Below are 72,089 nucleotides of genomic sequence, written 5' to 3'. Positions count from 1 at the left end.
CTCATTTAAAAGGGTGGTAAGGTTGTAGTCAATTTTGTCCATAACAGTATTGCTACGAAATTGAAGAAAACTCTCAAGTAAGGTTTCCAGAATAAAGCTCGCCTGGCTAGACTCATCTATGACAGTCTCGTTCAACTCTACCACATTGAAGTGGACTATCATATTAAGGACATGCTCCCTAATAAATTCCCTCATTCATCCTGACATTGAAGATGAACTTGAAAGTGTCATGCTTGATATGTGAAGACGGTTTCCCAAACATCTAATACAATGACTCCATGATCTCGTGTGTAATGATCATAGCCTCATGTTTTTTGGTCAGGAATTTAGTTAAGTCTACCAAAATGTAGACTTTGGCCTTGTCATTAGTCTTGATCCACATGTCATAGGCATCACAAACATTTCATGGTGGGTTTGGTCCAATGGTTAAAGGACACTCCTCCATCAGAACAAATTTTGAGATCGTCTATGACCAAAATAGTATTTATCATATTTTTTCATGTTGTATATTTTTTGTTGATAAGTTTTTCGGCACAAAGCAACGAGATAATAGCACTAGTCATATCTCTAAGTATGCTGAAACAAAAACAAATTATTTATATTAGATATGTTTTGCATAACTCATTTAGCCCAATCAAGTTTTAGCAAAAAATATTGAACCCTAATGTCATTTTATTTTACAATAATAATTCAGTGATTTAGAATAAACGACACCTCATGAGTACAATTACTCCTTCACTGAATTGAGACAATTTCACCCAAAAATTACACTAGAATAACTCTTAATTCCTATAATGCTTAGTTGCCATTGATTTGATCAAGAAATAATTAACTTCCCTAATGTTTTATTGTAAGTGTAACCCTTCGTTTTCAACCCTATAGTCCCACCCTAATAAGTCTGCCTCAGGGAACGACAATATTGGTGCAATTGACTATAGCGATCTTATACATTTATGGAGTTCGCTCTATCCCTTTCCATACAAATACCTTCCTAAGGGGGGACGCTCCCAGGGTGCCACGAGGCCGAGCAATAAAAAGCTTTACGAACTAATGAAGAAGATCGTAGGATGTGTTAACACACGTCCTTCTCCTACTTACTATAAACACTTTCTCTGTTCACCTTGATATTGACCCATGAAAACACCTTCCTAAAGGAGGATGCACCCAAGGCATCATGAGATCGAGAATGGATCTCGCATTATGAACTTTTAGAAAGAGCGTGAATGAAAAATTGACATATCATATTCATCATTTTTCTTCCACAAAGTGTGTTGAAAAATAAGGTTAATTATACTTAGGTAAAATTTGACTAATAACTTATCTAAGTCATTGTTAAGTTGGCCCAATATATCACTTATATTGAATTAACAATATATGGTTATTATTTATTAAACAATTTAATAAATTTTAATCATTTATTACATACATATAAAATATTTAACTAATTCACCTCCCAAGTCAGTTTCCAGGTACAATCCTAGACAGAACGATCCTTAGAAAGAAGCCCCTTATAGGCAAACATGTTATAAATTAATCTTTTATTTGATCAAATTAATCCTATTAAATGAAAATAAAAGATTGTCCAATTTATAATCATATCATAAATATTTTTAACACAAGTGGAAGTGAATTAATTTTAAACTATTTAAAATTAATTAGGACCTATGCTTGCATGCAACTCTGAATTATAGATTTTAATTTATAGTTCATTAACCATATAACTGTTGGAATACAAAAACAAGCAGCGGAAGAAAACAGGATCATTAAGCATTCTAATTCCATAATTTTGACATCAAAATAAACATGTTCATAAGTAATTAAGAAGGTTTCAACACATACATTTGAAGATCCTCCAATGCAAGCTGCTCCTCACCAATCCTTAGCTCTAAATCTTTAGTGAACCACCAAGAGATCTTCTCTACTATTCTCAGCCTTGAATTTGAGTGGTGAAACTAAAAAATGGAGTGAATTTGTAAAGGAAATAGAATGGATTTTAGGTGAGGAAGAAAAACTCAGCAGGAACAAAATTTTCCAGCAACTTCAGCCCGAAATCTACCAAATTGGAGTGTTTTTATTCTTCAACTACATGCAGACATGATTGAATTCAGTCAAAGAAACCTCCAGCTTGAAGATAGATGTGTGAATTGTAGAGTTCCACCTACATAGTAGGTGAAACATTGGATTTTTCCACTAAGTGGAAAATTCCAATTTTCAAATACAACTTAAAAGTTAATTTCAATTCATTCAAAAAATTAATTAAAATTTTAGAATTCAATTTCTCAAATTGAATTATATTTGAAAACTGATTTAATTTTAATTAATTAAATAATAATTTAATATCAAATATTAAATTAATTACACACCTAATTTTAAACATGAATCTTATTCATGTAATTAATATTTACATAAAAAATTAAATATTATAAACTCTCCAATTTCGTTTAATTTCGATAAATTAAATGTTAATTAATTATATCAAATATAATTATATAAACGCTAATTTGAATTTGAACTATTCAAATTCAAACCCTAAATTCAATTTGAACACTTCAAACTGATATTATTCCAAATTCATTCAATTTACCAATTCAAGATGTTCATGTTTTAGGAGCTAGTAGAGAGACCTTATGGACCTACAGATCATAAGCTCTAACGATTTGAGATTAATTTGCTAAAACTCTTTAGATGGAATTAATCAATATTATGTAACTATCGAGTCACACCATTATAATTCGATAGTTGCACTCTCCTCACTATAGATATATTTGTGTCTATTTGATTTAACCATAATTAGTAAGTCAACTCTTCACAGGTTGTTCGTAATAGTGGTTGGGTCAAATATTGTTTTACCCCCGGAATAACGTCTTGCTCCTTAAGTTCCACTGATCCTCTAATGAACAATTGGTTTGTGATCCAATCACTAAACTAGATCCCTCTCAAGTCAATGAGAGGGTGGGGTCCCTTGTTCAAGACGTGGATTCAGCACTTAAGAGAACAACCTTCCTTCTATCCCTAAATCGGGTAGGTATGAATTCCATTTTGCAGAACTATGTCCCCAACTATCTATTCGATCTTATCCCCAAAATGGGAGGCTTATTGAGCAGCAATGTTGGACTATTCTCACCTATGCAGATCAAAGGATAATTCTAAATAAACAGGAGTTCATAGTTAGCTCAGGATTAAGATCGAGTTACCTAGGTCATCTAAGTGAAATAGTTAGTCTTAAAAAGTAAACAACGTTATAAAGTAAGAGTGACTTATTTCTTAGTCCAATCTTATGCAAATTCATTGCATAGGACACCCCCACTCCTCATGTTAATACATGAACGAATCAAGATCACTTCATTTGTTGCATTTTACAACAAATTGTAGCAACTATAGAATGGGTCACATCCAATAGTGTTACCAGAATAAGGCACCCAACCTTGCTCGTATACTATAAATCATTTTGACTATTTACTCAGACCCGATCTACTTTTATGTCTCCACATAAAGTTCAAGTATTCATATAATAGCCATGATTTTAGTTTATTGGATTTAGTCTATACAAGTGTAATTTACAAATTCAATAACAACTTTATTGAAGAAATGTTAAATAACATCTTTATTTATAATAGAAAATGTTTAACTCTACAAACTGCGAGTTTTAGGACATACAACCCAACAATAACTCTTATAAAAAATGATTAATTAAAAGTTATAACATGCATACTAATGACATTAATTGAATATAACAATTATATTAACTAAATAATGTCATGTTGCATGCATTTCCAATTTCATTAACAAACATAATATAACAATTATATCAAGCTATTAATGAACCATGTATAATAAACATGCTTTTAATCATACACTAAAAATAATATAGCACTTATATTATAAACATCGAAACTATATTTGAAGGAATCAAATTCTTGATGCGAAAGCGATTAATCTTCCTTGTGTCAATGAATTCATTTTGGAATGAGTTAAATTAGAGAATCCACATAATACGGAGAGGATAAACATGAATCTAAGCATGCTTTTTAATTAATAGAGAGAAAAGGGAAGATTAACACATACCCTTGAAGAAAACCTTCTGGACGTATTCCTCTCCCGGTGATCACGAACAGAGAACTTCTACTCCTCACGAACAGTTCTCCCGAACACACAATAACACAGAGACTCTTGGACACCACCACAAGTGACTTCCTCACTATTCTCATGTCACACCCTGCCCTAGACCACCCTCACAGCCTAGGAAATTTTTATAAGAGGGAGGTAAATGTGAACCCCGAACCCTAATTTCTCTACTTGAGTATGTTCCCTACTGAGATCAATATGGTGAGTAGGTTGATGTGGAAACTAGTGTGTAATGGTAGAGAAAATGGTGGAAATTAGAAGAAAAAAGGAAATTTGGAAGCTTGACTTTTGGGGGAAAACTTGGAAAATTGGCTAAGTATAAACCTATATGATGGATGTGTTGGATGCGTTGGATGCATTGGATGATGGATGCGTTGAATGCGATAGATGCATTAGAAGGATGGTATGCGTCCATACGGCTGAAGGAATGAAAGTTGAAGTGATGCGTTGGAAGGTTGTTTGGCACAAGGGTAGGCGAGGACCCGGGCAAGGCATGCACTGGAGGGTGGCATGCGTCGATGCACATCGCCCTGTCGAGCGCCCATGCGGAACGACCATGCGGTGATGCATCCATGCCAAGCGCCCAGCCCATGCGTCGAGCGATGCCCAACGTCTATGCCACATGCCCACGCGTCGATGACCAGTGCCTATGCCTAATGCCATGCGTCGATGCCAAGCGAGCCTTGCGGTGATGCCGAGTGAGTTGTGTGTCGAGGAAGAGCGACCATCCTATGCGTTAGTGGTGGCTGGCTCTTGCGATGGTTAAGGCTTGCGGTGACTAAGTTGGGTTGCAATGGTGGTGAGTTGGAAAACAAGTGGAACAAAGGGTTGTTATGCGTTGAACAACCAAGGGTTTGTGGACGCACATGAAAGATGAACTCACATAGAGGACGTCATCAAACATATGTCTTCTTGGGCTTAAGCCTTAAGCATTTGAGGTGGTTGCATAAGAGGACATGTAAATTGAGCCCCCCTTACGTTGGCTATGTAGGAGAATGACACTTAGATTTTGTTGATCAAAAGTTGTGTTGGTAGTGTGAGGAAGAAACACTTGGACATGCAGCCAAGTAGGAGGTATCGACCTTGGAGAATATTTGGACGACTATAAATAGAACCAAGGATTTCTTTTCCAGACCACAATTCAAAAAGACATTAAAAAGAGTGGGTGAGCTGAGTAAACATTGCGTTTAGAGCAAAATCCATGCGTTGATCATAGAACTTCAAAGAGGATGCAATGGACAAAACAACATCAACTTGAAACGAGGAGTTCTCCCAATATACTCATGCGTTTGGAGTGATTCCAAAGCCACCTGAAAGCTCTGAAAGTCTAGTTTTCAAGGTAGGGTTCTGGAGAAAAATCTCTAAAGGATTGAGTTGAAAACTGAGAAGAAGACAGAAAGGCCAGGTTGTCGGATAAGCTTAGGCCAGTCTTGAAGATTTTGAGATTCCGGCCAAACCACGAGGAGTTCTGAGCTCAAATTTTAGGGTAAGCTTCCTGAAGGAAGTATCTCAAAAAAAGGCTTAGAACTATGAGTAATATGAGTGTTAAATTGAATCTGGATTCTAGGGGTGTAAAAGGAAGCCCGAGGTAAATAAGAAACTTCTAGAGTGAAAAGTTCCTAAGCAATCGAGGTGAGTGACTAAAACATTTGACTAAATATTTACAATGTTTTAAAGAAATCATGTTTTAAAAAAGATTATTCTCATGCCAGCTAGTTTTACAAAGTGATTTCTAAGCAAACCATGAGTTATATTTTAAACGCATGCATGTGTGAGAAGTTTGTTGAAAAGCTATTTATATGTGTTAAATATACCCAACATGTGTTAGTATCTTTAAAGCCATGTTTTTTATATGTGATATACTTTACATGCTTTAAAGAGAAAGTCATTTATGACTAGTTTTACTTAAAACGCGATACCGAAGGACATTTGAGAAGGTATCCGCCCAACTAGATCTGAAGGACATTTGAGAAGGTATCTAACCAACTTGGTACTGAAGGATGTTTAAGAAGGTACCAGACCAACTTGATACCGAAGGACATATCCTAGCAGCTCGATACTGAAGGACATTTGAGAAGGTATCTGAGCAGAAGTACCTAAGGTATGACGGTACTTAGTATGGCCACGTGCACGTAGGTAGTTAGAGTCAGAGATTGAGCAAAAGGTTTCTCTCTTGACTAGCAATTGGTGTTGGGATTATTTTTAACCACAACAGGGTTATTCTCTGACTCTAACTACCTACGTGTTGTTGGGATTATTTTTAACCACAACAGGGTTATTCTTAACTGAGAAACGATTATACTGTTTCATGATTTAAACAACTTTATATGTTTTATGCTTGGAAAATGTTTATACTGCAGTACAAGGTACTGTAGAAGTTTATATTTCAGTTTAAACTATTTATTGAGACTTTTGCATGAGAATCAGTTATCTTTCTTAAGTCACTCATTGGGCTAGCAAGCTCACTCCATTTTCAAATGTTTTCCTTTCCCCCAGGTAGCGGTCAAATCCTCAGGAGATAGCTCTACATCTGCTCTACCACTAAAGGATAAAGATATTGTAACCCGTCTATTAGGTGGTTACTATAAATATTGTACACATGTTTCTGTTGTTCATATAGGGACTAGATTTTTTTTTAGGCTTTGGGATTTATGAATCTAGTGTTGTAATGACTCTAAACATGTTATGTTTTTTAATTAATAAATTTGTGGCCTAAGGACATTCCGCTGTATATGAGTTATATCTTGGTATCAGAGTTATTCCGCAAGAGTTATTAGGCAGTAAGTGTCAACAAAAGGGTTGATAACTACTGCAGTCATGCCCTTTCCTAAGCTCAGAGGGTGGTCTGGGGCGGGGTGTGACAGCTTGATATCAGAACTATTCCGTGAGAGTTATTAGGCAGTAAGTGTCACCAAAAGGGTTGATAACTGCTGCAGTCATACCCTTTCCTAGGCTGAGAGGGTTGTCTGGGGCGAGGTGTGACATCTCAAAGTGATAATCAAGATGAAGTTGTGAGCTCTTCTTGTTAATTTTGGTGAGGGAGAATGGAAGTTTTGGGAGAATTTTCATAGAGGGGAAGAAAACCTTACAAACCCTTTGAATTTCACGTATTGAATCAAAATTCATACTCCTCTATGATGTTCCTCTATTTGAATTTAACCTATAGCTTATATTATATTATATATAATATAAACTAACTTTATATTCTCTCATATAACCTATAGTTTAAAAATGAATCATATTCATGTTAATTTTAACCTATAGTTTTATATGATATAACCAATCAACAGTAAGTTGACCCTTCAAAAATTTCTCGTAACTACAGCTGGATCAAAATTATCGCTTTACCCCTATAGTTACATTTAACTCCTTAAGTACCGTTAATTCCTCTAATGAAAAAATAGTCATAGTTCAACTATAAATAGACTCCTCACTGGCCAATGAGAGGATGAGGCGCCTCATTGTTCAAGACATAGAATCAGCCTTTAAAGGAATAATTCATCTACTTACCCTAATAATGGGAAAGAGTAAATTTCATCTTGTGTACTTAACTAATCAACAGTAAGTTGACCCTTCAAAAATTTCTCGTAACTACAGCTGAGTCAAAATTATCACTTTATCCCTATAGTTACATCTAATTCCTTAAGCACCGCTAATTCCTTTAATGAACAATTAGTCATAGTTAAACTATAAATAGACCCTTCTCTGGCCAGTGAGAAGATGAGACACCTCATTATTCAAGACATAGAATCAGCCTTTAAGGGAGTAATTCATCTACTTACCCTAATAATGGGAAATAGTAAATTTCATCTTATGTAGCTGTGTTCCCAGCTCCCCACTCAGACCAATCCCCAAAATGGTAGGCATATTAAGTCAGCGAATCTGGCCATTCCCACTCATATAGATCAAAGAAGTGCCCTCATGCGTAGGAGTTCACAACTCACTCAAGATTAAAGTCAAGTTACCTTTGGTCATCCAAGTGAAATGTAAGTCTCTTCTAGTAACAGTGTCATAAAGAGAGACTAATCATTTTATGGTCCGGTCTTATACAAACTCTTTGTATATGATGCCCCCACTCACAGGTCTCCACATGAATTATTAGATCAGATCATTTGTTACACTTTACAACAATTGTAACAATTACAAAGTGGGTCGTATCTATAGTATCATCAGGATAAGATACCCAACCTTATCCATATACTACAAACCATTCAAGTTATTACTTAAACATGATTCACTTTTAGGTCACCACATACATGTTTAAACTACATTAAATAAGCTTTGATCTTAATTTATTGGTTTTGGGTTAATGCAGAATAAATGTCAAATAAAATAACACTTTAATTTATTAAATAAATAATACATTGTACAAATAATTTATAAACTACAGAAAAATGGGATTTAGGGCATCTCAACAATCTTCTGGTTGTCCTAAAACTAGTCTATAGTACACAAAACAATAAATTAGAGCATACAATACGCGCCAGTAACATCTCCCACGTGTCTTATACTAGATTATGCATGTCTGGTAGACCGAGACTCTCCAGGTGACACTTAAACATTTTAGCTGTGAGAGCCTTTGTAAATGGATTAGTAACAATGTGCTCCAAAGTGATCTGTGATGATCATGTCCCCTCGATGCACAATCTCCCAGATGAGATGATATTTGCGCTCAATGTGCTTCCTTCTCTTGTGGCTTCTAGGCTCCCTGAAATTAGCCATAACATCAGTATTATCACAAGGGTAAGGGATTTGACATTTCAGGAACAACTTCTAGATCTGTAAAAAATTTCCTGAGTCATACAGCCTTCTGGCAGCTTTACAAGCTGCTACATACCCTACCTGTTGGAAATGTCCTAAAACTCGTAGTTTGTAAACTTTAAACATATTCTATTCACAATAAAGGTATTATTGAGACTTCATTCATAAAAGTGTTATTGAGCTGCATTTATTTATAAATCCAATAAACAAACTCATGGTTGTAATATGACTACTTCAACTTTATGTAGAGACATAAAAGATGATCAAATTTTAAGTATATAGCCAAAATGATCTATAAGTATATGGATAAAGGTTGGGTACTTTATCCTAGGGACACCATGGATGCGGCCCACTTTGTATTGATACAAACGATGTGATCCCAAAGTCGCTCATGTAGAGACATGCAAGTGTGGGCATCCTATGCAAAAGACATTTGCATAAGACTAGACCATGAAATAGTCACTTTTCTTTATAACAACCATTTACTGTTAAAACTGTCTATTAATGACCTAAAGTAACTCGATCTTAATCCTGAACTAACTATGAACTTTTGTTTATTTGGATTATCCTTTAATCTATATAAGTGAGAGTGGTTCAATATCACCGCTCAATAAGCCTCCCATTTCAGGGGTAAGACCGGATAGCTAGAGACATAGTCTTACAAGACGAAATTAACTCCTACCCATCCTAGAGTTAGCAGATAGGTTGTTCCCTTAAGTACTGACTCCTGGTCTTCAACAAAAGGGCCCCTCCCTCTCATGACAGAGAGGGGATTAGTTTATTAGTGGGACCATAAACCAATTAAAAAGAGGATCAGGTAAGACTTAAGGAGCAAAAAGTATTATAGGGGTAAAGATAGTTTTGACCTCGCTGTAAATACATACGACTTGTGAAGGATAAACTTACTGATTATGGTTAAATCAAGTGGATAGAAGTATATCCACAGTGAAGAGAGTGCAACTACCGAGCTATAGTGGTATGTCTCGGTAGTTAACGAACATTGATTAATTTGGTTTAAGGAATTTAGCCAATTAATCTTAAATCGTTGGAGCTCATGATCTGTAAGTCCATTAGATCCCTTTACTAGCTCGTAAAATGATTAAATCTTATTTTAGAATATTGAATGAATTTGAAATGTTCAAATTCAAATTAGGATTTGGATAATTATATTCGATATAATTAACGTTTAAATTTACTGAAATTAAATGGACTCGGAGAATTCAAGATATTTAAATATTGATCTAAATATTGAGTACATGAATAAGGATTCATGTTTGAATTAGGTGTTTCACTAATTTAATATTTTATATTAAATTATTATTTAATTTAATTAATTAAATGTATTTAATTTATTTAAAAATAAATCATTTTCGATTTATAATTTAATTTTAGAATTGAATTGAATTTTATTTAGAAAATCAAAATTAAATAAAAATAAATTTGAAAAATCATTTTAAACTACAAAGTGGAATTATCCCACTTTTTCCACTTTGTTAACACCTAATTAGTGGATTTTGAAGTGTGAAGATGTTCATTAATTAATTTTGCATGTTTAATTTGATTAAATAACTCAGAACTCATTTGAATTTGGGGCATGCAAAATGAAATTTTGAAATTTTCTGCAAAAAAGTTAGCTTTCTGTTTAACCCTCCAATCCAATTCAAATCCTCTTTCAATTAGAGTTCCACCAGTCAATCCAAGGTTGGGTTTAGTAGAGAAGACTTTCGTGGTGGTCTATTGCTAGAATCGAAGGTCAATTTTGTGAAGATTACAAGGAACAAATGGAAATCGCTAAAGGTATTTATACTGAAACCCTACTTTTCGAAACTTTGAGTTTGCATGCTTGTTACTCAAATTAATGGAATTAGAGTGTTTAATGATTTTGTTTGCTTCCATGTTATGCATGTTTATCTATCAGTACCTCCATGGTAGAGTCAGCAATGCAACCTTGCTTTATGCTTCTCTAGACCACAATTCCTCTGTTAAGAGTGAACACTGATCCTGATGTGGATTTTCAGGAATCCTTATCAGTTTGAAAATTAGAGTCAGTGTATCCTATAAGGATCAAATCCTTAGCTCCATACACAAGCATATAGTCTCTCATTCTCCGAAGATACTTGAAGGCGATTTCAATTGCTATTCACTGATCTAATCTTGGATTAGACTGATATCTACTCATAATCCTCACTACATAACAAATATCAGGTTTAGTACATAACATTGCATACATAAGGCTGCCAACAGTTGATGCACAACTTCTTGAGGTGCCTTAGTGTTGGGTTTTATGTCTTAAAACTCGTGGTTTGTAAACAATAAAACTTATTCTAAAAATTCAATAAGTTGTTATTGAATATATGTATTGCTTATTAGAAATCCAATAAACCTAAAAGACCCTTGACTGTTACATGAGTACTTGAACTTTATGTGGAGACATAAAAGTAGATCAAGTATGAGTAAATAGTCAAAATGATCTATAGTATATAAAAAATGTTGGGTGCCTTATTCTGGTAACACTATTGGATGTGACCTACTTTGTAGTTGTTACAAAGAATTGTAAAGTGCTACAAATGAAGTGATCCTAATTCATACATGTTATGATATGAGTGGGGGCGTCTTGTGCAAAAGGGTTTGTACAAGATCGGACCATGAAATCAGTCACTCTTACTTTATAACGCTGTTTACTGTTTAAGACTGACTATTTCAAAGCGATGACGTAGGTAACTTGACCTTAATACTGAGCTAACTATGAACTCCTCTTTATTCGGGATTATCCTTAAATTTGCATAAGTGAGAGTTGGCTCAACAGCGTCGGTTCAATAAACCTCAATTTCATGGGTAAGACCGGGTAAATAGCTGGAGACATAGGGTGCAAGAATGAATTCACTCCTACCTGCTTTTAGGGATAGCAGAGAGGTTGTTCCCTTATGTGCTGACTCCGGGTCTTGTACAAGGGGCCCCACCCTCTCATTGGCCCGAGAGAGACTCGGTTGATTGGATCACAAATCAATTGTTCATTAGACGATCAGTGGGGCTTAAGGAACAAGAGGTAATCTCAGGGGTAAAACAGACATTTGACCTAGCCATTATTACGAACAACCTATGAAGGGTTAGCTTACTAATCATGGTTATATCGAGTGGACATAATATATCTACAGAGAGGGGAGTTCAACTATGGACTTTAGTGGAGCGACCCATTAGTTCACGAATGGGGGTTAATTCGATATAATGAGTTTAGTCAATTAATCTCATATCGTTAGAGCCCATGATCTGTAGATCCGCGAGGTCCCCTTACTAGCTCGTAAATTGATTAGCTTTAGAGTAGCGTGATAAGTTAATTTGAAACGTTCAAATTAGAATTAAAGGAATTAGTAATTATATGAGATATAATTACACGTTTAATTTTAAGAATTAAAAGGAATTGGAGAATTAATATTTAAATATGATTTAAATATATTAAGGTATATTTGTGTCAAATTAATTTAATATTTGATATTAAATTAATTAGAATTATTTAAATTGTTTAAATGATTATTTATTAGTTTTATTAAGAAAATTAATTTATGAAATTAATTTTGTAAAATTAATAATATTTTTCAATTTTAGAAATCAAATTGATTTTTTAAATCATTTTTTATAAAAATTGAAAAGTTAGAAAAACACAAATGGAATTTTGCTTTTTTCCGTTACACCTTCAAAGTAGTTCACACAAAACCCACTTCTTTAGGCTTCAATAACTCCAAGCATGAGTTACATCTCATGCAACCATCTTTTTTGCATGATAATCTACAATATATTGAGAAGATTGGAGTTGAATTGAGGCATGCATATATAGAATTTTTGCTGAAAAATTCGTGTAGAAGAAGGTGTTTTCAAGTGGGTTGCTGTTGTGAGTTATTCTCCAAGTTCCTTTCATTCAAGCTTATTTTGAGTCCCATAACTCAATCTAAAGCTCCAAGAGAATAGTGGGAAAGATCTTGAGGTGGTCTACAACAAGATTTGAAGAAGTTTGCAGCTGGGAATCAACACTTAAAGAAGTTCTACAAAGTTATGGCTTTAAACCCTCTTGTTTCTGTATGAGCATGCTTTAGTTACTGGCAAAATTAATGAATTAGAGGGCTTATTGATCCTTGTTACTTCTACTACTTGCTATCAGAGCATGGGCGCTAAACGATGGGAAGAAATGCTAGACAATCGTGTAGCTATGGGCACTGGTCGTTGAAGTGTTGTGCGCTAGACGATCGTGTAGTGGTGCGTGCTAAATGATGTGTAGAGGCGCTATACGATAGCACTACACAATCGTGTAGTTATGCACAGGAGCTAAACGATCATAAGCGTTATACGATAGCACTACATGATCGTGTAGCTGTGTGTGGGCGCTATGCGATGGCATTACACGATCGTGTAGCTTCGTCCGACGCTAGACGATGGTGATACACAATAGTTGGAAGATGCAATGCGATCATGTAGCATTTTTTGGCACTAGACGATGGCGCTACACGATCAGGTAGATGCTAGAGGATCAAGCTAGATGATAGTCATCAGCACTACACGATGAGCTTCAGCGAGATTTCGAGCGTGGAGTGAGAGCATCCAGTTCGATCGGTTTTCTTGAGATCCTGTCCGGTTCAGCCTCAAAAGGTTTTTGGCTGGTCCGGTTCAGACTTTTCTAGTTCGGTTCAAGCTATTTGGGTTTGGTTTGAAGTGGTTTGAGCGGTTCAAAACGGTTTTGAAGCTGTTTTGAAATAATTAGGCTTTTGTTTGCTTGTTTATGCCAAAACTAAAATCATATCAGATTGTGTTTAATTATTTATGAATTTGATGTATGTTATAATTAAATAAATCTTGTATGAGCATACAGTATGCCATGTAGATTTAAAAACCCACCATAGGAAGCATGTTACATGCATTGAAAGTATGGTATAAAATGTTATAATATATAGTATGCATGTTAGGGTTTCTTTTATTTAATATAATTGTTATATTAAATGTTGAATGCCTTTGATGTATGTTGTGGATGTTTAGCATGTCTAAAATTTTGTAAGTTGTTATAAATTTGGGTTAGACCTTTAAAATCCATAACAAAAAAAAAAAAACTGCATGCTCACATAGGTTAACCACTCGCTTTAGTAGTTAAAATAGATCGTTAAACTTGTAAAACTCGGGTTACAAACTCAACCAGTATATAATCATGTCTAAGGCTGGGGGTACTTAAGTTGACGGTCTACGAAACACCTTCTACCTAGGGATTATGGCCGAATTATTGAGTGTTGTTAATCGGTTTTATGAGTATACATGAGCGATATGAGGTAATAAAACGGTTTATCACCTAGACATCGTAGGTTTAAATTCATTTATAAGTGTTATAATTGGATAAACCACTTAGACTTAGGGTTGTTTTATTAGCCGAAAAGAACTTAAGTATAAATTTACACAATTAATAGAACACTTCAGTGGGAGTTCAATAACTTCTATATGATAAAGTTATTAGAAAACTTCAGTGGGAGATTAATAACATATACGATACGTTATTTTTAGATCCCACGTCCCTAAGAGTTCACAATCCAGATTTAACCAATACTTCGTGTCACCCTAAGAGTGACCTCCATATGGAAAGTATTTTTTAGCATAAATCTAGATTTTGGTGAATAAGGGGAAGTTGTTCATACAAAAATCAATTATATGATATATAGATTTCAAACTGCCACGTCTCCATGTAGTTTACATCGTGAGATTCATATGACGCTTCATGTCACCCTGGGAGTAACCTCCATATGGAAAGTGTTCGTATGAGTCAATAATAAGGTAAATGGGGGAAGTTGTTTAGTAAGGGGGTGAAGGATATGTGTCAACATATCCTGCAGTCTCTTCCATTAGTTTGGACCGTGAGATTCCTATATTGCACCTATTGATTTGGTTTAAGTGACCCTTTGCTAGTCGTTTAACGATGGCTATCCCCAGGGAGGGTTGTAACATAGGATTCAGAACAACTCAAACTCCATAAATGGATAGGATTTCTTAGGTTCATTTCTAACCTTGACTCTCCATTTCGGTAGCATAGTTGGGGCCAACCTCTGACATCTGAAAACGGAGGGTTACACTTACAGAATTATTAAAGTGTTAGTAATTTCTGACCAAAAGCGGTAGGTAAATGACTATTGAAATATGAGTTATTCTGGAGATAGTATTTAGTCAAGAATGTTTTGTTGTAGTATCATTGCAAAAATAATCTTGCTAAAACTTGATTGGATTTTAAAGCAATTCACTTATAGAATTTGTTTATAATTTCAGAATGATGAGTTCGCTAGTACAATTGTTGGCGTCTGATAAACTGATAAGGGATAGTTATGCAACCTGAAAATCAAATTTGAATACTATACTGTGATAGACGATGTACGGTTCGTCTTAACAGAAGATTGTCCTCCCATTCTGAGCTCAAACAAAAATCAAACTGTTCGGGATGCGTATGATAGATGGATCAGGGCAAATGATAAAGCCCATGCTTATATCCTCGCCAACATATTTGATGTTTTTGGTGAAGAAACATGAGGATATGGATATTGCCAAAGAGATTTTGGAATCTCTACAAGGGATGTTTGTGCAGTCGTCCTTCTCCCTAAGGTATGATGCTATAAAGTACATTTACACCTGTCGTATGAAAGAGGGGGCATCTGTTCGTAAACATGTCCTGGACATGATGGTCCACTTTAATGTGGCAGAAGTAAACAACATTGTTGTTGACGAGAGAAGTCAAGTCGGTTTTATTCTAGAATCTCTTCCGAAGAGTTTTCTGCAGTTCTGTATGAATGCACTCATGAATAAGATTGAATACAGTTTGACTACTTTGTTGAATGAGCTACAGGCTTACCAAACTATGTTGAAAACTAAAGGTCTGGAATCATAAGTAAACATTACTATTGCTGAGAAGAGAGGTTTGTTCTATAGGCTTACCAGACTATGTCCTAATCTAGAATAGGAAATAAACGTTACCAGACTATGTTGAGAACTATAGGCTTACCAGACTATGTCCTAATCATGTATTGCATGCTTATAAAATATTTGTCTAATTCACCATTCAAGTTGGTTCCCAGATAAGGGTGTTCCATTTCTAGCTTAAATACGCTAACTTTAGATAGAACATTCCTTAGACAAAGGCCTCTTGTAGACAATTATTTTATAAATTTAATCTTTTAGTATTTCCAATTTAATCCTATTAAAGAAGGAAATAAAAGATTAACCTATTTTTAGTTATATTAGAAATAATTCAATATAGGTCTAGGTGAATTTATTTTAAACCATTTAAAATTAATTAAAACCTATGTTTGCATGCAACTCTTGATTACAGATTTTAATTCTAATTATTAAACTTAAAACACTTATAAATTAATGAAATAATTATAACCTATAATCATGTATCTAATAGCATTCATTGAATATAATAATTATATTTGCTAAGTAATGTTATGTTTAATGCAATTTCATTTTCATTATATAATATAACACTTATATTATAAATTAATGAAAATAAAACATGTCCATCATACAAACCATATAATATAACTTTTATACTATAGTATGATGTATAGATATGTTAAGTATGCATGCAATCATATAATATAACATTTATACTCTATATGATGCATGAGCATACTTAGGATGTATCATGCAACTATATAATATAAAAATTATATTAAATATGATGCACGATAAAATGTTTATCCTATGGTAGGATTTTAAACTATTTGGCATACATTATGCTATATATAAAAATTAATCAAACATCACATGTAAAATTAATTAAACAACAAAATTAGACTAAAAATTGGAACTCCTAAGAATTAACTAAATTAATATAACATTTATATTAATTTAATTAATCAAAAAATAAATAAATTACATAAACAACAAAAAGTAGTAAAAAAAAACTATAGCTGCTTTATGTTAGCCTCGAACCCACGACCTCCATTACGTTGGGTGCGCACGCACGAACTTCTCGGAGGTCGCGGTGTTTGGCTGGAGCATAACTACGCTGGTCTGGAATTGCTCCAACGTAATTACACCTGGTTGGAGCGTAACGATAGTGGTCTAAAGAAATCCCAGCATAATTAAGCTCGATTAGAGCATAATAGTGCTGGTGTAGAAAAAATCCTAGCGTAATTACGCTCGACTGAAGCATTGCAACACTTGCCCTTCTATGCTATAACGTAAAGGGGGCAGTGTTGCAACTCTCCCCTTACATTCTATCAATGAATGCAATTTCTTGCTTCAGAACCAATCCATTCTTGATCCAAAATGCACTAATCTTCTCAACAACACTTGCATCATAATTGACACGGACTTACAGACTCGATAGCATGAATTAAAATACACAAAACAACGGGCCCTTACAACTTTAAACAATTTAAAGCAGTAAATCTAAATGTCAATTTTTGAAAACATCCAATTTTGGAAACTACAATAACAGTGAGTACAAAACCCACCGATTCTCTGATTTTGATTTCAATAACACAATTTAGCTCTGATACCAATTGAAGGAATCGAATTCCCGATGCGGAAGCAATTGATTGTCTTTGTATCAATAAATTCGTTTTGGAACTAGTTAAATAAGAGAAACCACATAATATAGAGAGGATAAACATGAATCTAAGCATGCTTTCTAATTAACAAATAGGAAGGGGAAGATTAACCATACCCTTGAAGAAAACCTTCTTCCCGTATTCCGCAACTGATGATCACGAACAGAGAACTTCTGCTCCTCACTAACATTTCTCTCACGAATACAACAAGAATACAGAGACTCTAGAACACCACCACAAGTGACTTCCTCACTATTCTCAAAGTGAGAATCAAGAAGTTGTGGACTCTTCTTGTTAATTTTGGCGAGGGAAAAAGGAAATTTTAAAAGAATTTTCATATAGAGGAAGAAGACCTTACATAGAGAATTCCAAACCCTTTGAATTTCACGTATTGAATCAAAATTCCTACTCCTCTGTGATGTTTCTGTATATGAGAGATGGGGGGAGTTATTTTCATAACTCCCTTTATCACGTAAAATAACTCCTAAGGGAATTTAATTATATTAAATAATATAATTAAATAAAACTTTATATTATATCCTAAATAATATAACCTATACTTTATATTTTATCATATATAATATAAACTAACTTTATATTCTCTCATATAACTCATATTAATATTAATTTTAATATTTATATTAATATAAATCATATTCATATTAATTTTAACATATAGTTTTTATACGAATCTTATTCATATAATTAATATTTGAATAATATTCAAATATTTATACCTCTCATTAAACTTTATATTATAATGTATCTATACACATTTTATTAATTGCATCTCATACAATTAATTTTCTTTAATTAATTTGAACAATTCAAATTAATCCAAAATTAATTTTTTCTCATTTAACTCTTATTGAGTTAGGAAGGGAACCTTATGGATCTACAGATTAGAAGCTCTAATGATAGAGATTAATTAATTAAACCCTTTATTTAAATTAATCAACATTCATTAATTGTCGGTCATTCCACTAAAAACCGACAACTGCACTCTTCATACTATAGATATATTTCTGTATCTATTGGATATAACCAATTAACAGTAAGTTGACCTTTTACAAATTGCTCGTAACTGCAGCTGAGTCAAAATTACCATTTTACCCCTGTAGTTACTGTTGGATCTACACCAGCACGCAGCAGAAGGGAATAGGATCCATAAGCATTCGAATTATTAATTTTGATTGAAAAGAAATATGCTAAAAACAAAGTATAATGGGTTTCATGAACATACCTTGGCCGAACCATCGAAATCTCCATTTTTTAGCTGCTAAATCCTCTGAATCCTTGTGTAGACTACCACAAGATCTTCCTTACTATCCTCTTGGTGCTCTAGATTGAGTCGTGGGACTCAAAATAAGCTGGAATCAAAGGAAATATAGATAAAGCTCACTGAACCAACCCATTGAAGAACACCTTCTTCATCCGAATTTTTCAACAAAAATTCAGTCGGTTCATCATTATTTTTCAGCAAAAATTCAGTCGGTTCATCCTCATTTTCTTCACTCCAATCTCTTTAATATATTGCAAACTATCGTGCAAAGAGATGTGCTGCATGAAATGCAACTCATGCTTAGAATAAACCAAAGGAGGAGGTGGGTTCCTTGTAAGCTACTTTGAAGATGAACATGAAAAACCCATTTTCAATTTTGTGTAATTTTTCAATTTTCAAAATCTATTTTGATTTTAAAATCATATTTTATTCCCAAAATCAACATTTATTAATTTTAAAAATTAATTTCATAAATTAATTTCATAAATTAATTTTCTAATAAAATTAATAAATAATTATTTAAACAATTTAAATAATTCTAATTAATTTAATATCCAATATTAAATTAATTTTTACACAAATTCATCTTCATATATTTAAATCATATTTAAATATATTTTCTCCAATTCCGTTTGATTCTAATTTGAACGTTTCAAATTAACTTATCACACTACTCTAGAGCTAATCCATTTCCAAGCTAGTAAGGGGACCTCGTGGACCTACAGATCATGGGCTCCAACGATCCCACATTAATTGGCTAAACTCATTAGATTGATCTAATCCCCATTCGTTAACTAATGGGTCACTCCACTAAAGCCCATAGTTGAACTCCCTAGATATATTATGTCAACTCGATATAACCATGATTAGTAAGTTAACCATTCACAGATTGTTCGTAATAATAGCTGTGTCAAATCTCTGTTCTACCCCAAAATTACCTCTTGTTCCTTAAGTCCCCACCGATCCCCTAATGAATAATTATTTTATGATCCAATCACAAAACCGAGTCCCTCTTATACCAAGTGAGAGGGCGGGATCACTTGTTCAAGCCCCAGAATCAGCACTTAAGAAAACAACCTCTCTACTATCCCTAAAGTGGGTAGGAGTGAATTCCCTCTTGCACCCTATGTCCCCAGCTATTTATCCAGTCTTACCCCTAAAATGGCAGTCATATTGAGCCTTCGTTGTTGAACCAACCCTCACCTATGCAAATCAAAGGGCAATCCCAGATAAACAGGAGTTCATAGTTAGCTCAGGATTAAGATCAAGTTACCTAAGTCATCGCTTTGAAATAGTCAGTCTTAAACAGTAAATAGTGCTATAAAGTAAGAGTGACTCATTTCGTGGTTCGATCTTGTACAAACTCTTTGCACAAAGACACCCTCACTCCTCATGTCCAACATGAACGAATTAGGATCACTTCGTTTGTAGCATTTACAACTCCTTGTAACAACTACAGAGCAGGCTGTATTCACCAGAATAAGGTACCCAAACTTATCCATATACTATAGATCATTTTGACTATTTACTCGAATCCGATCCACCTTTATGTCTCCACATAAAGTTCAAGTATCCATCCAATAGTCAAGGGACTTTTAGGTTTATTGGATTTCTATTCAATCATTAGATCTATTTAATTAGACCTTTATTGAATTATTAGAATAAGCTCCATTGTTTACATACCACGAGTTTTAGGACATAAAACTCAACAGTTACATCTAACTCCTTAAGTATCACTAATCCCTTTAATGAATATTAGTCATAGTCCAACTATAACTAGACCCATCTCTGTCCAGTGAGAGGGTGAGGCGTCTTATTGTTCAAGACTTGGAATCAATCTTTAAGAGAGTAATTTATCTACTTACCCTAATAACAAGAAGAAATAAATAATATAATTAGACATACATCACATGCACATTAAACTATATTATAAGCATTAATATATCGATATTTGGCACCCTAAACAAATAATTACCAGACTATGTCCTAATCTAGAATCAGAAATAAACGTTACCAGACTATGTTGAGAACTATAGGCTTACCAGACTATGTCCTAATCATGTATTGCATGCTTATAAAATATTTGTCTAATTCACCTTTCAGGTTGGTTCCCAGGTAAGGGTGCTCCATTTCTAGCTTAAATACCCTAACTTTAGATAGAATATTTCTTAGACAAAGGCCTCTTGTAGACAATTATTAGAATAAGCTCCATTGTTTACATACCACGAGTTTTAGGACATAAAACTCAACAGTTACATCTAACTCCTTAAGTATCACTAATCCCTTTAATGAATATTAGTCATAGTCCAACTATAACTAGACCCATCTTTATCTAGTGAGAGAGTGAGGCGTCTTATTGTTCAAGACTTGGAATCAATCTTTAAGAGAGTAATTTATCTACTTACCCTAATAACAAGGAGAAATAAATAATATAATTAGACATACATCACATGCACATTAAACTATATTATAAGCATTAATATATCGATATTTGGCACCCTAAACAAATAATTAAATTAATATAATTGAATTATATTAATTTAATTATAAAACAAAAAGATTAAAAAAATGAGAACAACGGTTGCTGGTCTCAAATCCATGAAAAACACACCCCGTGCGTGCCTTTGATGTTTGGAGTATTGCGACGCTATACTCTAACACCGCAGTGCTATAGAAAAAATTGTCCGTCTTGCCTCGCATTGGAGAGCGACGCTAGGGTACAGTGCCACAACGTTTTTTTTCCAGTAACACCCAAAATTGTTTGATTTCTGCAGTTCTCCTTTGTATTATGTTGTTCTCCATAGCAAATTTCACAAATGACTCGAACAACAAATTATAGACTCGATTGTAGTATTTAAATGCCTAAAACAAACGGTATTTACAAATTGATCAAATCAAATAGCAAATCAAACCAAAGTGCTAATGAAATTGTCTATTATGCAAAACCCAAAAAATATTGACAACATTCATCACATGAAACTAAGTAGAATTTCACCCACTAAAATCAATTTTTAATTTCCCCAAACCAAAAGAAAAGACAATTTACATTGGCTCTGATACCAATTGAAGGGATTGAATCCCAATGCGGAAACATTTAAATGTTTTTATCTTTGAATTAGGAAGGGAAAAACTCAAAATTGATTATTACAAAATACAAAAGGCTAAGCATTCTATTACAGGGAATTTAGAAATAATATCATTAAAGACTAAATCGTCAATGAAAATCCTCTGCATGATCTTTCAAGAACTCAAACTGATGAATACGACTGTTAAGCAACCCTACTATGTCTCTAGGAGGACCATGGATGGTGAGATCTTTCTTTGGTATGGGAATTAGAACTTGTGAGAAGAGATTGACAGAGAATTGCAGAGAGTAGGGACATATTTTGTAGAGTGGATTTTCTCCTCTATGATCTATGTTCTTTAGAAAACTCTTTTCACTTGTTTAAGAACAACATTACATGAGGGAAGTTATCCCTTCACCCACGATCTACTCCTCTACATAACTGTAGGGGAGTTATTTTCCTATTTGTTATTGATTTAATATTAATATCAATTTAAATTAAATATATATCAAATCAAATTTAATATATATCTATAAAATAAATAATTATATAAATAATAATTAATTAGTTAGTTAACAATTAATTAATAAATTAATAAAGATCACATATTTATTAATTGTACATTTAAATCGTACATATCTCTCTTTTGACCTGTAGTTTTAATATAAATCCAATTAATATTAAATTATTCGAATTTAATTCAAATATTATTCTCTCACATTATATAGTTTTAATTATAAATCATATTTATAATTAACTATATACTATAATATATCATAATACATTATATTTTATATTAATCCATATTAATATAAAATTCATTAAATGGTTCAAACAATTCAAATTATTCCAAAATTAATTGATTCTTGTTTTATCTTTAGTGAGCTAGTAGGGGACCTAATGAACCTACAAATTAGAAGCTCCAATGATTCAAAATTAAATTAATTGAACTCTTTAATAATTTAACCAACATTCATTAATTGTGAGTCACTTCACTAAAGACCCATAGGTGCACTCTTTGCCCTGTAGATATATTTATGTGTCTGTGGATATAATTAGTAATCAATGAGTAGATCTTTCATGAATTGTTTGTAATTACAACTCGATCAAAATTATTGTTTTACCCTTGTAATTCCATCTTTCTTTTCAAGTCTCACTGATCCTCTAATGAAGAACCTATTTATGGTCTTACCATAAACAAATCCCTCTCAGATCAATGAGAGAGAGACCCCTTGTTCAAGACTCAGAGTCAACACTTAAGAAAGCAATTCATCTACTTTCCCTAAAAGTGGGAATGAGCGGATCCATCTTATGCAGTTATGATCTCAGTTACATTCTTGGACAAATCCCCAAAATATAGGCTTATAGAGTCAATGATATGAGCCACTCTCACCCATACAAATTAGAAGATTGCCTTCATAGATAGGAGTCCATAATCCACTCAGGATTGAGATCGAGTTACCTATGGTCATCCTATAAAATGTTAGTTTATTCAATTAATGGTGTTATAAAAAGAGATCAAATATTTCATGGTTCGGTCTTATACAAACTCTTTGTACAGGATACTCTTAGTCCCATGTCTTCACATGAACGATTTGGATCAAATCGTTTATAACACTTATAAAGTGGGACGTATCCGCAGTATCACCAGGATAAGGCACCCAACCTTATCCATATACTGTAGATCTTTTAGATTATTACTTGAATAAGATTCACTTCAAGTTACATTAAATAATTTTGGATCTTAGTTTATTAGATTGAGTTAATGCGATTTGAAATCGAGTAAAATACTTCTTGTTTTATTAAATAAATCGTTCGTGTTTACAAATCTACGAGATCCACGAGATTGAATGCACTAATTCTAGTAAAACTAATAGTGAAATTATGTCTATCCCTAAGTTATATTTACATCACATAATTACTATCTAGAGATAGAGTTCTATTTATGTCTATCACTAATATATATTGACTTCTATCAGTTACAAACACAAACTAAGATAGGATCCAAACACAAAATCGTTGAACATTTATCACTATCTATATAGTTTTATCTATCACTGATAGAAAGTGATTGAAGACTTTCACGTCCCAAACAAATTACATATACATCTTCACACTGAAAAATAAAAAAATAGGAAAGAACATACACAAGAAGTAAATTGCAATATGATAGACAATGATCTAATTCTACCTCTGTCTATCACTGTAGTAGACTGTAATAGAGTTCCTATCATAGTCTATCTCATTTGAATTTCAATTATCTAGGTTTCAAATTAGCCATAAGTTAAATTCTAGTTGAATTAAATTAAGTTGAATTTGAGCTAAATTTAAATTCCAACCAATTGAAGAAAAAGAAAAGTAAATTACATTCTGAAAAAAATATAACAATTGAAGAAGAAAAAGAACAAAAACCTAACTATTGAAGAAGACGACGATGATGGAGGAGAAGGAGGAGGAGGAGGAATAGGTACCTTACCGATTGAAGAACTGCTTGTTGAGAATCTCGTCAATCTTTCTCAATTCAATCGAAAAAGAAGAAGAAGAAGTAGCAATCGAAGTCGAAGAAGAGGAAGAAGGAGGTGATTGTTGAGGTTGAAGAAATCACGATCACTAAGACATAAAAAATAGGGGTAGTTTGGGTATTTTAAAAAAATTAAACATCCCCATGTTTATGCATTTTTTGTTATTTCTGTAAATAGTTTGGTATTTTTGACATTTGTAATAATTTTCCTTTTATTTTTTTATTATTTCAATTTTACCTTTACTTGTGTATTGACAAATATATATATAGTGTACTTTATATAAAGTATATCATCTATGTAACTGATATACCATAATTTTAGTTATACGTGTCAATAATGGAAGTTGTTTTTGTTTCTTTGTTTTATGTTGACATGTAGTTTTCATTCTCGATCAATTCTATTTTGATGGTGTGGTTTAAGTTTTGGCATAAGTTTTCTTATGTCTTAAAAAAAAAAAAAAATCTAATTTTGATGGTAAACATTTGACTAAATGCATTAAATGTAGAGTTAAATGTAGCAACTAATATGTCAAAAGTATACCAGTTAGTTTGTTATATTTTCAAATTTTGATATAATTTTGATGACATGTGATGTAAGTTATATTCAATTTGGTATGTTAGTTGTATAATGTATGTACCTCATATTTTGTATATTGGTTGATGATATACCAAATTTAGAAAGTAAGAATAATATATCAACGATATAATATGTTGATAAACCAAATGTGAAATATGTCATTCAAAATGATCGATATACCTAAAATATGATCTTGGTATTTAAATTTTATATCAATACTACTTCAAAATGAAATGTTAAGTATTGTTTTAGTGGATCGATAGTTTATCAACACTCATTCATAATTCATTTAAGTTTGGATAGTTGTGTATCAATTGTATATTAAAAGTCGCTGTAAATTCACTTCAAGTATATTATTGGTGTATTAGTAGTATATTAACACTCGTTGTAAATCCATTTTAAGTCAAATTTGGTGTATCAATAGTATATCAATTACAATTATCTTAAATTACATAACAAGTATCATATTAGTTTATTGGTAGTATGCCAAAGTCAATTCAAAATTCTTTCCAAGTATAACATTAGTGTAGCGTTAGTATATCAATACTTCTTAAAATTACATTATTCTAATATAACAACAATAGATAACCACTTGTTCAAAATTCAATTTCAAGCAAAACATTATTGTATTAATAGTTTATCGATACTTTCAAAATGGTTATGAATAGCACAAATTAAACTATTACAAGATGATGGCGAAGTACTAGAAAAACAATATATAAAACAAATGAATAAGAATTCAAATTATGAACAATAATAAGTGCACAAGCCATTATTATTGATAAATTTAGTGTATCAATTGTATAATTAACCAAACTACCAAATATAAAATATATCAGTTGACTAATATATAAAATATAAAGTATATTAGTTATCTCATACACCAAACATATAATATATCAAATATATTACTAACATATATGCCGATACACCAGATATTATAAAAATCAAATAATAAAAAAAGAAATCACATATAAAATTTGGTTGTTATGTTTGTAAATTTCAATAAATCATTGCTAAATTTTTAAATTTTTAGAATTCTTTTTTGTTGCTATTCTTACAACGGCCCTTTATAATATTTTAACTAATTAGATAAATTATAGGTACAATTTAAGCATAAAGTTTTTTTTAATGGAAACAAAGATAATTTAAATATATTATGAATTATAATTAAAATCTAATAATTGACCTTAGCTTATCAATAATTGAAAACTCATTGTAAAAAATTTGGAAGTCCAATTCCATTGTTTAAAGTGCATTCGGTAGAATTTTGCGTTATTAAAAATGGACTGCAAAAACGCACAGGAAGAACTAAGAGGAAAAATTAAAAGAATATTGTCCTTTTAGAAACTATTTAGGAAAATATTGTTGTTTTCAAACTATTTGTAAAAATATTGTTTTTTTTTAATAAGTCGAGGGTTGAAAATTCGACCTAGATAGGTCGAATTTTCAACCCTCGACCTTCCTTTCTTGTACGTCGAACTTTGAACCCTCGATCTTGCAATTCTTAACATGATTATCGAGTCTGTTTAATTATCATTTTAGAGACCTTCATCTATCAAAAGATCGTATTTCTAAATTTTCATAAGGTCCCCTTGGAATTCCTTCCAAACTTGTTGAATAATTTTTACGGATTCTGTTATCTCAGCAAGTCCGACTAAATAATGAGCTAATGAATCTCCTTCTTTTTGCCACTGAACTTCCCAATCAAATTCGAGAGCGAGATTATGAGAGAGAGCGAGATTTTGAGCGAGAGCGAGAGCAATAACGAGATAGTGAGATTTTGATAGAGAGCGAGAATACCGTACAAATTTTTCTTTTTTTTTTTTCCTTTTTAATTATTACACATTCCACCTTCTTCTTTCTAATTTTTTTTTTTTAATTTTCCATTTTATAAAAATAATTTCTAAAAATATTTTATTATTTTATTTAAACTCTAAAAAGAATAAATTAAAAAAAATAATAACTCATAAAAATTAAAAAAAATGTAAATTAAATATCTCATTTATATAAAAATAATTACAAAAATCAATGTGTCCCACGAGGCGGACGTCATCGATTTCGAGCTGGTTGTCGTCGTTGACTTTGAACTTGAGGTTGCTCGGGTTCTTCTTGATGTTTCTCTAGTACCTCTGCAGGCGCTTCATAATATAAATATTCATTATGCTCTCCACGACCCCGACCATGTCCATGTACGTATGAAGATGAAGGACCAGCCTCTGAGTCATAATGTCCTGAATCAAATTCGCAACCTCACAGAGTCTATTGTTGTCCGATCTCCATCTCTCGACCAAGGCTGTGATCATATGCCAGTCCAACTGAATAAATCTTGCCTCTCGACGTTTGCAAGATATTTCTCCAGTAGTACGATCTCGCCATACAACATATGATCGATGAATGGACTGGTCCTACAAAACATCGGGATCAACAGGTCCTGGGTTTATCTTGACGCTCCAATGCATCCCTTATTTCCGCTCTTCTTTTCTCGAAATAGTTCACGCATTTGAAGAATGTTAACTGAGCAAGAGCATTTATAGGCAACATTCGAGCTCCTCTGAGGACTCCATTTATGCAATAGATTTGTCGTCATCCACCCATATATGAATTCTCCATCATGTACTTGAGTCCATTGCTCTAAACTAATGTTGTCAAAAAAACTTAGACAGCTCCGATTTATTCCTTTGATATATTTAATTGCTTTGTTGAACTTTTGAATTTGAAACTGACACCTGACACGATAAACATAATTTTTCAATGAATTAAATTTATACTTTTTTATTGAAGTTGCTGACGATATGTCGTAAGCATAAACGATGGTGACATTTCGGTCCCATCCAACCATTTGCTGGGTTGTGCACTGCTGCAATTATACCAGCATATTGATCTGAAATTAAACATACCTCTTTGTGTGTTACAATTTCTCTCAGGTGTTTCATACTTAGTGATATCGAATAAGCCATCATACTGAGCGGTACTGTTCATGTAACAAGTGGCAAGCATTCGACATTCCATGCTCGCATTTCATGGTCGTTTGCTCACATTTTAACATGAACTACGAAGATTTTATTGAGGACTACTACAAATTGTCAACGTATGCTGAATGTTACTCTCCTCAATTTCAACCTATACCGCATGAAGATTACTGGATCACGCACCCTAATATGCCTGTCTTACATCCTGATCCATCGTTGTTGAGAAGACCTGGTAGACCGAAAAGTTCACATTATCACAACGAGATGGATTGGACAGAACCAGCCACTCGATAACGATGTGGATTTTGTAACCAGTTAGGACATAATCGAATGAAGTGTCCTTCGTTACTAAGACGGGCTCCAGATAGTTAGGGATTGAATAATAAATAATTTTTTTTATTATATATTCATTTTATTGTATATTCAATTTTTTTTATTATAATTTATTGTATATTCGATTTTTTTATAATAATCTATTGTATATTCAATTTTTTTTTTGTAATCAATAAAGTTTTATATTATAATAATCTAATATATTCAATTTATAGTATAATAATCTAATATATTCAATTTGTTGTCTAATGATTATTTAATTATAGTATAATAATCTAATATATTCAATTATAGTATGATTATTTGCTCTTTTTTCTCTTTTTTTATATATATTTCTATGGAAAGTTCAAATAAAGTGAAGACTCTCGCTCTCTCACTCTCACTTTCACTCTCTCTCAATATCTCTCTCTGTCCATTAATGATTACTAGCTTTCATTTCTTCTAGAACAATTACAAACACTTTTTTGATTATGGATCTACTACCAGAAACTCAATGCGTAATCTTAAAATTCAATGTGTATTCCTAAATAATCTCATTTTTCAATTATTCAACAATTTCATTTTATCAAGTTCAATGTTAGTCAAATTAGTCGATATAAACTAAATCTCGCTCTCTCCTAAAATCTCGCTCTCTCTTAAAATCTCGTTCAACATCTTGCTCTCTCCTACTATCTCGCTTTGAATATCACTCTTTCCTTAATCTGTTTCAGCCCACTTATCTCCTTAATCGCTTTGAAGTTTCAATATGTGTGTAACCTTCGACAACCTAATATACAAAATTTTGTTCGTAGACAAAGCTAATTCGGAATTGTCTTTCATTCCAAGGCATAACTTGTATCCATGCGCTTCATATTCGCCTGGAGTTCGCTCCCAGAAATATAGTCATCCCCACTCCCTCACGTCAATCCTACAAGCCTTCGTCTAATTCGAAATAATAAAAAATGCATAGGTTGTTAGAAGCAGCTCGAGTACACAGATACATATAATATACCATATCATTACTTTATTTCCTCTATGAGGGAAAAAGAAAAGTAATAAACCTGGAATCTCGAGGGTGAATGTGTGTCGAAACTTCAACCTTCAACAACCTAAGCGAGATTTCCCTTGTCGAGGGTTGAAGTATCGGCCTATGTATTGTTTCCAAGTTTTTCTTTGTTCGTCAAGTTCTCAACGTTTGACCTCCACATTAGTCGAGTTCTCAACGTTCGACCTCTAGCCTCGAACTCCCAAAACAACAATATTTCTCTAATAAGTTTCAAAACAACAACATTTCTTTTTCAAAACAACAACATTTCTCTAATAAATTTTGAAAACAACAATATTAATATTAAAGGTTAGACCTAAGAATATAATAAAATATCCAATCATCCACTTTTAATAGGGCGCGTGCCAAACACCGGCAAATCATGAAGCTCCAAAATGACCGACTTCAATTTGTTTTTCAACACGCGACCCATTCAATCGCGTGAGACTGGTTTCCGTCTCTGAACTCCGGCGCAAGGGCGTCCAAGCTTGTTAAAAGAAAATAGAAAAAAAAAAAAGAACTCGGAGGCGCCCCGATCTTTTCCAGTTTCCAGTCCCACCATTCAAAATTGCACTTCAAATTTTCTTCCACTTCATGAGGTACTTCTCTTGTTCCTCTATTAGATTTCCAGTTTTTGTATATATGTATATTTGTCGTGATTATGAAATTATACTAGTTGCTCCACTGAAATTAGTGCTAGTCCGTGGGATCTATCATCTCATACATCCTGAAAATCTGGATTTGATTTTTCCCCGTTTCATTCATTTCTTTTTTCGTGTTGTGAAATTTCTTAGTTGTTTAGTTCTAATTCTAATTCTTATTTTTCTTTGGAATTGCCAGTTAGGGTGCACAAATGAGCTTCATTGTCTTTTCAGGTGAAGCTCAATTCGTTATATTGTTGTTTGTTACGAATTAAATTATGAGGTGCTATGCTAGGTGGATTAAAGTTTCAAGTATTAGCTTAGGTTGCTGATTGAAATTGGTGGGGATTTTGTATGATTATTATTTATGTTTTGTTGTTTGAAATTCTTCCATTTTAAGCTGTGCTCTGGTCATTTCTTATGGAATTGTTGAATTATGGAAAACTTTTTTGTGAATGATTTTTTTCTAGATGGATTGAGATAGATAGCTCACAACTTCTGTGTGAAAATTTTGTCATGTGATACATATAGTACGTGTTTGAATTTAGATAGATGTCACTTGAACAGTCGAAGTATCTTCACTTAGAATTTAGAAATATAACAAATCTGATTGTGATTGTTCTGCATTTCGTTGCTTGACGAATAATCTTCAATGTAGACATTGTCAAACATTTATCAGTTAAGACCATTCACATTGGCTTGCTCAATGGTTCAGTGGTTTTTTTTTTCTTTGGTTCTCCCTCTCTTTTCTTTTTAATTTTCTTATCAAGTTTATGATTTTCAAAATTATTGTCATTTCTTATTTACTGTGGACATCTTGTTCTAAACTAGCTTCTGATTTCTTGATGGGATTTTCACTTTAACACACAAGCTATCATTACACCTAAGTTTGGGATCAAGATATAATTTCTCTTACCGCCGAACATTAGAAAATTGAAGTATATCGGGAACTCATTTTGCATATGAAGTACGTGTATGCATTGAAGGTGAATATATATACATATATCGATCCTGCTGTATGGTTCTTGTTCTTACAATTAAATTAATTACTGGTTTCTTGCATTTTGCTTTTATGTCTCAACCTGGCTCTAAGGCAGTCTAAGGTTGAGGACTCTTTGACTCTCTCTCTCTCTTTCTATATATATATATATATATTTATTTCTAGAATTATCTAAATTACAAATAACAAGTTGTAAAGAAGGTTGAGTTTTTTTTTTTTTTTTTTAAAAAAATTATTTTTTAATTATAAATTAAATAATAAATTAAATTAAATTACATTTTTTAAAGCAATAACTTCCCTTAGGAAGTTTGAATTATGTACTAGATAGTTAAGCCTTTTCTTGGTGTAGTTGCTTTTTGCTAGCATAGATGTTCTTTGGTCTCAGCTTACAATCAAGTAAACTTTCTGAGGGCAATTGTAAAGTAAGCATCAGAGTAGATTGAAGTCAAAGGAATTTGAGAATATCTACACACGAGAAAGAATTTTTGAGCTATAGTTTCTCCTTTGAGCTTATTTTGGCTCTATCACTTATGAAGTGGATCATGGAGTCGAACACATTATTTAAGAAAGTTTATGTTCTTCTATAATGGTAATCTATAATGCTGTTATATGTTCATTTCATTTGCAGTGTAGTCTAGAAAGCTAGGTCCCATTCCACCATTTTTCATATTTATTTTGTTTTCTTGTAAATCATTAAAGATTAAAAGTTTCACAATTTCTCATTCCTAGCCTTTGTGTTTTTCATTGTTCTTTATTTCTATCAGACTATCTGTAAGATGGGAACTCAAGGTCAAACAGGATTAGTAGCACAAAAGAAGATGCATCCTCCTCAACCTGGAAGATTTGAAGATCGTGAAGATCTCATTAAATATGTTCGTGATTTTGGTGCTGATCAGGGATATGTGGTAACAATTAAGAAGTCTAGGAAAGATAGAAGGGTCATCCTTGGTTGTGATAGAGGAGGTGTGTATCGTAATAGGCGTAAGATTGATGAGAGTCCACGTAAAAGGAAAGCTAGCTCGCGCTTGATAAATTGTCCGTTTGAAGCAATTGGCAAGAAGGAAGATGATGCCTGGATGCTTACCATTAAAAATGGGGACCATAACCATGAGCCTTTAAAAAACATGTCAGAGCATCCTTACAGTCGCCGTTTTACTGAGGATGAAGTAAAGCAAATAAAACTGATGACTGAAGCTGGTATAAAACCACGTCAAGTGCTTAAAGCTCTCAAACAACACAATCCAGATCTGCAGTCAACACCAAGGCATTTGTATAACCTTAAAGCCAAAATTCGCCAAGGAAATCTATCAGGTTATTTCTTGTATCTAGCTTTCCTGTGAAAAGATTCATTGCTTGTCCATGTGGGAGACGAGAAAAAAAAATAATAATGAGAAGAAGAGATATGTAGTGCCACGGTCTCTTGATGGAGGTAGCATTGAAACTGAATCCTAATGTTGCTCTTTGCTGGCCTTGTGGTTGGGTCTTAGTTTTTCTTTTCCTTATTTTGATGGGGAATATAATCCTCGGGTGCATCTCTTCCAATTTCATGTCAGAGGAGCAATTTTAGTTTATGAGGTGGCAGTAAGAGTTTAAAGTTCGTATTTTTTATCATGATTAATCCTACTACTCCTGTACATCCATTTATGGTTAAAACAATTGGATTTGATAAATGAGAACGCTAACTTTCTTTACTTTTGTGGAGTTATAGGCATCAAGTTGTAATATAGAGTATGGCTGCTCTTCTCAAATTCAGACTCTTAAAGCAATCCTAACTTTTATTTTCAGAAAATAATTTCAAGTCGTGGAGACCTAATATTTCAGTTCCTACAAATGGTAGTCATACTGTCATTGGAGATTCAGTCCAGCAAAATCATCAGCTGGTAAGATCCAATATGAAAGGACAAAAAATGACGTAGATCAAATGTCCCTATACTCATATATGATTGGTTTCAATGTATATGACAAATATTTGACTGACTCAAAGGTGATAAGTAATTGTTTGAATTGTAGAAGGTTCCCAATTTAGTTGGAGGGAAATTTTTGGATTCGCACAACTGTCCAGTGGTTGATGTTATTAATCCAGTAAGCTCTATATTTCAGACAACTTATTTATTTATGAATGAGGGTTTACATGTCAATCATGGTGTGCCCTCTACTTTTGGGTTAGGCAACACAAGAAGTTGTTTCTCATGTGCCTTTAACAACTTACGAAGAGTTTAAGGCTGCAGTTAATGCAGCCAAACAAGCTTTTCCCTCATGGAGAAATACACCAATTTCTACTCGTCAGTGTGTTATGTTCAAGTTTCAGGAGCTCATCCTTAGGGACATGGTTAGTATTAGTCATGCCTTTTTTAAAATTGCTTGAATTATATAAGCCTTGATTTTCTAATATGGCAAGAATTCTTGTTATTAGGATAAGCTTGTGACGAATATTGTCGCAGAACAGGGAAAAACGTTAAGGGATGCTCAAGATGATATCATCTGTGGTTTAGGTTGGTATATTCACTTATCATATCTTGTTGCAGTACCACATCACGTGATCAAATGTGAAAAGATTGCACTCATTTGCCTTCTGTTTTGCCTGAAGAGGTGGTTAAACATGCTTGTGGATTGGCTGCTATGCAAATGGGGGAGTTTGTCCCTAATGCATCTGATGGAATTGATTCGTACTGCATCCGAGAACCAATAGGTGTGTGTGCTGGGATATGCTCTTTAAACCATCCAGCAACAGTTTCCTTATGGGTATGTCCCTGCCCTGTGCTCTCTTTGATTCTATTGACATTCGTTGCTTTTCCCACCTCCTCTCTTTATTCAACATTTTTATCTGACAAAAATGTATAATAAAGTATCTGTATAAACATACTAGAACAACCCGTTATCATAACTGAACATATATAACCTTCCCTTTATGATTATGGCTTGGTACAGAGTGAACTTATTACTTGATCATGTTAGATTATAGATTATAAGTTCATAACCTTAACCTGCTTCCTTTTATGACAAATTAGAGCTACAAGTTATTTGCGTCCTATTCGTACAAGGAATCTTGAACTAAAAGATAGATTCTAGAAGCTTCTATAAGCCAGTCCAAATAATCGAGTAATTTATTTTTATGTTCATGAAAGTACTTATTGGAATTTCAAATTCTCATTATGATTTGGTCGTATATTGTACTTTCAAGTTCTCCTACTAAACTAACATGAACTTTAGAATCATTACAATTTCATTCCAATTTGGTAGATGGAGACATTTGATTTATTAAGTGAAGCTCTTAATTCTTCGACAAAGGTAAAAGGTTTGATATCTATCGACATTTTGGAACTATTTGAAGTATGGAACAAAATGCTTGGTATATATGTACTTGCATATACCTGTTTTCTTCTTCTACCCACCTCATAAATGTCATGCTTTATAATGGCATATTAAATTACTAATCAACATAACTAAATTACTTCCACGACCTTAGGAGTCCCATAGTGGTAAGGGCTCGGGATGTTCTGATTTACTCTCTTAGATCCTGACTTCAAGCTCTTAATTTGAAAATATGAAAACTTAAGATGTCTTGGGTGGTTGATGTCTACTTAGAAATTGTAGGGTCACGAGCTGAATAGAAGGAGGTTATGGAAAAATGTACATGAAAACTTTTTTAGACTAAAGAAATAAAGGAAATTTAGATGCATACTAATGTTCTCAAGAAAGCCACTCTTAGAGATATGGAAAGAAAAATGAAAGCATTATATACGTGTAACTGATGTTAATAACAATGCTATTCTTAAAGTACTAATATGTCACACCCTCTCCCAGATTACCCTCTCAAAATTAGAAGAGGATATGACCGTGGTAGTTATTAGCCCTACTGCCAGTACCCACCGCCTTAGCCCTCTAATCTGAATGCCAACTTGTTAAACATTAATAATGTATGAATAAGATACGCCTCCTTAAGATTCTACAAAATATTATATAACACATGCATGCAATCATGATATAACATCTAAGAGATGAAACGTTCACAGATGGCCCAAACAACTCTAATAGAGCCTTAGTCCTTCTCAAAATATGTGTACATAGGCAGATCAATAACCTAAATCTTCTTAATATGTTGAGTCTTTTAGTGGCAAGCAGCAGCAGGATCAGCCCTGAGGAATCTGACCGCTACTTGAGAAGGGAAAACACAGAAATTCCGTGAGCTAAAAGCCCAGTGAGTGACTATAGAATCGTAAAGCAACAAGCATAGCATCACTATAAACATGTAAATATACCAATGAGTAAACTCAAGCAATTGTCTCGAAATGTAGCTTTAAACCATTCTCAGACATCATTAAACATTATTATTCCCTAGTTGAGAACGAGCCTAAATGCTCTAGCTCCCAAACGTTTATTACCGGCCAAGAGACCCATACTTCGGTCTCTCATTCATAACTGCCTACGTGCACGTGGCCATACTAAGTACCATCATATCTTAGGTACTTCTGCTTAGATACCTTCCCAAATTTGTCCTTTAGTATCGAGCTACTAAGATACCTTCTCATATATCCTTCGGTATCAAATTGGCCAGATACCTTCTCAAATGTCCTTCGGTATCAAATTGGCCAGATACCTTCTCAAATGTCCTTCGGTATCAAATTGGTCAGGTACCTTCTCAAATGTTCTTCGGTACCAAATTGGTTAGATACCTTCTCAAACGTCCTTTGGTATCAAATGTGTATTTTGTAACATCAAATTAAGTTCCTCCGCGTAGTATTTACACAAGAACTGTTCCATTGCCACTCATTTACATAAGAACTCATTCTCTCATAGCCTTCCTTTAGGAAGCATATATCAAAATCAGAACCATAGCTTTTGTAATGGTTACACGACATACCTTGGCCTGTGTTACACACATACAAGCGGGGAAACATGCGTTAAGTTATTCTCTAACCATTTGTTGCTTGAGGAAGTATAAATTCATCATTAATGTCACTATGCTTTACTTGATCGTATATGCATGAGTATTGGAAACCTTAAGTTTATTTAGTCATTCACAGTTTGTCAGGCTTTTAATGGTTTATACGCTTCCCCCAGCTCTTCTTGGCCTGAAAATATATAATTCCTGGTTAAACTACTTAGAATTCTTAGTAAAATACCTCAATTAATTCATTTATTAAAGGAACTTTCATCAACACAGATAGCTTAGTGGCGAGATCCCCCTGAGCGAGGTCAGCGAGATCCTCTAGAGCGATGCTAGCGAGATCCTCTAGAGCAATGCTAGCGAGATCCTCTAGAGTGAGATCAAGCTTTTCCTAGCGATACTCACCTTACCAGCGATACTCAGCCCAATTCCTAGCGAGATTTTCTTTATAAGCGAGATCCTCATCCCCATATTTCGTTATAACTCCCACGGTGAACTAGTTGGTTGTTCATCCCAAGCAGTTGTCTGTTTATACACCGATTCCCTGTTATAATTTTAAAAATTCATAACTCAAAATCCAGAACTTTTTTCAAGAAACTTCCTTCTACAAACTTGCTTAGAATTGAGTTAACTTTCTTACATTAAAATTTTAGCTAAAAATTCCTTGTAGTTTGGCCTGGAGCTTCCAATCTTCACCTTGGGCCTTGATTAATCCGAGGTTCTGCCTCTTCTGCAAATTCTCCACTTTTGTTCTTCTCCTCTTGCAATCTTTCTCCGGCAGGACAATATTGAAAACTAGATTCTCTCAGCTTTCAAATGGCACCGAATTTGCTAAATTTACTTTTGTCAATTGCCGAAACCATGCTTTTGAAGTTTCACTTCCCTTTTAATCTTTCTGCCGCTTCCTGAGTTCAAAGAGTAGATTGCCACGTCACCCTACACTTAGTGCCTCCCGCCAGACTAATGATTGAGTTTCTTCATTATATATATTTTCCTCCCCTTCCTTCATAATCCCTATAAACAAACATGAATTTCTGCTTAATAAATATGTAATATAACATTCCTTTGGCTAAACATGCTTATCTAGGGAACCTAAGTTCGGGGTTTACATAATAAATATGATAAAGTTATTTATTAATTTATTTTTACTAGTAATACTTGAATATGAAATTATCTTAATGAGACAATTAAGTGAGGTTTATGAATCAAAATATAATTCTTGGACGTGATATAAAATCTTTAATGCTAAAGTTTAACCTTTTTATCCGTCTGAAATTGTTTTTAATTCAAATAAGGGAAATGCGTGTATTTTTATAAAAATGAGAACAAAATGGACATATAGAGATCATATAGAGATTTTGCTCTGATAACATCATTTATATAATATTATAGATTATATTTTTAAAGTTTTAGCCTTAGGTTACGTTACAACTTCGGCTTTTAAAGTTTTAGGGTTGTGTTTAATAGGTCCCTATACTTTTTAAATTTATCTAGTAGGTCTTGGAAGTTTTAATTTTTTGTTTTATGAATCCATAAAATTAAAAAGTGACCAATAAGTTCCTCACTTTTTAGAAACAAAATTGCAATATGGAGACGAAAGACATCCCTCTAAAAGTATTGGGATTTTGTTATATCATGTTCTTTCATGAACTCTCCAATCTTTGCTTTACATATTTATAAAGGAAATTGGAGTGCTGAGTGCTAAGTATGTTATCCTTGCAATGCAGATGTTTCCGATTGCAGTTACATGCGGCAATACATTTGTTCTTAAGCCATGTGAAACACACCCAGGTATGTTTCAGAACCTATCTCTTTCTCTTACTTGTGAACTTGATCTATGAAGTTCCCACATTTGCAGCAGAAATGAATTCATTTCTTTCCTATTAATTTTTGTTTCAATCACATAATTTTCTCCTCGTTTCCTATATATACATATATAAAAGGGTAGAATAAGAGACACATTATCTAATGTGATTTACTATCTGGGATTTGGAAACTCTGATATTTTAATGTTGGTAGCAAAAAAAATCTCCATGACTGGGTTCACTGTGTCAGAGATGAAACTTGGCATACTTCATGTAGAAATCACTCCCTGATGTGATGTTATAAAATATACATAAGACTCATTTTGGTCTAATTTTTTTGGCCTTTTACGGTCAACACTACTCCAAAGGTCGTTTAGCATTGTATTTATTGTCATTTTATAATGACCGAATCTTGCTACGAATGCTTATTATTATTACTATTTTGAGTAAACATGCTTTTTACTTATATCCTGCACATCACAGTCAGCAGTTGGTAATATTATCTGTTTCAGGGGCTTCGATGTTGCTAGCTGCATTAGCGGTTGAGGCTGGCTTGCCTGATGGTGTTCTAAATATTGTTCATGGAACCCATGTAAGACAGTTCAATAGAGAGTTATTGTTTCTTTTGATTGACATCTAATTAGCATACTTCCTGAGTGTTTTTTTTTTCTTGGAAAACTTATTGAGTTAATCTTCTGTTATCTTGAATAATGTTAACTTTCCCACCTTTTGGTGTTTGGAATTTTTTATTTCTTTATTCATTTCATATATCAATGCAATTTGCTCTTTCTTTCTTTCTTTTCTTTTTTTTTTTTTTTTTTTTTTTTTTTTTTTTTTTTAAATTAGACTATTAATTAGTACTGGTTCATTATGTGATAGCTAATTATGTATTTAAATTTATTTACTTTCTGTGAACAGTATGGTTACATTTAAATACCAAGCATCTTTATAAAATAAAATATTTAACTGCCAGACAATAATTCTCTTCCGTATCGAAATGCAATATGCAACGTCGTACATTTAAATTGTAGACATTTAACTTCTTAATATTTAATCTGCATATCACAAAACATAAATGGGAGGAAATTGATGTCCTCTTTAGAACTCTTGGAATTTCAATGAGTTTTATCTTTACTGCAAAATGAAAATAGAAATATGCCTTCCCGATTTTATTTATGGCTTATTATTCAAAACATAATATGTTTCAAACAGTTCAATTTTTAATAAGTAGTAAAATTAAACTTGTGCCATCACATTTTATGAGTGGATCTGGCGACTCTGTCCAAGCCCAAATTGCCATATAAATAGGAGTTGCCCCTTCTTTTATACTGCTCACGCCCTTGAATGAAATGGGTTTCATCTAACAATTTCTAGCATCACCCCACTGGTCAAAGCTTTTTCTTCTTTCTCTATTTTCTTATCTTTATATATTTACTGTTCTAATTCTTTTTTGTGACTAGCCTTTTTTGACATCAGAGATTATAATGCCATCATTAGTCTATTGCTACCATAGTCTGTTATTTCTGATTTATGTTGTCTGCATTTTTTGTTTTAAATTCTCTGGTTAGGATATCATCGACTATATATGTGACGATGAGGACATAAAAGCCATATCCTTTTCCAGTTCAAGTTCAGTAAGTGCTTCTCCTTATTAATAGTAATGAAATGCCCAATGACAAAATGCAATTAGATATATATGATGGGACCATAATAAATATTGATAACAGCACATATAAATTTCTTTTGTTAACTGTTCTTAAGTTTTGTGAATTATTTCTTTTCTTACATAATTTCCGTTATGTTCAAATGCTATGACTACTTTTCTTTATGATTAAAACACGTTCCATGTACATTTCATTCCTATACATGATTGAAAAGAAAACTTTCTTGCGAGTTTAGTATGTTTTGGTTCACTATTCTGAATTTTCATTTTCTTCTCTTACTTTACTGTATAATTTTACTTGAAGGTTGGAAAGAACATATATGCTAGGGCTGCTGTAACAGGAAAGCAAGTTCAGGTGAATCCTATTTGTTCATCCACTGTTTTGTTTCTTTTGGTCAAAGTGTTACAAATTAGACAATAATTTGGCTGATCTTTATGTTGATTGCTTAGTCCCACTTTGGAGGAAAGAGTCATGCAATTATTATGCCTGATGCTAACATGGAGGCTACTTTAAGTGCTCTGGTTGAAGCTGGACGGACATGTATGGCTACTGTCATCATTGTCTCCGTTGGGAGTTCAATTATGTGGTATAGTGATTCTTTCGTTTATCACAATCCTTATCTTCCTTCTTCTTTCCTTTCCTTCTGGAAGTCGTCTTCTTGATCGAGTTCATCATCTCTGGACAATTAGAACTCAAAATACATGGTTTTATAGATACTATTTTATTTGCTTATCCTTGTAGTACCTAGTCTGTTGAGATTTGGTCTTGAGCTTATCAACCTAATCTTTTGCTATGAACAATTCCAGATTTTTTGTTTTCTATTTTGATTTTCAAGTTTAAGATCCTTGAGAAAGAGGCGTTCTATAAGAATTCGAATATGGATTTTGTGGTTGCAAGCATAGGCAGATTGGCTTCCTATGATTGAGGGCATGTTTAAGAAGATTAGCTTTCATAAATCTATTACCGCAGTCATGAAAAGCTGTCGTGGACAGCCAAGTGACGCCTAAATCTTTTGCTGGAGCAGATATCTGTTACTTCACAGTATGTGCATTATAAAGTGTAAACATATTTGTTACGTTTTTGTGCCTCGTAACATTTCTACAAGTATCAAATATGCACTTTATGTTCTTGTGACTCCCAACTGCATTTGGACTTCTTCCTTCTTTCTACTTTTAAAATAGCTTTTCACTGGACTTTTGAAAACAACAAATTAACAGTACCTTTTGTATTGGAAATTATAAAAATTGGATGGTTTTCTTCTACTTACCAATGGCATGTTGACCAATAGTTTGTCAAGTTCTGTTCCTTGATAGCCATCGCAAATCTTTTTGTAATTATTCCACTTTCACCATTAACCTAGACTGGATGTTTTTGTAACATCTTCTCGTTGGGGAAGGTACTTCTTGTCCCTTTGCTTGTTTAGATTGTTCATTTTGATCCTTTTTTTTTTTTTGGAATGAAGTGGTTTCTCGTTTATTATTAAAAGAAAAAAAAAAGTTTGTTCCTTGATAGACTTGTCAATGTTTTTTTTAGTTAGGGTTCTCTCTAGAGAGTCTTTAAATCTATTGAACATATGAGTTTTCTAGTTATTGGTACTCTACGATGATTTTCCAGGGAAGAAAAACTCGTGGAATGTGCCAAAGCACTTAAAGTGAATGTGGGGACGGATCCCAAAGCTGACCTTGGTCCTGTGATTACCAAAGAGGTAAGTGTACGGAGAAACTTCTTATTCTTTGGTTATAGGATCTATGGTCTATGCACATGTAGGAGATTATTCTTTTCCTCTCTAATCCCTTGATCATTTCAGGTGAAGGCAAAATTCTAACTTTTATTTGGATCTGAAACTTTTCCATTAAAGCTGGCAGTTCATTCTTTTGTGAATGTTTTGCCAATGAGTCTTCTTCAATTTAAAGTATCTTAATTCCGTGTTGAGTGTTTTGTTCTTAATGGTGTTCTGACGCTCATAACTCTTGTGATAGGAGGTATATGGGGATGTTTTATTTATGTATAAGCAGGGACAAATGTGAAGAATTCACCATACAAGCTACCAGCCAATTTGAGGCGGTTGCTCTCTGCCAAAAATGCTCCGTTAATCTCAAAATAACAGACACCCCACTCCCACAAACTACTAGGCTATAGAAAGGCAGTGTCCCCATTTCTAACAAACTCACTCAATTTTCTCTTTTACCCTTTCTGTTATAAACCTTTACCAAGGGTGGTTTCACATTGCCCTTCCTAGTATAATCATTCACAATAAGAGGCCTAACATCTTGTTCTCTCTCAAAACAATTACAAGAAACCATACCATCTGTATTTCTAGTGGGACATTCATGTCTATGTTACTGTGTACAATCATATTCGACTATTAAATTAATTATCGGAAAAATATTCCACAGGTGAAAAATCGTTTTTGTAAATTAGTTCAAAGTGGCACTGAAGATGGTGCTAGACTTTTGCTTGACGGTAGAGATATTGTGGTACTGATTTGTTATTATTCTGAGTTTGTTAAATAAATTCTTGTCATTATCTTTTACTAAAATCTAATGATTGTGCTTTTCATTGATGAATAATAGAACTTTCGGGCGTTTCTAAGTTTTTTGCAATATTTTGTAGGTCCCAGAATATGAAAATGGAAATTTTGTTGGTCCAACCATTTTATCTGATGTAACAACTGACATGGAGTGCTACAAGGTATTCTTATCTCTTTCTGTTAAAATGTTGTCATTATTTTGACAGCATTCTGTTGCACATTAATTTTAATAGCAATATTTTGTGTTGACAGGAAGAATTTTTTGGACCAGTTCTCCTTTGTATGCAGGTACTACTCAGTTTTTCATCCAATTGTTAATATTGCATGTTGTCTTCATCAGGCTGTCTTATTGTTTTCTTTTGGTTTTACCGGCAGGCTGACAACCTAGAGGAGGCTATATCCATAGTAAACAGAAACAAGTACTTCTTTTAACTCTAGTAAACTGAGGTGGCATTTAGATGGCATACTTTAACCATTATAGTCATTGGGGTGCTGCATTCCTTATACCATTTTACCTTTCTGGTATTCCTTAATCACCTTTGATTTTTGAATTGTATCTTTTTCTATTTTAAAGTTGTAGTACTTTTCTTTTAAATCTTGGCGTTGGTTGTAGCTTCTTGAAGCTGCTTTCCTTGAAGAAGAAAATTTGTAGACCCTTTTTTTGTTGACTCTTTTTTGACAATAAGGTGTTGCACGTGCAAAATTCCTCCTCCTTAGTCAAGACTTCCTGGACATACGTTTGAACTACTTTCGTCAAATTTTCTGCAGGAACCGAAATGGAGCTTCCATATTCACAACTTCTGGCATTTATGCGAGGAAGTTTCAGAGTGAAGTGGAAGTGGGAATGGTTAGTGATCAAATTTATTGGTGATTCAAATTTCTATCCATTTATATCCGTTTGATGTACGCCTAAGTAGATAGATTGAATTTTTTTACGTCTTGCTCTGACATGTGGATTATAGTGTTGAATGAAACCTTTGGACTTTGAGTGTTTTTCATGGAAGTTTTTGTTTGAGAAAATGATATATAAGAACTGAATCTACCAGCAAACTGATTACACCTCAACTAGATACAATACAAACTCTATATACAATAATAATGTTCGAACTCAAAAGTAAGCCACTCATAAATCGAAATAACTGAGAACTTACAAAAACCTCGAAAGCTTGTGGAGATTAAAAAAGTAGTTGAGCCACACTTCTAATAAGCGCTATCCTGAAAACAATTATTCATTCTGTGCGGGTTGCATGCAGACTACAACGGTCGTCTTAATAGGATACAACGACTAATTCCAGTAGAACTCCATCTTTTAACTACTTGAATTTGGTAGAAATCTTGAATATTTGCTCTCAACTTAACTCAAGATCAAAAGAAAGAAAGAAAGAAAGGAGAGGGCTCTTCAATTTGGAATGAGATGCTACAAATGAAGAAACAAGTTGCTATTTATAAGCTAGCAACTTAATAACTCTCAAAATAAAAAATAAAATCAAATAAATACAAAAATTAAAATATTTGTTAAATTTAACTTAATTGAGTTATTGACCGAAAGCAAAAATAACTCATTCAAATTGAAGGAACTACAAATTTAACTTTCATATATGTTAAATTTGTACATGAAACATCATCTAATTTGATAGTTTCAATCCAATTTGAAGTTTCTAACCATGAGTTTAATCTACATAGTTAAATCCATTTGGTATATTTCAATATTCAAAATGTTTCACATTTTATCACTACACTATAAATATCCAACCGTTCGAAGCTGGGCCTATTTGTAACAAATAACCATATACCGAGGCCTATTTTATTCTATTAATGTTGGATTTTTTTCCCTAAATATAGATTCACATTTGTTATTTGTTTCCACTTTTTCATTTTCCTTCCTAAATCCATTTCAGGTTGGTATCAATGTTGCTGTTACAGTTCCGTTGCCATCTTCCTTTAATGGTTTGAAGCCAACTTCTGTTGTTGATCAAGTTCTTTTTCAGTTCAATTTTTCAACCTCTTTGATGCTTCGTTTCTGTCTTGCAATATTCTTCATTTCTTTTTGCTGTCACTTTCTCCTCTCATTGTCTGGTTTGTAATTTGAAGACAAGGCAGGACTGGAATTTTACACCCAATTGAAAAGAGTGGCTCAACAGTGGAAGAACTCACCAAGTATTGGAGTCTCAATGGCGGTGCCTTCACCATCTAAGAGACATTTGAGATCCCGTGCTGTACCTTCCATGTTGGTTTCAACATCTGACAAAGATTCACCTGGTATGCGGCAAAGAAGTTTACCCCCGTTGCCTTCCACATCTGAGAGGGATTCACCTAGCGTCGCTGTATTGCTGCCGAACTCTCAAATATCTCAGACAGGTTTAGCCAATGAAAGGGCCACCTCCTCTCCACCGACTTCTGATAGGGATTTGCACGGTCAGGGACTCTCCCTGATTTCTACCTTGTCCTCAGAGGGGGATGTATCCAACCAAGATTTGTCTCCTGCCATGCTTTCAGCAGGTGGTAGAGATTTACCTGGTCAAGCTACCTCAGTGGCAACATCCCGATCATCTGAGAGACTGTATGTACCTCAGAAATCTCATTGGAACGGAACTCTGAGGGCTGATTCTATTCCATCCAATTCTGAGAGGATCCATGAGCCCTCATCACACACAAACAGCATCAAAGGGCAGGCATCTCGAACAAGTCATCCTGGTTCAGTATTAGCTACAGAGGGGTTATATCTGCCAACATCTCATGGCAGTATTTGTCTAATTGACCATGGAAATGATAATACCATTCCATCTCGAAGAATCGACAGCATGTGTCGATCATCAGAACGGGTATACATGCTAGCAACTTCCCATCTGAACGACACTATGAGTCAAACGTTGCAGCAAACTGATACCTCCTTGCTTCCTTCTCATACTGACGTTGCTTTGCAATCAACTTCAAATGGAATGTACTTGTCTAGCTTGTCTGAGAGGGATGATAATATGTCTTCCACTGCTTCTCAACAAGCTGAATCTTTAACATCCACTTCAGAGAGAATGTATATACCTCCATTAGTTCATAGAAATCAAGGTATGGCACCGAAATCGGAATGGTTATGCATTCCCACGCCTGCTGTATCTCAGAGAATGTATCCACAAGGCCCAGTAGTTCCCGCAGATGAATTTCAAAGCCAAGAAGCATCATTGACATTGCCTGCATCGCAAGGAATGTAAGGGATATTATTTTATTAATACGAACATTAGCATTTAGGATAGCCAAATTCCCATATTTTTTTCCTTGTCAAGACATCAAATTACTAATCATTTTTTTCCCTTTTATCTCTAAGAGAAGTTCGTTCAGGGGCTATTAACATCATTTCGTTCCTGTTTTTCTAGAACTGAGAGTTCAGCAGCAATTGCTTCTTAGAGTAACTGTATTTATTTTCAAAGGGCGATATGGGTTTGAAGTTTTGAGTATAGGTAATTTCAAGAATGCAAAAGTTTATCCTCCTTTTCCCTCATGCACACCCAGTTCAAATAATTTTGGTTATTATGTTTGCGACTTGTTATATTTTAGTCTATATACCATCAATGGTTTAAATTTAGTATGTATACCTCTAATACAATCCTAAAATTAGTTTCTACTCTTAGTTTATGATTAACTTTTTAAAAATAAATTTAGGTCTTTATTAGCATTTTTTACTATTAAGTTTGAAAAGATATTCACAGAATCACATTTACAAATAAAGATTTGAAGGAAAATTATAATAATTATTTTATCAATTTCGTTTAAAATTAACTTCAAATAAGAATAAAAATCAATTTAAAGATTTATCGAGAGTAAAGACAATAAATTTAGATTTGAAAATTATAAATTAAAACTGTGCGGTTAATTTTGTGCATGCAAAAATTTTAAAACCTTGGCAACTATAAAGTACGAAACTATTTCAACTCCTTTTTTTTTTCTCGATTTCGTTCCTGTTTTTCTTCTCATACTTTTCCCTTCTTTATAATTGTAACATCGATCTATTTCCCCTATCTTTTTCGTGTTAATTTTTAGTTTCTTTCCATATTTTAATAATTTGGAAATTTTTGTCAAAGATAAAAAAAATCTCAAATTATTTACTGAAATAGCAAGAAATTTTTTTTTGATAAACTTCTATAAGCATTTATAAGTGATAGATTTATGTAAGTTTTCATTACTTATAGACATTGGTAAATTTTTATCAGTCTCTATCAAAGAAGATTAAGTTTTATTATTTTGTGTAAATAATTTTTCTTATTTTTCTATTTTTGAAAATCCGTAAAAAACTTTTAATAGAACAAATATCAAATTATTTATAGAAATAACAAAAAAAAAAAAAAAAAAAACACTGATAGACACTAATCAATGTCTATCTGATAGATTTTTGTCAGTTTCTATTACTTACAGACATTGATAGACTTCTACAGGCTATTAAAGAAGATTAAAATTTTACTATTTTGTATAAATAGTTTAGCTTATTTTTCTATTTTTAAAGATCTCCTTTTAATTTCTTCTAATATTTTTTTCTTTTAATTCGCTTTTTCATTTGTATTTTGGTTTCTTATTTATTTATCATTTCTGCATTATCTTTTTTGTATTTTTGTGCATCAAATTGATAGTGCAGTTAGCACAATTATTTGTATACATCTAAACTACCAACAATTAATCATCTTTTAGGGGTTTCCCCTCTCAGTCAAAGTCGTTTCGGTTGCATGGATCGGTAGGAAATACCATTCCGGCACAATATGGGGCGGGGTGCAACCAACAAAACTACTTGTTACAAATAACATCTTGTTGTTGCCTCTACTGATCTTTCTGAGAGGTATATATGAAGAGTTCCATTTCAATCTCAACAAACGAGGAAGAGATGCTGGTGATTCAACTGCCCGAGGCTGTTCCATACCCCGAAAAAAAAAAGAGTGGTACTGATAATAGGAGAGGTGCCGTGTTTGGCCTCGCCGTTTTCGAGTAATAATCTGACACCAGCTAGGTTCAGGATGAGTTATATCGAGGAATAATATTGATTGTGTTGGGTCTTGAGGACCAGGATGGCCGAAGATCAAAACCTAAATGTGCCAGGAGTTGATCATCGAAGCCAGGGCAATACACTGGTGCATTTGAGTTTGCTAAGCGCTTTTGCGTCAAGGGTGGACGCATGGATTTTTATACCATGTCTGCTCGTTGTTTGCCAACACTCGTTTATAAAAGGCGATCCTAAGGGAAGAAGAATGAAAGGGATAAGGCTGCAAGAAGAACCTAGAGAGGAAGCTCCACCGAAAGAAGATGAGGAAATAAGACTCGAGTTTCTGGAAATCTTTCAAGAGGGAGTTCCATAGCGAAAACGAAGAGAGGAAAATTCAGAAAAAGAGAAAAAAAAGAAGAAGATTGAATGGATTATCCTGAACCTGCCTACGCCGCATGCTAATTCTAGCATCTTTTCATAGGTTTTTGCTGACTCTCTCCTCTGATAAAAGAGTTTACCATCTGGACCTAGAGCTTTCTAAATTCCTTTCCTAAAGCTTTTGAAGAAAAAGCGAATCAGAGTCTCAATTTAAAAAAGACCTAAAGTTAGGGATTTATCAATCAATAATGTTACTCCAATACCCAACCAAAGGGCTACTGCGGTACCAATCAAAAAGACGGTTGTCGCTACTGGACGACGAAATGGATTTTGGAATTTATTGACATTCTCCAAAAACGGTACAGTTAATAATCCCGCCACCGGCGCTCACCTTTTTTGTCTGGGTGCACACAAGAAAGTCCCATCATCAGCATCCTTTGCTTTGTGACTAAAGTCGTGATGATGTGGCAAGTGGTGCCAAACAAAATGCGGGCGCTACTACTGGCGATTCCACTGGGGAATAGAAGCCTCAAAGCTGTCAAGATGAACTATGAAATTAAACAGCCACTTCGCCAATGGCTCGCTTCGAAAGACAGAATGCTTATTTATATAGACAATTATGAATCATCTTGCTTAGAGATAAGAGTCCCGTGCCAAACTCTCGTCCCTCTCACAGAACTTCAACATCAGCTAGGTCTAGAGGGAAGTTGTGAGCATTACGTTCATGCATAACTTCCATACCCAGATTTGCATTGGCAGGTTTCATTAATGAAAAGAAAAGTAGAGGCCCGCCATCTGCTAGCATTATGGTTTGGAATCGATTCTTTATCAATGGCCCACCCTTTCTTTGAACCTTGTCAATGATCGAACTTAAAGATATGAACTGAGTGCCATTTGATGAGATTAAGTCCCTGTGTTGATTTGATGATCCACTAGTTGATTCAAGATCTGGGTGATTCACCCCATTTCACTAGTGTCGAAATAGGTCGGGAATCCGAAATGACGGCACAACACAAGCCTAATACCCCCGGAGGTGCCGCTTTGCCGCAGATCCATGCCCCTCATTCGCCCTTCACTAAATGTTAATGAAAGCAAGCCCTTTCATCCTAATCTCATCTACTGAAAAGGGGCCGGGCGTAGCGGGAAATCAAAATACAGAGGCTGGTCCTACCCGGTACCGTCTTCAAAAAGTAATCAAGGTAAGAGAATCCCGTGTTCTGCATTCTGCCATTTTCTCCCTTTCTTTTCTGTACAAGGGATCCCCCCTCCCGCTAGTTGGTCGGTTGGAGAGTCGAGACAGCCTTGTCTTCGGGTGTGCTTCATCTCATATATCTGCCCGCTTCGTAATTGAATGTCAGCCTTTCATTAGGTGTCCGATGAGACCAGAGTCGAACCTAACCGTTGAGCCCGAGGGTTGTGTATGTACCCCACTAGGTAGAACAAAGGGTCGCAAGATCAATCTTCCATTTCTAAGAGAATTCCATTAGTAGAAAAAGCAAAGGAGGATTGATGGCATGAACCGGTATGCTCCTGTCCCGTAATAAAACCTGTTGTTGCTGATACTTTTTTCTCGGTTCCTTCTTCCATAACCCGAGCTCAAACTGAAACTTCAGCTGGCTGGTTGCATTATAGACTGACGCTGGAATAGAATAACAGCCTAAAAAAACCTATTGATTCCATTATCCGGCCCTGGAGGCAAGGGTAGGCAGAAGACTGGGGGTTTGAAGGGAACTACTAAAGGGATGTGCATAAAAAGGTCCGTATTTTCCTGCGAAAACTTGCAAGTGCCGGAGGTAGCTGCATTAAAGACTCAGCCACTCTCCTCAAGTGGGTTAGAGAAAGCAAATCCCTTGTTAAGTTAACGATTGATGCACGTAAATCTTGTTATGGTGTCAATTCGAGAAGAATCAGTTCTCCCGGTCCAGCTAGAGTAATAGGGGTTTTCTTAGACATAAGCAAGAATGATGCTGACCAAAATGTCCACGAGCTTGTTTCTTTCTATTTCTTAAGCGCTAACGACTACATTGTTCCACCTCGTGATTCCACTGCCTTGATCCACTTGGCTACATCCGCCCCTACCCCCGCACAGGTTTTAGTCTCGAGATACGGTCAAATCCTTACCCTATGACCGAACCCAAGCCCCATCCCTTTGCCCGTTCTTCCAGCCCAATAAGTGGCTTTTCCTGAGTGAGCTCCTTTGTGGCTATCTATTTGATTGTATCGAAAGGATCCATAATAAAAAAAGTGTTTGTGATTGTTCCAGAAGAAATGAAACAAAAGATACGGTAGAGCTAGGACAATTATTGTATGAGGTCTACCCTCTCGGTCTGGGGGTGCTGTACTCATGTGAAATTGTGTCCCTTTCTATGTAAACGAAAGAGCTCCTGCCAGAAATAGCTAATGAAGACTGGGTCCCCTGTCGCTGACAATTGAGTGTGGCATTCCATGCAATGAAGATATTATCGAAAAAGATCTGAGTGGTCTCGTTGCAAAAAATTTGCATCTTTCTTTTTGTTTGTGAGTCGGTCCACCATGATCAAGACCCATACTCCTGGCATGCTAGCAGTGATAATCTCCTCTGCTGTGAATCAAATTGAAGAAAGGCAGCTGAAGCAGAAATGGAAGGCTTCAATACCAAAAACTACGGAGACGGAGGCATGATCCACTAAACTAGTTCATTTACGGATACACTACACTAGTAAAGAAGAGAAAGCCCAGAAACAGACTCCCCTTTTGTAGACTCACACTAAACCTCCAGTTTTGGACTGTTGGAGTCCAAGCGAAAGCTAGATTCGTTTTTTGACTTCTTTCAAAGAAAGAGCATGAAATGAAGAAAAGAAGAGAGGAGGAAAGTGATTCACTGGTGGAGTTTGTCTCTTGAAAATGGTTTTCTTTCTGTACTCTCTTGTTGGTCTTTTTCTCGATTTTCTTTCATGGTATCCGAGCAGTCGAGCAAAATGTTCTGAGTTTAGGTCTAATGGTATCATTGTTTATCACAACTGGTAAGCTGCCACCGGGATTGTGAGAATCTACTGTGTGTAAAAGGACCAATGATGATTTATAGGGTATCTTTCCCAGGCGTCCTATTATTCCCATCCTTCATTTACGCAAATAAAGCAGCCGAAGAATGGGAATGCTAGACTCTACCAAGTAAAGCAACTGTGATAAGTCTGGTACGTCGTCAAAATGGAAAGTATCATGGTACGTCGTCCTTTCCGCCGTGTGATAAGTCTGGTACTCTATTAAGAAGCAAATGATCGCCTGTCATATGCGCTGCCCATATCCTGAGCCTACTTAGAGGGGACTCAATAATGGAGATCTTCTTTGACACGTTGCTATTATAACCTTCCTGACCACAATTTCTTTTTTTTTTTTGTTCTAGTCACCCCAAAATACCAAATTGTATTCATACTAGGTAAAAAAAAAAAAAAAAAAAAAAAAACATAAAGTAAATAAATCAAAATAGAAATGGATAAAGAAATAGTGGGTTGACACGTTGCTACTATAACCTTCCCGACCACAATTTCTTTTTTTTTTTTTTTTGTTCTAGTCACCCCAAAATACCAAATTGTATTCATACTAGGTAAAAAAAAAAAAAAAAAAAACAAACAAACATAAAGTAAATAAATCAAAATAGAAATGGATAAAGAAATAGTGGGTTCCTTCGTTTCTATGGTTACTTCTTAAACGATGAGGTCCTCTCTATACACCGGAACTCATTCTTTTATTTCATCAATGTTATTGTTAACTTGTACAGTTCACCCTCTTTGACTTTACCCATGAATTAGCTAGTAATCGGACTTTCACAACGAGATCTACCTATACAGTAACGGTATTTAATTATGAAGATTAGTTGGGTAGCTGACCCTCTTAATCTGTTCTTGGAAGAATAATGCCATAATCCTTCTGTTAAATAGGATTTCCTCTACTGCCTAAAAGAAGATTTTCCTTTTCCTCACATCGATGTTCTGGTGGACAACACCGCTGGACATAGGATGCTGTCCTTTATGGATGCTTGCTTTCTCTTGATATAACCAGATCAAGATGGCCGAGGAAGACAGAGAGAAAACGGCGTTTATCACCATATCAGATAGAAGGGTACGTTCTGTTACAACTTTAGTGTAGTTGTAGTTTGTATTGGTACTGAATGAACATATCAAACAAAGGCAATCAGTATAAGCCCTTCTCCGGCCTAGGAAAAGCAGCGAACTCTAGAAGCTAGGGCTTTATTCACCTTTGGACGCCAAGCCAGAATGGAATTCATATCTCCTTCGTCTGGTCGAGAAAGGACTGTGACTATTCTATTACATTACGGAGAAGTCCATTTTCGTCATGATCGATCCACATCCTACCCGTAAACTCGGTCGAACGTCTTCGAACGTCTCTCGCTTATTTCTTAGGGCGAGCTCAATTACAAAGCCTTCCCCGAGAAAGAGTAATGCCTGCACTCCTCCATTGATGATATCTTGTCAGTCCCTGATCTCCTTTGGTGGCCTTACTTTGCTTTCAGGTCAAAAAACGAATCTAGCTTTCGCTTGGACTCTAGACAACATTCTCCTTACCACAATCAAAAATCACTACGGCAATGGCGCTAAACCTGCACTCTCATTCATCTCCTGTGAACGAAGAGGCTCTTTTCGCTCTCTACAATCGGGTTTCAACCCGGCTACGAACCGGCTTATAGAAGGATTCCTTTACGTATGCAATTTCTTACTTAACAAAGAAGCAGACTCCCACGGAGCGGTAATTAGTAGGTGTCAACGGAAAGTCAGGCATAGAAAGTTGGCGGTTCGGCATAGGGAGGAGTGAATACCCGCTTAGCCCATCGCTTTTTATGGCTTACCTTCGGGAAGTTTTTCCATTGTGAAAGTCTTGGCTTGGTCTTTTTCTATTGATTGCGCATAGCTCTTTCATGCTTCTTTGTAGCTACTCAAACTTCAGGCTCAAGCTAAGCATTCGCTACCTCGCGTAGCTTCTGCCTGCCTAGCAACTTTCTTAGCTATGATCTTCCCAGTAGTTCATATAGGAGCTATAGTCGTTTCATTCCTATTCGTTGTTATGATGTTCCATATTCAAATAGCGGAGATTCACGAAGAAGTCTTGCGCTATTTACCAGTGAGTGGTATTATTGGACCCTCGATTGTGCGACTTCTTTCTTCCTTTCTTCACGTATCTATCATAGACAACAAAGACACAAATTTGACAAGAATACCTGCACCCGTAGCTCCCATCATCACACCTATCTTATAGTCGATTAGGAGAACAACTATGTCACTACAGGGTTTACTCTTCCTCATGTTTCATTATTCATATTTGATGTCCTGGGACATAGATATTCGAGATATTCATTATGAATCGCCAAAGTCTTCCTACTTCTCCATTGTTCCAATCAGATCCGAAAAATGAGAAAGAAATCAGGACCAGAATTGAATCATGGCTATATAAGCTATTCTGATATTCAGATTCGATATAGATGAAATCGTGAAAGCGGATGATTTCCTTGGACTGAATAGCTTCTCGTTAGAACGTTTAGTAAGGATTGATAAAGCCAGAAGAGGTTTTTTATGCTATTTCAACATCCAACGAGATTGAAGAGTCCCGCATAAGCTATCTGGATTCTAATGGGCTTTCTTCCCCGATATGCCCTTTCTAGAGGACCGCTATAATAGAATAGGCTTTCTTCGCCCGTGCTTTCTTTCCCTCTTTGCTATCTGCTCAGCTCACTCTTTGTTGACGGCTTCTCTTGACTTGACTCTTGACTCTTACTCCTTCCTTGAGGAAGGGGATTACTAAGCCGAATCCGAATCTAATAATGGAAAGGTAGATTGTGGCTATTGTTTGGTCTGGAGTGTCGTCCATCTTTCTGGATGACATGTAATAATCAAGTTTTTGATTCCAGAGTCAAATTGGGGAGACAACTCCTTCAAGGCTTTGACTTACATTTTGAGGAAGACTTTCCCAGCAACAGAAGAAAAGATTGCGAGGTACTTCTACCGCATCAAAAAGATACCTTCGAGCTCAGCTTTGTAGGTGGGTTCTCCCTTATTTTCGGGCTGCTAAACTTGGGTGGGTCTAAGCACGGGAAATGAGCCATGTCTTTAGGAAGGGCCTTAGCCTTAGCTTCAAGATCTCAGTTTGCACCAACCAGGATTTCTATTCTCACCAGGAGCCGATTGCTCTTAAGGAGAAACCGATGGAACAAGATAGTCGTTCATTTTTTTCTCTCCCGATCTGGTTTCGGTTAAGTAATCTGTCTATCCATCTGGTTAGGTTTCGACCGGAGGGGGAGACACATTCATGAAAAGTGAGTAGCCGCGGGGGACTGACCAACTATGAATAGATATCTGACTTTCGGGTAAGAGTATGAATATCTATTATGCTAATGTAAATAAATTATGGCGAGTTAATTTTAATACTTTATAATTGCGTAATTCTATAAAGAAAACATAAACATCATTCGTTTTTATTAAAATCAATCTGATTCTAACATTTCTGTGCAACAATCAGGGCAGTCGCAAGGGCACGTGCTCCTCACTTCGTGACATTTTACCTATACATATTATTTTTATTACATATAAAAATTTACTGTTATATTTTAAATATATATTAACGCTTGTTCCTAAAATACAAAATATGGGTACATATATGTAAACATATTTATATACACATATTTCCTAAATTTTAGTAAATTATTTTACTAAGATTGATTATAGGAAAACTAAATTTTAGTAAATTATTTTTCTAAGATTGATTATAGGAAAAACTTAGTTTTATTTTTAAATTTATTGATAAATATGTAGGTTCATTTTATGCTTAAATATTTAGGTGAATATTTCTATAAAAGTTTATATAAATTTTTATTTAGTATAACTTAATCTAGATATGACATATAAATGCTTTTAAAATTACCTTCAAGTTAAATTATAAGTATAGTCCCTCATTTTAAAAATACTATTAAATCTCTAAATCTTCAAATTTAACTGTAATTAATCCTTTAATCCTTTAAAAATGTCTGATAGATATATAAACTTTTAATTTTTATTTAATAAATTTCATAAATTATTAAAAATGTTTAAATACCAATTGTTTTATTAGATAAAAAATTATTTTTTTTCTAATTAAATCTCTGGTTTTTAACTTTGTAGTCAATAGATATGTTATTTAAAAAAAAAAAAAAATCGTACTATATATTAGATAGAATTTAGGGCCTATATTTTTTTTTTTTTTTTTTTTTTTAAAAGTTCAAGAACCAGGTATAAATGGATACAATTTTAGAAGTCAGGTTAAAATTTTAAGTGCCCCTTAACTTGAAATTCTGAAAAAAAAAAAAAAAAAATTGTGTGCAACACCCAGTTGGTTTTATTTCCTTGGATAATATTTTCATCTTTTATTTTAAGAAATCTTATTTATAAGAATGCTATTCGCATCTCATTAGTGCAATACGTGAGTGTATATATTCCGACATGGAAACTACCGAAATAAAAGATCTTCTTCAGCCTTTTCCTTTCTATGGGTTTTTAGATACTCCAAAAACTGGTTGATTAATAGATCATCTTTTTCTTTGTTCACAAATAAACCCTTCATCTTTTTAATTGTGTCTCTATAAATCTGACCTTCTTCTTTCAACATTACCAGTTTCAATGATTCTGCCACTGAATTCCTTGTAAATGAACCAATCAATTGGTTCCTCGGAACAGAGTAACCCATCATCTTCTCTTCTAATACTCTCGCATTGATTCCTTGGTCTGCCAAGAAAGTTAGTAACACCAGAGGTGTTTCACTCTCAATCGCTTCCACAACAGAGCTCCAACCAGAGTGCGTCAAAAACCCACCCACCGAGTCATGCCCCAATATTTTCAACTGTGGCGCCCAAGTGGTCCACACAACGCCCCGCCCTTTGGTTCGTTCCTCGAACCCCTCGGGTAGGTTGATGGGGTCCGGGTCTGTCGGCCCTTGCTGCGTCCTCAACACCCAAAAAAATGGCGTCTTTGATATTTCCAACCCAAAAGCAATCTCTGTAAGTTCATGCTGACTAGGCTTGACTTCGCTCCCGAATGCCACGTACACCACAGAAGCTTCGAGTTGTTTGTTGAGCCATTCTTTAATCGAGTGCCACGCTGGATTCTCGTGATCCCCACAATTGTACTCTGACGTCGGAAGCTGACCAACCGGGAAAATAGTTTTACCATATACATCTCCAAGCACTTGAATCCATTCCTGTCCGAATTCAGGGCAAGCTCTCACAGCCACTAAATCACTATAGTCAGCACTCCTTTTAAAGCGATCTAAATCAGAAACGCCGGTTATGTTACCGGTCACGCTGTCAAAGATATTCATGATTTCGAATTGACGAAACGCGACGGTTGTGGGGAAGGGAATCCAATTGGGAGGAACGGTAAAGTCCTCGGGATTTATTCGACTATCTCCCGACGTAGGTCCGAGAAATGCGAGAAACTGGGGAATAAAAATACTGAAAAAGGCAGTGTTAATCCCGAGTTTGGGTCCGATCTGTTGGCCGATCCAATAGGAAGCAAAGTCGAACAAGATCCAATCGGCATTGGAAGATCGAAGAAAGTGGGTGAGGGGTTGTTTGAGGTCATCGTAGGCCTTTTTAAGATACTGAGTTTGGTGGTAAGGGAGATCAATGGTGGCCTCTGCATTTGATGGCAGACCGTCGACTTGAGGGAGAGGAATTTTGACGAAGCTGAGGAAAGGAGATAAATGGGGAGGGAGTTTGGTAGGGAGACGGTCGATGTTTTTGGGAGTGGAAACGAAGGAGACGTGGTGACCCTTTTGAGCAATGAGTTTGGAGAGCTCAAGATATGGAATCATATGGCCGAAAGCGAGCCATGGAAACATTACTATATGGAGCTTCTTGTCGCCGGCCATGGAAGAAACGTGGAGAATATCCTTTGCCGATGCAAACTAAAACAGAGGAGGTTCGATGGTCGAAACGGATGAGTAACGTTACCCAACCACTGGAGTAGAGCAACTATGTTTCTAGTGGGACAAACCATATATATATTTCAACAATGGTTACAAATTTTGTTCTTTTGAATTTTTTTTTAAACATATTTCAACTCAACTTCAATATTAGAGATTCCATTTTTCGGATTTAACTCTTACAAAAATACATTTAGTGGTTGTATTGCTATAAATTTTTTTTTTTACAATTGACCCAACAAAAAAGCACTGATTTTGCCACAAGTTTTATTTTAATATCAAGCCAAGTTAGATAAGTTGAAAACAAAAAGGATTTAAAGTAGAAAAGTAAATATAAAAATGATTGTATCCTAAAAATATTGAGACTAGAATAAACATGTTGGAAGCTCAAGAACCAAAATCAAGTAGAGTTGAAAATTTGACCAAATAAAACCAAACTTCAAAACTAATATCAAATTTAAACCTAATTTTTCTTCTAATAAAAAGTTCATACATTTTATGTTTCGTCTATGTGAACCTTTTTACAATTTAGAATGTTTATATTTGATTTCATTGTTATATAATTTAACTTAAAAATTTCACTATTGAACAACTTACACCATTTGTCTTAATAGATTTTTTTTTTTTTTAAGTACAAAATGGTTAATGGATTCGAACCTCTGACTTTGAGATTGATAATAAAGATATTATATATTCATTTTGATGACAAAAGCGAGCTTAGGTGAAGTTAACACACATTCATTCCATCAAAATTAGGATAATTACAATAATAAATAGTACTTTAGAGTTAATAATTAAGATAACAACATTTTTGAAGCATTACAAATATAAAAGATCTATTAGTTGTATAACAATATTTTAAGAAACGGTCTATCATTGATAAACTCTAAAAACTCGATCTAAATTTTACTATATTTGCAATTTTTTTTTTTGCATTATACTATATCTGTAAATATTTTAGACCAAATTGTTATATTTGCAACTGTCCCTAAATTATCCTAACATTTTCACCGCAAAAAATCACAGTTTATGTTTAATTTAGCAATTATTTGTCTTTCAAATATATATATATATATATATATATATATATATATATATATTTATCAATTTATCAATTTACTTCTTTGTTATAATTAATACTAATTAACTGTCTAAAATATAATTTCACTATTCTTATTATTATTGTTATCGTTATTTAATTAATTTTTTTTATAAACGTCATCATTACTATTATCACCATCATCATCATAATATAACAGTAACATTGACTAATAGTTATATTAATAATGTCTCTAATAATGGAAATTTGTGTTAATTTTTTTTTGTTGATAAAAAAAATATGTTAATTAGTTTATTAAATAATAATTAAATTGGTGAAATAAAAATTTTCACAGATAAAAAAATGTCAAACTATTTACAGAAATAAAAAAAAAAGAAAATTATATACACTGATAAATTTCTATCAACATCTATCAGTGATAAACTTGTATCCGTTTCTATCACTATAGTATCAATGATAGACTTCTATCAGTTTCTATCACTAATAGATACCAATAGACTTTTATCAGCCTCTATCAATGATAATCTTCTATCAGTGCCTATTGATGATAGACTTGTATTAATCTTTATCGCTGATAGTATCAATGATAGACTTTTATCAGTTTTCATTGATGATAAAGACTGATAGACTTCTATAGTCTTTATCAATGGTAGATTTTTATCAGTTTGTATCATTGATAAATACTGATAGACTTCTAGTAGCATCTATCAGTTATAGACTTGTATCAGTTTCTATCCCTGATAGACATTATTAATAATGTCTATTAGAACTATTTAAAAGAAACAAAACTCAATTCTAGCATCAAATTTCATGGGTAAATCAATTTTAACACCAGAACTTAATGGGTGTTCAAGAGCCAAACAAAATTAATCCAAAATGTCCAAAATCTTGGCCCTAACGACCAAAAATCCGGCAAGCTCTAGTGCGGGCGACGACAAGACAGCGACGACGAGAATTGGGCTGCAAGGATTTGAGAGTTATAAGAAAAGAGAGAGTGAATTAGGTAGAGAGAGAAAAATTGGCTCAACGGCAACAACATATAACCAGATATGCAATGTATGTTGAAGAAATTGGCACAAAAGAAAGAGAGACAATCTTGGAGGAAATAAATTTTTATTTAAGAAAAAACAAAGATGGACACTTTTGAGAGATTACTCTTTTACTCCAAAGATACTCACTCACTTTTCTACACTAGCTCTCTAGCTTGCTTGGTTCACATATGGGGTCACACCTCCTATTCATAGGCATGATTTTTCTAGGCTATTTTTGAGTTATTTATTTTACATATTACAACATGCCTCTAGAAAATAATCTAATTTTACATTTTTATGTCATATATTAGATACTTCAAGAATCTTCTAGACTAGTTAGTATTGCTATATATATTTAACACCCCCTCCTCCCCATTTTAGGTCGTTCAATCATCTCCAGCTTGTGTTGAAACTTTGCATGTTTATTTGTTGGTAGCCCTTTTTAAAATATCTTTGCAATTTGATCGTCCCTAAGTGTCAGATATTATTCATTTTTATATATTTATTTCATTATCATTTTAGGTAAGAATATAGGTTAATTGTATCTTTTTATAATTTTAGATGGAGTAGTGTATTAGCCGCCTCTGAACAATCAGCAAATACGTTGCTAGTATATCCACAAATATTTAACAGATGCACAATCAGGTAACAAATGTATATATAAATGAATATTTAATTTTCTTTTGGTGTATATTTATTTTTTTCCAGATTAATTGAACATCATACATGCAAGATATTTGATCATCATTACCTGATTACTGTCATGATGGTCAAGACATCTGGTTGACCGTTAGCCCTCTTATATGCTTCTATATAATAGAGTGACATCATCCAGATCGTGTGTTGAGACAGTTCGATCTGCGACAAACGATACCTTCGTTGTGCTATACACTCTCGATACTATACCAGATTGATTTGAGAGGTAAGCAAGATTGGTGTCGAATTCACGCATAATATATATCCTACTGGCGTATACGTCATGATTATTGTGCATAAGGAGAATTAATAAATGGACCAGTTGTGTCAGATAACTATTTTTCCTGATACGATTCAATCACGAGGCAATTTATCACACATGACGGCATTTACTATTACTAAGAGATTTATAATCTTATATTTTCCAAATATATTATATGAATATTATTTAATATTATTTTTTTCATCATACAGAATAATTTTATCCAAGATGTACAACAATATTTAGTACAACACAACTTATAACAATTCGGTTCAATATGTAACCAAACATTGGTCAACGTAGAAAGTATTATTCAATAAACAAGACGACTCAATGTTACTAACACTAATCAAAGACGTGTTCATCGTAGATGACAATGGCAACAAGGCAAAACTAATTTAGAGGCATACAAAAACAACCCCCGTGGGATAAGCACTAGAGGGGTTGTCTTTAAACTTCATGTAAACTTCTTTTTTGAAATTAAATAACTAATTTCTCTTTTATCTATATTTTTATTTGTAGAGAGATGTACAATTTAGTCAAGTCAACATTTTATTTTTAATATAGGTGTAGACTAATTAAGTTTTCATTGCATATTAAATATATAATTAAGTTTAGTAATGAAGAAATTTGTTAGTTAAATTTTTTTAAAAAAAGTCAAAATCGAAAAGAAAAAAACCACACAAAGACAAATCGTGGACTCGGTCCACAAGTTTGTCGTTGATCAGTCCACCGGCGCTAACATAGATTAAAAGGTAATCGTGGGGGGTACACTATTATCATCCCAAAAACAACTTTATTTTTATCATTACTTTCTATTCCTACCTATTTTTGAAAGATTTTTCCTGTCTACCCCATTTTGGTCGTTAGTTTGAAAAACCACTATACTCTTGAACTTATTGAATGTATTTTTAACCTTTATTTTTCAGTATTACTAATCAACATTATCACCATGATATCATTTCTAAATGTATGTCTTGCATGATATTTTTTTTTTTAAATTATTATTATTTTCAAGTATTATTTTTATTACTAGTCAGGACTACGTGCCTTGCATGTATTTTAAAATGTTGAAAATAAAATGTACATAATCTTCTACTTAATACTCATTTTTCTTTATATTTTTAAAAAATCATATTACTCTATACAAATTCGAATTAATATATATCTTTAAGCTGCTTTTAAGTGTTGGAATTGATTTTTTGATCTCTTAATTCAAATATTTGAGTAAGAGAATAATCAAACAAATAATATTTATATTTATAATAAGAAGACTAAAATAAAATCTCATCACTTTTATTACAAATAAAAATCTATTTCTATTATATTTATTTTAAAATTATACATGGATGAATGGTTGTATATTCACAACAAATTTAGAAAAAGAAAAAATAAAGTACAAAAGCATGTAAAAATAATAAATTATTATAAACCAACTCATTAATGTGCATTTATAAAAATTAAAAAGCGAAAAAGACTACAAAAACATAAAATAGTTAATTACTCTATTCTTGGTCACTTTAACGATCACTAAATTACTTGAATTTTTAACAAATTTCTTGAACCTCAAAAGCAAGGTATTCTTTTCCACTTCTTCAATATGTGAGGAAGAATACGTGAATCTGTGTATAGAATGAAAAAAGAGCTATAGAAGTATATAAAAAATTATAATAATATTAAATAATCATTGAAGAATATGACATATGTTTAGAAAAAAGAAAAAAGAAAAAGGAAAAAAAAGAAAAGAAGACATCTGATAAAAAAAAATAGAGAATGATAAATATGGTATCTCCCTTAGAAGAGAAATACTTGAATAAAAAATTCTTGAGACAATGCTTACTTCTATAAAAAAAAGCATAAAGAAGTGTAAAAAAAAAAAAATGTAGGGAATGATGCTATTAAGAAAATTAAAAAAATATACATCATAATGTTACAAACAAAATTTTCAAAAAAATGAAAGAGAAAAATAGAGAGAGTGAATTAAAAAAATAAATTAAAAAGGGAAAAGGAAAAAAAGAAGAAAATTATGAGAAGGCAATCGAAAAAGGTTTAATTTAGCTATTTATAGAAAAGTTTAGATTTCAAATCATGATTATATTTTATTTTCATTTAAAAGAAATATTTTTACATATTATAAAATTATTGAAAATGCTATTCTAGATAAAATGATATCAATTTTTAAACGTTTTTTTTTTAGATAAAATGAGTTTTTCATCCATGATTTTTTTTTTTTTTTTTAACATGAGATTATAGATAAAATATGAATCTAGATTTTTTATAAACAATTATTTTTTTAACATGAATTAATTTTAGATAAAATCATTTTTTTTAAAAAAAAAAAATCTATTACCACCCCAATTTTTAAGTGAATGCCAAAAAAAAAGAGGGAGAACATTTTTACTTAATGATTTAATATGTAAAATTACTCTATATATATTCACCATTTTAATTAGATTTGATACTAGAATTAGATAGTAAATAGATTTTTTTATAAGTGATTATTTTTTCTTTTAATATAATCCCAAGTGATATCATTTTTTTTAAATTTCTTTTAACGTTTTCAAATAAAATGAGATTTTCAAACATTAATTTTTTAGATAATATGAAATTAGAGGTAAAATCTAAATCTAGATTTTTATTAAAAAAATATTTTTTAACTTGATTGTTCATAGTATATAGATTAACATTTTTTTCATAGTCCCTTTTAGAAATTCTTGAAAAAAAGAAAGAAAAGGGCTGAGATAGCAGATAAAAATGAGAGATTGAACTTAACTCTTTATAGAGAAATTTTTGAATTCGTAATTTGATTTGATTTTAAATCAAATTATATCAACGTGATATATCATGAGATATAGAAAGATAAAATGTGATTTTTTTTTTTAAAAAAAAATCTACTATCATTTAACATGCCAAAACATAGGAAAAAAAAAATATTTGTTAAATTAACGTGTAATGGCAAAAAAATAGGAGTTTTTTTTTTTTATTATTTTTTAATTTAATGTGGAAGTGTGAAAAAATAGACCAAACAATTTTATTTAATAATTTAAATGTGAAATTACCTAAGATATCTAAATCCCTATAACCAATCAGGGAAAATTAAAAGGATATTGTCATTTTAGAAACTATTTAGAAAAATATTGTTGTTTTCAAACTATTTGTAAAAATATTGTTTTTTTTTAAAAAAATAAGTCGAGGGTTGAAAATTTGACCTAGATAGGTCGAATTTTGAACCCTCGACCTTCCTTTCACTTACGTCGAACTTTGAACCCTCGACCTTGTCCTTCCTAACATTATTATTGAGTCTGTTTAATTATCATTTCGGAGACCTTCCTCTATCAAAAGATCGTATTTCTAAATTTTCATAAGGTCCTCCTGGAATTCCTTCCAAAGCTTGTTGAATAATTTTTACGGATTTTGTCATCTCAGCAAGTCTGACTAAATAACGAGCTAATGAATCTCCTTCTTTTTGCCATTGAACTTCCCAATCAAATTCGAGAGCGAGATTATGAGAGAGAGCGAGAGTTTGAGAGAGCGAGAGCAAGAGTTTGAGAGAGCGAGAGCGAGATTTTGAGAGTGAACGTGAGCGAGAGCAAAATAGCGAGATTTTGATAGAGAGCGAGAATACCGTACAAATTTTCCTTTTTTATCCTTTTTAATTATTACACATTCCACCTTCTTCTTTCTAATCCTTTATTTATTTATTTATTTTTCATTTTATAAAAACAATTTCTAAAAACATTTTATTATTTTATTTAAACTCTAAAAAGAATAAATTAAAAAAAATAATAACTCATAAAAATAAAAAAAAATGTAAATTAAATATCTCATTTATATAAAAATAATTACAAAAATCAATGTGTCTCATAAGGCGGACGTCGTCGATTTCGAGCTGGTTGTCGTCGTCTTCGAACTTGAGCTTGCTCGGGTTCTTCTTGATGTTGCTCTGATACCTTTGCAGGCGCTTCATAATATAAATATTCATTATGCTTTCCACGACCCTGACCATGTCCATGCACGTATGAAGATGAAGGACCAGCCTCTGAGTCAATGTCCTGAACCAAAGGCTGGCATCATCATCATCGGACTAACATAATTAGTTTGACTCTGCGTCTGCGTCATAGGGACAACTCTTCCACATTATGTGCAACCTCATCAAACTCATCCTCTTCCCGAACAGGTCTTCTACGTCTCGGAGCTGGTGGAAGAACAATAGGTATATCGTACATATAATGAATTTCCTTCATATAGCTTTGGTTGTCACTACATATAGCAAGAACTTGGTTCGGATCATTCGCAACCTCACGGAGTCTACTGTTGTTCGATCTCTATGAATTATAAAACAATTAGACAATATTTAAAATAAATTTAAATTAAAAAATAGATAATATTCATTCATTTACCAGATGACCTACAGCTACTCCCGGACGAGTGACGTAGCACCTTGTGATATTATTATACCAATGAATATATTCTGGAGTGATATCTGTGTCAAACTATTCAAGAGAAACCCCCATTGCAATAAACCTTGCACGATAGTGCCATCACACTACCAAATGTGCAACTTTTTCGGACCAATCTCCAGTCCGTAGGTCAATATCATGCAGTACGGGTTTAGTATTACAAGGCGATGAGACATCCTGCTGAAAACCGAATTGTCTCATCACCCTGTCAGGAAGATGCCACTCACCAATGTGAAAACATATGAGAGGACTCATCGTCCGCCATATGTTTTGACCATTCGCACAAAAATTAGGCAAAGTATGCATAATAATTTTGTATGGCTCCCAAATAAACTGAAACACAAAATATTATATTAGAGAATATTAAAGACAAATACAATAAAAATGTGAATAAAATAATCAATTATGTTTAGTTTAATGTACCTGTTCAGGTTGAAGCAGATCAAATATGTATCTATACTGGTTGACTACATGTGTGGCTGTCCTAGTCACATAAAATTTGTCTCTCCACCTAAATTTTTAAATTGATAATTTAGAATTTAAATTAACTAGATCAGTGATATAAAAATTAAATTGAATTAAAACAACATACCGAGAACTGTAGGCTCATCCAACTAACTGAGCGTCATTAACATGATGTAGCTGTGGAGCCATTGTTGGAAATCGCTCCCAAGCCCATAATTGCAAAAGTATGAGAGGTCTAGCTATCTCTCGAACCTCAGGTCTTGTTGCTTTGCATAGTTGTCTATACAACCATGCCAAGCATGCTCTACCCCACAAATACCGTCCCGCATCATGGAGGTTAGCTAACAGTGGCAGGAACATGAAGTGAACAAAATGACTTGATTTATCTGAAAACAAACTTCCACCCATTATTTGTAGTATATATGCTCGCGCATATCTTATGACGGTTTCCTCGTCTACATCATCCGTGAGCTCACAAAATTGTGTTCCTAACCATATTAAACTTAATCTCGATCCTTTAATCTTGTCGGAAGGTAGGGTCGCACTGAGGTATAGTTGGCAAACTTCTAACCAGTCATCGTACATCACTCTGGTGACCGGCTCACCGTCAACAGGTACTCTCCAACAAACATATGGAATGTATGTGTCTTGGGCCTCCATCTCTCGACCAAGGCTGTGATTAGATGTCAATCCAACTGAATAAATCCTGCCTCTCGGCGTCTGCAAGATATTTCTCCAGTAGTACGATTTCGCCATACAACATATGATCGATGAATGGACTGGTTATACAAAACATCGGGATCAACATGTCCTGGGTTTATCTTGACGCTCTAATGCATCCCTTATTTCTGCTCTTCTTTTCTCAAAATAGTTCACGCATTTGAAGAATGTTAACTGAGCAAGAGCATTTATAGGCAACATTCGAGCTCCTCTGAGGACTCCATTTATGTAATAGATTTGTCGTCATCCACCCATATCTGAATCCTCCATCATGTGCTTGAGTCCATTGCTCTAAACTAATGTTGACAAAAAAAATTTCAATTATAGTCTAATGATTATTCAATTATAGTATGATTATTAGCTCTTTTTTCTCTTTTTTTTTTATATATATTTCTGAATAAAGTGAAGACTCTCGCTCTCTCCTAAGATCTCGTTCTCTCACTCTCACTCTCACTCTCACTCTCACTCTCGCTCTTTCCTAAGATCTCGCTCTCGCTCTCGCCTAAGATCTCGCTCTCTCTCACTATCTTGCTCTCTCTGTTATTGTTGTTATTTTTCCATTAATGATTACTAGCTTTCATTTCTTCTGAAACAATTACAAACACTTTTTTGATTATGGATCGACTACCAGAAACTCAATGCGTAATCTTAGCATTCAATGTGTATTCCTGAATAATCTCATTTTTCAATTATTCAACCATTTCATTTTACCAAGTTCAATGTTAGTCAGATTAGTCAATATAAACTAAATCTCGCTCTCTCTAACATTCTCGTTTTGAATCTCGCTCTCTCCTAAAATCTCGCTTTGAATCTCGCTCTCTCTTAAAATTTCATTCAACATCTCGCTCTCTCCTACTATCTCGCTTTGAATCTTGCTCTCTCCTTAATCTGCTTCAGCCCACTTATCTCCTTAATCGCTTTGAAGTTTCGACATGCTTGTAACCTTCGACAACCTAATATACAAAATTTTGTTCGTAGACAAATTGTCTTTCATTCCAAGGCATAACTTGTATCCATGCGCTTCATATTCGCCTGGAGTTCGCTCCCAGAAATATAACCATCCCCACCCCCTCACGTCAATCCCACAAGCCTCCGTCTAATTCAAAATGATAAAAAATGCATAGGTTGTTAGAAGCAGCTCGAGTACACAGATACATATAATATACCATCTCATTATTTTATTTCCTCTATGAGGGAAAAAGAAAAGTAATAAACCAGCAATCTCGAGGGTGGATGTGTGTCGAAACTTCAACCTTCGACAACCTAAGCGAGATTCGCGAGATTTTCCTTGTCGAGGGTTGAAGTTTCGGCCTATGTATTGTTTCCAAGTTTTTCTTTGTTCGTCGAGTTCTCAACGTTCGACCTCCACATTAGTCGAGTTCAAAATGTTCGACCTCTAGCCTCGAACTCCCAGAACAACAATATTTCTCTAATAAGTTTCATAACAACAATATTTCTCTAATAAGTTTTGAAAACAACAATATTAATATTAAATGTCTTAACCAATCATTTAAAGGGGTAATTAGGGAAATCAAATGTTTCTCCCCATAGCCCATTTTAGATAGTATAGATGTAATTAAAAAGAAAAAAAGAAAATATATTTTTTATAATTTAACGGGAAAATGTGAACAAAATAGGCCAAAAAATTTTATTTAATAATTTAAATGTGAAATTACCTAAGAAATCCATGTAATCTATCACTAAAAGGGACAATTGAGAAAATCAAAATGTTTCTATCCTATATAGTACAGATTAAGGCTGTTTTCAAATATAAGAAAATGTGCAACTTATTTTAAAATATAGTACTTATCATTGATAGACAATGCCTTTTTTTTAATTATATTTGAAAATACTTCAATAATTTTATCATTTAATACAATTACATACCCATTATTAAATGACATTATAAGCATTATTTAACCAAATCTATTTCTATAATACCACCATTATTTTTCTTCATTAATATATATATATATATATATATATATTGAGAAAATCCTTCATTGTTCTTGTTAATTGCTTGATAACTTGGGACCGGACTAAATATACGAGTAAGCCAACTAATCATGGAGCCAAAAATAATCTAACCTGAATAGGATAAAGAAAAATCCATATGTGAAAAAGGTAAACCCCCATGTCATTATTCCTGCTAGATACATTGTTATAACGGATGTATATGGGTTGAATTGAGTTGGATTGTGGTCTATTTGGATTAACTCGAAAATTTTGATTGGTCTAGTTGGCAATCCAAATGATCCAAACAAAGTTTCCAATCTAACCCAATTAAATCCTCAAAATTTGTGTTTTGGATTGTCAGGTTATTATTATTTTTTCTTCTTAATTTAAAATATTTAAATTAATCTAATTAAAATCTCATAAAACTAAAATCTTACGTACCAAATATCTATAATATTTGAAACTTATTATAGATATTTGAACACCCCTATCTGAAGCTTCATCTGGAACTACTAATGACCACTTATTAATCTCCACTCTATAGTTCTGACCTAGGCATCGATGCCATTTTTCTTTATTGTACAGATTTTCTTTTCCCCAATTACAAATTTACTATTATTGTCATATGAAGGTCAGATGCATTTTTTTCCTCTTGATTTTGGCAACAACTATGACATCTTTTAATCAATATTTCAAAATCAACTTTCTAATAGATGTCTGAGTCACCCAACGACTAAATTCTAAATTATTCATTTATTTCAGTTTTTTCTACAATTAAGTTGAGTAAAATTAACCATGTTAATTAGATGGGGCGTAATCATGATTGTAACGAGACTCAACCTATTAGTTCTAACATCTTGGGTTTATGTTCTATTGCTTCATCAGATTTTCAATTTACGCCAAGAGAAGGAAATTCTGCTGCTCGCTCTTTAGCTAGCAATTCATATGTTAGGAAAAATCAATTTTTCTACACAAGGTTGATTATCACAATGTTAATGAATATTGCATCTTTTATTCTTGTATCAAACAAGGTTTAAATGAAAATATGAAAATTCAAGCAATCAATGAAAATATTCATCTTAGCCTACCGTTTTTCTATCTTTTGCTGTACAATCCATATGACTGAGTTAACTCATAATAATAATAATAATAAGCCCAATATACATATAAAATATTGAAAAATACTTCAGTGCATCAATGCAACCACTCAATTATCCAACCCCATTTTTGCAGCAACAAACCTTCGAGGATTGGAGTGAGTGTGTAGTGACTGTAGTCTAGACGCATCGAACCATTATTCATGAAATCAACCAGTACGAAGAATTGAGATTGCTTACACTCTAATAGAATTCTAAACAACAAGAAATTGATCACAAAATGACTTTTATTATTGTTGATAAAATGAACAATAGAGTGACCTTATATAGGAGACTCACTCTGAAAAAGAAATAAACAATTTATGCAACTGATTAACAGAAAAATACCAAACTAATTAATCAATTGAAACAACATATAATACATCAGAAATCCTCAGTGAGCTCTCTTAATACCCTCTCAAGCCCATATGTTGAGAAGAACACACATTGAGCTTGTCTCTTAATGGAAGAAAGGATGTAGGTGATAAAGGTTCGGTGAAGATATCTTCAACTTGAGCACTAGCTGGAAGATGTTGACTAATTTTCTTTTGCTACACAAGATCTCGAACAAAGTAAATGTCTATTTCAACATGTTTTGTGTAAGAATGAAGAACTGAATTTGAACTTAAATGAACCGCACTCAGATTATCACACCATAGAGTAGGAGGTTGCCATAATCAAACGTGTAAGTCTGTGAATAATGAATGCAACCATACTAGTTCTGAAGAAGCAAGAGCTAAGCTTCTATATTCTGCCTTTGTGCTTGATCTAGAAATAAATGTTTGTTTCTTTGCAGCCCATTCAATTAAATTTCCTCCAAAATAGACACAAACTCTAGAAGTTGATTTCCCATCATCTGGGTCTGAGGCCCAATCAACATCAACACATCCTTGAATAGTCAAGTCTTTTGACTTCTTAAACAATAGTCCATGATCTATCATACTTGTCAAATATTTGAGGATACGTTTCACAGCTTGCCACTGAAATTGATTTGGAGAGTGCATAAATTGACAAACTTTGTTTACACTGTAAGAAATCTCTGGTCTTGTTAAGTTAGATATTGTAAAGCTCTAACTATGCTTCTATACAGCCTTACATCATCAAATCTTTCACCATGAAAGGTTGATAAAACAGAACCACTGACCATTGGAGTAGACATAGACTTTGTATTTTTGCATTTTTTTCTTTGTACAAAAGATCTGATATATATTTGTTTGTGACAAAAACAAACCTCCAGACTCAGGATATGACACCTCAACTCCCAAAGAGTAGTTCAATAAATCCAGATCTTTGAGAGAAAACTTCTTATTTAACTCAGATATTAATTTATCAATCATAGATGATGAATTTCCTGTGATTACAATATCATCAACATATATAAGAATATAAAAAAACACCTCATTTTTTTTTTTTTTTTTTTTTTTTAAATCAGAAGAGAAAAGTCAGCTTTAGATTTATAAACCCTATCAGATGAAGAAAAGAAGTCAGGTGATCAAACTAAGCACGAAGAGCTTGCTTTAGTCCATACAGGGATTTTCTGAGTTTACATATTTTTGTAGGAGTTGATTTACCAATCATACATGGTGGTTGAGCCATATAAACTTCATCTTCTAGTATGCCATGAAGAAAAGCATTGTTGATATCAATCTGTCTCAACTGCCATCCATAGTGTAATCCAAGAGTAAACAACACTATAATAGTTATAGGTTTTACAACTAGACTAAACGTCTCTGTATAATCAAGATTAGCAACTTGATTATACCCTTAAACAACCAACCTTGCTTAGAACCATCAGAACTTCTTTGATCTTAAACATCCATTTGCATCCAATTACCTTTTTATCAGATGGTTGAGATTCCAAGGACCATGTATCATTTGCTAACAAAGCTTTGTATTCATTTGTTATAACTTGTACCCAATGAGGACATTTCAGTGTTTCTTTAACATTTGGAGGCTCTACTTCAACATACTCCACAGAAAAAAATTTAGGCTTAAAAATCTCATTCTTTCCTTTCGTGACTATTGGATGTTGATTAACAACGGAGGAAGAGCCCGACAGAGGTGCAAGAGTGAATGGCCTTTCATTTTCATTTAGGTCAGAAACAGATGGTTGCAGGCTATTTGGAGATGAGTTTTGAGTAGAAGATAAAGTAGGGGACTCGATTAATAAATTGTCAGCAATAGGTGAAGAAAAGAGGATTATTTAAAGACAATGGAATAAGACTATTGTGTATTTCATTTGGACACTAGGTAATAGAATGGTCAATAGACACAATATAGTCAGTATTTATTGAGGAACAGTTGGACATGTCATTAGTAAAAGGATATAAAGTTGAAGAGTTTGGCTCACTAGTCGACGATTAATAGGGTTGTAGAATAGGCAGGTATATGGATATAGAAGATATAAAGGACAACAATTGACTTAGTTTTAAAAAAAGATGAAGTGGGAAATTTTGACTCATCAAAGAGTACATGCCTCGAGACATATATTCGACCTGATTGAGATAGGCATTTATATCATTTGTGAATAGAACTATATCCTAAGAAGATACATGTAGTAGATCGAGGGTCAAGTTTGTACTTATTGTAAGATCTTAATGATGGATAATATAAACAACCAAATGTTTTTAGGAATGATAATCGGGTTTGGTGCCAAAAACCTTCTTTAAAGGAGACATTTGTTGATGAACTAGTGTAGAAAGTTTATTTATCAAATACACTACAGTGGAAAATGCATCTAAAATGTCTAGAGTTAAAGAGGAATGAGATAATAAGGCTAGACTTGTTTCTACAATATGTCTATGCTTTCTCTCTATAATTCCATTTTGTTAGGAAGTATGAGGACAAGTCATTCTATGTTGAATACTTTGTGATTTTAGATAAGGAATGAATGAACGAAATTCACCCACTCCATCGGTTTGAAGACGAAGTATGGAATGACCTAAAAGTATTTCAACTATTTGTTTAAAAGATAAGAATGCATAAAAATCTCATTTTTAGTTCTAAGAAAATAAATCCATGTAAATTGTTGAAATGCCTTGAATCTGTTTGTTGGCATTTCAAACAACCAAGTACAGGGATCTCGTTGTATATAAACTCTCTAACCTTAGAGGCACCGTTTTGATTTAATTTTCTGAAAACATTCTCTCAAATAATATTGTTCTCCCTCTGCTCGTGGACATAGCTAACACACTGTTAGTGAACCACGTATATCCGTGTGTCGATCTTCTCTATCTCTACGTTTTTTTTGTGTTCTTTAATTGTCGTTTTTGTAACAAACTGGTATCAGAGCCTTGTTAGGATTTTTTTTTTCAAAATTTCGCATTTGTTCAACAATTGAAGATGTCTGGCGTGAACGTAAAGATCGACAAATTTACCGGGAGGAACAGTTTTGGTAGATCAAGATGCGATCCCTGCTAAAGAAGCAGGGGTTGTGGGCGCCGCTGATAGGTAAGTCAAAGAAGGCTGCCATGGATGACGAAGAGTGGCAGACTCTTGAGGAGAAGGCTCATTCGACGATCATGCTATGTTTGGCTGATGATGTCATCATTGAGGTCGCAGATGAAGAAATTGTCGTCGGTCTTTGATTGAAGTTGGAAAGCCTTTACATGACGAAATCTTTAACCAAGAAGTTGTTTCTGAAGAAATGTTTGTATCATCTACGTATGCAGGAAGGTACGTCTCTACGAGACCATCTTGATTAATTAAATAAAATTTTATTAGATCTGCGTAATATAGAGGTTAAGGTTGATGATAAAGATGCTATCCTAATTTTGTTGACATCTTTGCTGCCATCATATGAGACTTTCGTTGACTCGTATATTAGAGGGAAAGAAACTCTGACATTAGAAGATACAAAGTCCACGTTGCTTATGAGAGAGGACCGTCAGAACACAGGAAGTTCAGTTACAGAAAATCAGGCATCTGGGTTAGCTGTTATAGGGAATAAGGGACATAGAAATTCTGGTAAGCAGAAGTCGAACCAGAATAAAAGGTCTTCGAAGTCAAAGGGTTCTAGGTCAGATGATATTTGTAACTACTGTAAAGAAAAGGGGCATTGAAAAACCAAATGTCCTAAGATAAAAAGGAATCAAGAAAAAAATGAAAAGAGTGACAAAAGGGAAGCATCCGCCTCTGTTGCACAAGTTGAGATTGATTATGAAGAAGTCGAGATCGATTCTGAAGAAGATCTAGCTTTAGTTGTGAATGAACATTCACATTCTGATGATGTGTGGGTTCTTGATTCTGGGACATCTTATCA

The 72,089-nt window shown here is 33.6% G+C and overlaps 1 protein-coding gene and 1 pseudogene across 7 annotated transcripts; one reads left to right on the top strand and one right to left on the bottom strand.

The window, feature by feature from the left end:
- Nucleotides 1–29,652: 29,652 nt before the first annotated feature.
- Nucleotides 29,653–45,109, top strand: LOC120072618 (uncharacterized). Of its 7 annotated transcripts, none has more exons than XM_039025025.2 (21): nt 29,653–29,832; nt 30,074–30,108; nt 31,639–32,185; nt 32,660–32,754; nt 32,888–32,956; nt 33,042–33,203; nt 33,288–33,366; nt 33,462–33,616; nt 37,490–37,553; nt 38,080–38,159; nt 39,136–39,201; nt 39,535–39,585; nt 39,681–39,817; nt 40,846–40,936; nt 41,628–41,708; nt 41,845–41,922; nt 42,014–42,049; nt 42,137–42,180; nt 42,530–42,608; nt 43,660–43,708; nt 43,853–45,109. In XM_039025025.2, the coding sequence occupies exons 3-21, from the start codon at nt 31,651–31,653 to the stop codon at nt 44,965–44,967; spliced, it is 3,066 nt and encodes a 1,021-aa protein (XP_038880953.2). In that variant the 5' UTR covers nt 29,653–29,832; nt 30,074–30,108; nt 31,639–31,650; the 3' UTR covers nt 44,968–45,109. The 7 variants fall into 7 exon arrangements, with proteins under 7 accessions (XP_038880953.2, XP_038880950.2, XP_090168294.1 ...); XM_039025022.2 differs by having other exon boundaries at nt 32,885–32,956; XM_090312168.1 differs by lacking the exon at nt 30,074–30,108.
- Nucleotides 45,110–54,546: 9,437 nt separating this feature from the next.
- On the bottom strand, nt 54,547–56,119 carry LOC120073549 (UDP-glycosyltransferase 91A1 pseudogene; annotated as a pseudogene).
- Between the last annotated feature and the right edge of the window lie 15,970 nt (nt 56,120–72,089).

This window comes from Benincasa hispida, chromosome 3 (genome assembly GCF_027475165.1).
Source record: "Benincasa hispida cultivar pf3 chromosome 3, pf3_genome.v1.1, whole genome shotgun sequence".
Classification (NCBI taxonomy): domain Eukaryota; kingdom Viridiplantae; phylum Streptophyta; class Magnoliopsida; order Cucurbitales; family Cucurbitaceae; genus Benincasa; species Benincasa hispida.
Note: the sequence above shows the minus strand (reverse complement) of the source record. Positions and strands in the feature narration are given on the sequence as shown.

Coding starts and splice junctions, on each gene's coding strand:
- LOC120072618 (XM_039025022.2), top strand. CDS start 31,651: ATGGGAACTCAAGGTCAAACAGGATTAGTAGCACAAAAGAAGATGCAT. Junction 39,818..40,845: donor GTTGGGAGTTCAATTATGTG/GTATAGTGATTC, acceptor ATGATTTTCCAG/GGAAGAAAAACTCGTGGAAT. Junction 41,709..41,844: donor TTGACGGTAGAGATATTGTG/GTACTGATTTGT, acceptor AATATTTTGTAG/GTCCCAGAATATGAAAATGG.